This window comes from Micromys minutus (assembly GCF_963924665.1).
Source record: "Micromys minutus genome assembly, chromosome: 10".
NCBI classification, from domain to species: domain Eukaryota; kingdom Metazoa; phylum Chordata; class Mammalia; order Rodentia; family Muridae; genus Micromys; species Micromys minutus.
Genome location: NC_137979.1, coordinates 43854526 through 43921032, shown reverse-complemented (window position 1 = coordinate 43921032; position 66507 = coordinate 43854526). Strand labels below are relative to the sequence as shown.

The 66507-nt window shown below is 50.7% G+C and overlaps 5 protein-coding genes across 10 annotated transcripts in view; 1 reads left to right on the top strand and 4 right to left on the bottom strand.

The window, feature by feature from the left end:
* Nucleotides 1–4005, bottom strand: part of OSBPL7 (oxysterol binding protein like 7) — a 15320-nt gene extending 11315 nt beyond the window's left edge. For 4 of the 5 annotated variants that reach the window (XR_013975216.1, XM_080924370.1, XM_080924372.1 and 1 more), the window contains exons 1-7: nucleotides 3878–4005; nucleotides 2488–2639; nucleotides 2261–2386; nucleotides 2061–2114; nucleotides 1108–1221; nucleotides 679–774; nucleotides 445–562 (exon numbers count right to left, since the gene is read on the bottom strand). Coding sequence is in view for 4 of the 5 variants with exons in the window: in XM_080924370.1 (XP_080780496.1) it covers nucleotides 445–562; nucleotides 679–774; nucleotides 1108–1221; nucleotides 2061–2114; nucleotides 2261–2386; nucleotides 2488–2562 (583 nt within the window). In the remaining variant the exon portion in view is untranslated. Of the gene's footprint in view, nucleotides 1–444; nucleotides 563–678; nucleotides 775–1107; nucleotides 1222–2002; nucleotides 2115–2260; nucleotides 2387–2487; nucleotides 2640–3877 lie in introns of those variants that run through there. The other variant, XM_080924373.1, reaches the window with a different exon arrangement.
* A 1841-nt stretch (nucleotides 4006–5846) lies between these two features.
* Nucleotides 5847–13532, bottom strand: MRPL10 (mitochondrial ribosomal protein L10). The gene is made up of 5 exons (XM_080923143.1): nucleotides 13477–13532; nucleotides 10261–10430; nucleotides 7861–8025; nucleotides 7491–7635; nucleotides 5847–6755 (listed from the first exon to the last, which is right to left on the bottom strand). The coding sequence occupies exons 1-5, from the start codon at nucleotides 13526–13528 to the stop codon at nucleotides 6499–6501; spliced, it is 789 nt and encodes a 262-aa protein (XP_080779269.1). The 5' UTR covers nucleotides 13529–13532; the 3' UTR covers nucleotides 5847–6498.
* Nucleotides 13533–13997: 465 nt separating this feature from the next.
* On the top strand, nucleotides 13998–19500 carry LRRC46 (leucine rich repeat containing 46; the record flags this gene model as incomplete). The annotated part of the gene is made up of 8 exons (XM_080923158.1): nucleotides 13998–14019; nucleotides 14108–14213; nucleotides 16094–16202; nucleotides 17675–17721; nucleotides 17972–18081; nucleotides 18238–18307; nucleotides 18591–18736; nucleotides 19145–19500. 8 exons carry the CDS (start codon nucleotides 13998–14000, stop codon nucleotides 19498–19500), a joined length of 966 nt encoding a protein of 321 aa, XP_080779284.1.
* Nucleotides 19501–20046: 546 nt separating this feature from the next.
* SCRN2 (secernin 2) lies at nucleotides 20047–24108 on the bottom strand. Of its 2 annotated transcripts, XM_080924301.1 has the most exons (9): nucleotides 24010–24108; nucleotides 23511–23684; nucleotides 23049–23230; nucleotides 21777–21976; nucleotides 21102–21317; nucleotides 20844–21009; nucleotides 20576–20753; nucleotides 20199–20392; nucleotides 20047–20105 (listed from the first exon to the last, which is right to left on the bottom strand). In XM_080924301.1, exons 2-8 carry the CDS (start codon nucleotides 23682–23684, stop codon nucleotides 20237–20239), a joined length of 1272 nt encoding a protein of 423 aa, XP_080780427.1. In that variant the 5' UTR covers nucleotides 24010–24108; the 3' UTR covers nucleotides 20047–20105; nucleotides 20199–20236. The 2 variants fall into 2 exon arrangements, with proteins under 2 accessions (XP_080780427.1, XP_080780426.1); XM_080924300.1 differs by lacking the exon at nucleotides 20047–20105 and having other exon boundaries at nucleotides 20147–20392.
* Nucleotides 24109–31012: 6904 nt separating this feature from the next.
* On the bottom strand, nucleotides 31013–32143 carry SP6 (Sp6 transcription factor; the record flags this gene model as incomplete). The annotated part of the gene is made up of 1 exon (XM_080923206.1): nucleotides 31013–32143. The coding sequence occupies one exon, from the start codon at nucleotides 32141–32143 to the stop codon at nucleotides 31013–31015; it is 1131 nt and encodes a 376-aa protein (XP_080779332.1).
* Nucleotides 32144–66507: the final 34364 nt, after the last annotated feature.

Genomic DNA, 66507 nt, shown 5'->3' with positions numbered 1-66507 from the left:
TTCTGACTTTCTGGGAGGCCAGTGGTCTATCCCCCACCCTGTCTGAAGACCCTCCCCTCACCTCTTCTGCCTGTGCACAGGCCACGTGTCCTTACTATACCTCCTTGTTTATACACACTACCCTCTCTGGGTCATTCTCTTGGTCTCTTACTGCAGGAATACATTTCTAGGGCATAGTCTTTCCCTGTTGCTATTCCAAAATGTTACTGAGTTGGCATCAAGCAGAAGTCCCTGTGGCTGCTGTGCGCCTAGGGCACAAGCCTGCTATCTTCTCTAAGCTGGAGCTCCTTGGGCCAAGAGGATTTGACAAAGAAGACTTGATCATCTCGGAGGCAGAGGCACCCCTCTGAGGGAGTGGTGGAGGTAACATTCTCCCTTCTTGTTGATACTGCCCAGATCTGAGAACAAGGGCACCTACAGAGGCCCTGGGCCAGGCACCCTCACCATGAGAACATCGGTCTAGCCCATCACTGTCCCTCAGCCAGGATGAAACTTTCTCTCGAGGTCCAACCCCAGGTAAGGCTGAGGCACTACCTGCTGTTAGCGTCTGGGTACCAGGAGCCTGTGGGGAGTAAGTCAAGAGTCAGGAAAGATGATGTCTAGCCCTCTAGATCTCAGTTCCCGACAGCCTCCACAGGATCTTCCTATTACCGGGTCTCACTCCCGGGCCCGTCTTACCTTCCGATGAGTGGCACCGGGCACGTCCAAGCGCTGGGCCAAGCGGTGGGCTCGAAGCTGAGCCACCCAGCTATGGAACAGGTCCTGAGATTTGATCTGAGGAAGTGGTGGAGAGAGATAAGAAGGGAGGGGTTGCTTTCCAGAAGCAAAGTATCAGGTCTCTGATCACCAGGCAAGCAGGCAATTTCCCTAGAGCACCCAGTTTGCACAAAACCTTATCGCAGACAGGGTATGACATTCCAAGCATTAGAGATCTTACTTCTGTATCTGTTAACAGCCAGCCATCAGAGTGGGCCGGCTCCTGGCTGTTTCACACAGCAAAAACTTCTTTCTTATCAAATTCTAAGAAGACCCCTTGGTTTCTATGCTTCTGTCTTGGCTACCTCTGCCAGGTTAGTGCCCACAGCCCCCTGTTCTCAGAAATGTCACCTTCAGATGGTAAATGTTGTCTTCTGTGTCGAGGTCGATGCGCTGGGCCTTTTTGTTGATGGACATGACGGAGAGACGGACATCAATGGAGCCATGGACCTTCCCCTTGGTGATCTGGAGTGGAGGGTTGGGGGACAGAGGAATGGCTTGAGGGCCTCTGGAGCAGAGTCACCATCTCCTTGAGGCCACTCTAGACTCAAGGGTCAAGCACCTCAAGACATAGAAAGGGACCTGTTCGTCACCTCATATGTACAGAACATTATGCTATATCCAACTTCGTCCCAGGTCTGAGAGGTCATAAAAATACTGCCACCCCTGGGAGGAACCTGAGAGTCCAGCCTTGTTTTTTTGTTCCCAGCACAAGAGGAGGACAAGGTCTGGGGTGACAAAACTTCCATTTCTTGGGCACTTAGTTGGCAATGGGCATCATTCAGATAGCGCCACAGGTGGCTGAGAGTGCCCCCACCCCTTGTCAGCAGGAAGGAGGCTGAGTTCCAGGAAGCAGTTGTCTCCTGGTGTTTTGGGTTCTAGGAGCCAGAGAGGAAACCAAAATGCAAACCTGCTCATCTCTAATAGTAAAAAGTAAAGTTTCTGCACATAACCTGTACATATATATTTATATATAGTCTCTGTGTGTCCTTAAGCATTTCTAGACGATTTCTAATCACCAATGGCAAGCAATGGGCATGCTATGAGATTGACAGTTCTAGTGTTTAGGGAATCATGACAAGAAAAAAACCTATATGTGTTTAGTACAGATGTATTTTGAAAGCGTGTGTGTTGTTGAATCTGCATATGTGGAACCTAAGGATGCAGAACGCCAACTGTAACTTGCTGAAAGGTGGAACTGAGTGAGATTCATACCCTGCTCTGGCTAACTCAAAACTCCCCTCACCTGCTCAGAACATCCCGGGGCAGGCTTCCCCACACCCCAAGCCCGGAACCTGACTCACATCTTGTCGAGTCGTGGCATAGCGAAGGATCCCGTCCTCGAGCACAAAGTACCTCTGTTCCGGATGACAGGGCCAGGCAGCCGGGAGCACAGTGGGTGGGGAGAGAGCAAACACACACACATTTTTCTTCTCCTTTTCACACAGGAATACTAGGGCTGTCCAGGAGCCTCCCACACGTAGCGCCTGTCCTGCCGCCCTACCTTGTGCCAGCCCTTAAGAGGCCACTTCCTCTTCTTGAGCAGGTGTCCTTCCTGTCTCTCAGGCATGATGTCTTCTACGCTCAGCCTGCCCCGAGGCTCCTCCACCACCTCCCACAGCTCAGAAGCCTGAAGTCAGGGTAATGGAGAGCAGAGTTGGTGAACCCACTACCTCAGCACATCCCCGGGACCCATGCTCGGCCCTCCCTCTGCCACTCTTCTACTCAGACCTGCTGAGTACTGCTGGGCTTTGAAGACTGAGTACTCTCAGCCAGGGAGGGAGTGTCCCTTTCCTGGAAGTCCATGAGGAAGAAGCTACTCCCTGATGAGAACAGCAGAGCAGGGTGGGATGGGGGCAATGTCACCTTGTCCTTAGGGAACCCTTGAAACAAGAGAGACCCATGAGTACCACCATACTGCCACATGTCCCACCTCTGGTCCCTCCCACACTGAGATACACATCCTCCACTTGCAGGCCATCCTCACACCCCCAGGATCACCCTGGGCCTGGGCAGCAATCCAGCCCAACCCCCACTGTGACCACTGCACCCAGTGTGTGCCTCCGCCTTGGATATACACCCCAGGAATCCAGGAAACACTGTTTTTGAGGCTGGGGAATGAAGAAAGAGGGTCCAAGAAAAGATGGAGGGACTCAGACTATGGGCAAGAGCTCTTCAGCTCAGCTGCTTCCTTCTCCAGAATCTCTACCCACATCTGTGGCTTTGCCACCCCTCTGCCACAACTGTTCTGCAAACCACCCTCAAATTTCTACTAATTGGCCCCCTATAGCTGCCAGTTCTCATTCTCCCATTTTCTGCATGGGGAAACTGAGGCCCGAGGCAGGCCTATTTTCTCACTCCTCCTTTTACTAGACATGCCCAAGGATACCCAACCTTGAACTCTCTTCCCTGCAAAGCCTCACCAGCCCCTTGCTATAATGTTAGTCCTCTGTGCTCCTGAGAAGCACCTCCCACCCAGAACATTGGCCGGCTGAGACACTGTGGGTGGGGGAAGAGGTGGCCAAGAACAGGTCACGGTCCATCCAGGCCCCTTAGTAATGCCCACAGGCGCCCTTGGCACCGGCTCTGGCCATCCTGACTCCGCTAGGAGATCAATAATACATGAGTGTGTGTGTGTGTGTGTGTGTGTGTGTGTGTGTGTGTGAAGGGGGAAGGGACTGGAGAGGTGTAACTGCCCTGTGTCCTGTGTCTGGGGAAACAGCTCAGAGCTTCATGCAGCTAACAAGCACCTGAGGAGTTGAGGCCCAGAAGGGGCAGGGAAGTGGCGGTGTAAGTGTGGCCAGGAGGTCACAGCATAAGGGCCCAGGCTACGAGAGGCTGGCCCAAAGGGAAACTCCTGCATTCGGCCATTTAAAGTTTCCAAACTCTTCCGGTGCTGGGTTATTTCTATGCCCTTGTCCTGGCCGCTAGAACCCCGGCTGTTTGTTGCTGGCCCCCAGCAGAGGTGGAAGGTGTCTACCAGTAGGTCGGGTGAGCCAGGTGAGTGCCCCCCCAAACCACCTCCATTCTCATAGCCTTTACCAGAGGAGTAGACCCACCAACTCCAGAGGAGAGGAAGCCTTCCCAGGACTGTCAGGTGGTGTCAGCAGGGCCCCCTTACCCCAGGCTCCATGAACGCCTGTGCTTCTTGGTCCGTCCGCTGATGTGCCTCCAAGATACTGTCTCCGAGTCACCGGCTACCTCTTCACAGAGCTGAGCACTACCAGCTGCTGCTGCAGGAACCAGGAAGGAAGACGACGACGGGGCCTCCCCTCCAGCCGGATCTCCCCACCTGCCCCTCCCCCGTTGCCTCCTCCCGCCAAGCTTCGGGCTGCCGCTCAGCTCTGCCCCCCTGCTCTCGGGAGGACTAAGGACGGAGTGGTACCAAATGACTTAGAAATGAGGGGCACAGTCCCCACTGGGCATAGTTCCACATGCTTCAGAGAACTGGACAACTGCTGGCTTCAAGCCATCAGAGGTAAAGGATTTATTTATTCAGACTAACATGGCCTTGACCCCAGTGAATATTCAAGGCCATTTCCTTATTCATCCCGCCTCTCAATTTACACCTGAAATAGACAGACTGCACATTTTAGACCAGCAAAGCTATCAGGTTGACTAAGAAGGGACAGAGACACCCTCCCACCCCACCCCCACATACTCTGGGACATGACAATCTGTGCCAGGAGCACAGTCAGCAGGCAAGAGGGACAGCTGAACCCCACAGAGGCTCCTCTTTGAGAGCAATGCCCTACCTACCAGGTCAGCCCATGGCTGTCAGAGGTATGAGAGCAGCAAGTCTCTGGGGTAGAAACGGCTATGCAGTCGCGGATGGCAGTTATAAAAGGAAGCCAATTTGTGGGTCCCTCCCTGACCCTCAAACACCTTTATCCCACTATGTTCCATTGCTGAAAGAATTAAGAATTGCCTCTTGACAGAGACATACAATTCATCCAAATGAATGAGCACGAACTAACAGGTTTGGTGCCTGAGAAGCAGCAGCACCATTGGGATCTAAATATGATGGAAGGCTCTTCTGTGGTCTCAGAGATGATGTGTGCCAATTGTCTGCTCCACCTTTTCAGACTTCAGAGTCTTACACACCACAGCAATATCAGTTGTCTGGGCTTCCTTTAAAACCTCAGCATGGATCTAGACTCCCAGAAGGGGTGCCATGAGCAGAACCAGGCAGGCCTCTGGAGGCAGAGCCATGAAGTGGCACCAGGAGGAGCTACTCTGACATCCAGAGCCTCAAAGGCCTTTTAAATGATTATCACTGGGTATCTGCAGAGGTGGAGACTGTGGGAAGTTGGTCCTGGCCCAGGCAAGGATAGCGGCTGCAGATCTTCAACTGTCCAGGACTAAGGACGCTGTGGCACTGCTCCAAGTCTGGGAAGGAATGCTAAGGAGTCACTCCACATTCAACCCTGATCCGATCAGAATCAAGGACAGTGGCAGGCCACAGGCTGGAAGTGCTATTCCCCAAGACTCAGGGAGGACCTCTTGCCACAGCCCCCAGAGAATGTAAAGAGTATTCTGGTTCCCCCAGTCTTCATAAGGAAAAGTATGTAAGATAGTATAGGTAAGGACAGGCAACTAGGAAAGATGGTTTTTAAGGAAAGGGAGAATTTAAAGAGGACTTTAAATAACACAAGACAACTTTCTATGATCAAGAGTTCACGGTGAGAGACTGGGCTGTAAACACCTGTTCTTCCAGAGGACTCAGGTTCAATCTACCACCCACATGGTGGCTCACCACTACCAGGAATTCTGGTTCCAGAGCAATGCCCTCTCTGAGCTTTGTGGGCACCAGGCACACACATGGTACATAGACAGAAATGTAGGCACAGTTTTTTGAGTTTTAAGATTTATTTTATGTATATGAGTACACTGTAGCTGTCTTCAGATACACCAGAAGAGGGCACAGATCATCACAGATCATTACAGATGGTTGTGAGCCACCATGTGGTTGCTGGGATTTGAACTCAGACCCTCTGGAAGAGCAGTCAGTGCTCTTAAATGCTGAGCCATCTCTCCAGGCCCATAAGCACAGTTTTACACATAAAATAAATCCTAAAAAAAAAAAAAAAGCCAATAAAACATGTTTTATTTTTCTCAGGAAGCAATTTCCCTATTCTTCCCACAGTCCACAGTCCAGCAAGGGTGAAACACCAATGTATGAGCCCACCAGGACCCACTCATGGGTAACTTTATGAAGAAGCTCTACTTTGAGAATTTGAGGCCTCAGAGAACCAAATTCAAGACCTTATCCAGAATTCAAACTTCTCTGCCATTTCCTGAATGGAGGACCTGGCACCTGTGTTTGGTACAGTGCTTGGCACAAGATTCAGCAGGTGCCACTTACAAGTCTTCCTAACTGGTGCACCATGACATGGGCACCTGAGAAAGTGGGCTGGAAAACAGAGCAAGGGATAGTGGGCAAGGAGATGGGCAAGACAGTCTCCATCCTCTCTGCCTTGTGCAGAGAGAACTGAAGGAGACTGTCCCCATCGGTCCCTCATTGGAACTGAAGACGGTGATCAGTGAAACCGAGGACAATGGGCAGCCTCACTCTGGAATGGAATTTCTCTGTATCATCAAGAGGCCTGTCCCCAAGGAGGTCATTGTGAATGAGAGCCAAGTCACACAAGGCCACTCCCACACTCCAAATTCTTTTAGATCTCTGCCAGACAACAAGACAGACAACAGGGACAAAGTGTGTTTATGGGTAAAACAGGCCGGCTAGGAATCTGGAGCAGGGTCAGGAGGATGTGGCTTCTCATTGGCTGACGTGGCACAATCTCCCTCGTGTTGCTGTTTGACATACTGATCCAACAGGGAAGTCAGCTGGACAGGCTGGTGCTGAAGCAGGTATCGAGTCTGCGCTGTGAGATGAGTAAGCCCTCCTACCAGCTCCCCTTGTAGCTGGTCCAGGCTGGGCAGCTTGGCATAGTCTATGAATCCCTGCCTGCTGAGGATGGTGTCATCGATGCAACCACCTGTAAGAGCATAGGGTCAGCGGGCTCTTGAGAAGCATCATTCCAACCTAAGAATCTGCTCCCCAGTGCCTTCCCTACTCCCACTTGGTCTTAAAATCAGCTCACATTTGTACCTCAGCCCACTGCTGAGAATCCAACCCCTCTCCTCTTTCCTTGAAAACATGCAGAAGTATCCACCTAGTCTCAAACTCCCTAACAGTGGCTCATAAAATTCTCTGAAGACATGATCTTGCAGTGAAGAAATGGAACTGCCATCTAATAACAGAGATACACAGTGCTGAGGACGGATGGAGCTGTGGCTTGTACTGCATGGCTCGACTCTACACTTACAAACCAGGAGGATGGTGGACTGCATGCTCTGTGTGGTTCACAATGAAGCAGTGGGGAAAGAAAATCATGGAGTGTGTGTTGGGGGTATTAAATACAGGTTCCCAGGAAATGTAAAATTTCTGGGGTCACAGATACTCTACTCTACAGAATGAACCCCAGCATACACTGGTCACAGCATTATACCTCAGCCCTATTTATCTGAGATACTTGTTTCTTATCATTTTTATTTACCTACGGGGACGGGGGGGGGGGGGGGCACATACCACTTCCAGCACCACAGCACAGGTGTTGAGTGGCGCAGTCAGTCCCCAACAAACATGCTGACTCAGGCCTTATATAAGCACCAGGCTCTGCACTACCCAACCTACTTCAGCCCAGCTCTACCAGGCAGGATGGCCCACTCACCCAGCAGTGGCAGGAAAGGAACACTCTTTAAGATCCGCACCATTTCCTTGACCTTGGGCTCTTCACTGACCAGCAGCAGATTGTGTCCAACAAAAAGGGGTAGCAGGTTTTGGTATTTGGAATCTTCTAGAAAAGGCTTTAGAACCTGGGATCACAGGATAGAATGATTAATGGGGATAAGAGGAGGGAACACCACAAAGTCACAGACTGTACCAAGCTGAGTGCAATCTAAGGGTCTCTTCAGCCCCTACCCAGAGTTTAGGCTCCAGGGCAGCTTGTCTAGGCTGCCTCGGACAGAAGGTCAAGTACCCTGGGAGAGGCCCGTTCAGCAGGCATGAGAGAAAACAGGCTTGAGCCAGGGCCACCCTACCTGGCTGGAAAAGACTTTTATGAAGATCTTGTGTTTCCGTAGCTGGTGCCTCAGGAGAAGCTTGTCCTCTGCACTCAAGGCCACGTTCTGACAGACGGCTACCATCCGGTTGTCCCGAAAAACTGCTACTATATCTTGACGCAGGAGCCGGATGAGGCCTGACTCCTGTAGCAGGAAGAAATGGCTGAGAAGACAGGAAGGCAGTCTGGTACCTCCCTTTCCCACAGGCACCAGGGTGTCAGTGATGGCAGAATGTGTACAAACTGGAGAACGGGTAGGGAAGCTGGACCTGATTCCTACAGCCTGGAACACCCCTACCATACTGCTCTATGTCCCCTAGAGAACTGCAGGGTTCAGAGCAGCGTCTGCAACCCTGAGAGCAACCACCATTCTCTAAACACCTCGTCAAGAAACCTGTGTTACCATATTTAACAAAAATTAGTTCATTATAGACTGTAGTAATACAAGCCTGTAAAATTAATTCTAGCTACTCAGAAGGCTGAGGAAGAAAATCAGAGGTTCAAGGCCTGCTTGAGCTACAGAGTATTAAAAAAAAAAAAAATTGAAACTGATAGACTTGGCAGTGGGCCACTTGTCCAGTGTGTGGTTCAATGCCCAGTACCACACACTCAAAGGTACTTCACTTATCAATCTCACACTGTGCAAACAGTAAATTATTTTACCAATTTAAATATATGATAGGGGAACTGGAGGATGGCTCAGTGGGCAAAGGCACTTGTCATCAAGCCTGGAGGAAATGTGTCGGGTCCTTAGAACCCAGGCTCAGCAGTAAGCGCCTTTACCTCTCCTGCTGAGGACTCCATTTTCTTTTTTAAAAAATTATTATGTGTATGAGTATTTGTTTACATGCAAGTGTGCACCCTATGTATGCAGTACCTTAAAAGCCAGAAGAGGGCATTACTGACAGTTATGAGATTGAATGTGGGTGTTTAACCTGGGTCCTCTGGAAGAACAATTAACTGCTGGGTTATTTCTTCAGGTCCTCACCTTTTCTTTTTTTTAAAGATTTATTTATTATATATGAGCACACTGTCGCTGTCTTCAGACACACCAGAAAAGAGCATCAGATCTCATTACAGATGGTTGTGAGCCACCATGTGATTGCTGGGATTTGAACACAGGATCTCTAGAAGAGCAGTCAGTGCCCTCCCTTTTTTTTTTTTTTTAATAATCTCCTTATAGTTTAGATGGTCTGAAACTATGTAGACAAGGAACTGATAAGCAATCTTCTTACTTCAGCCTTCTGAGTGCTAGAATTATAGGTATGTGCTGCTCCACCCAGGTTTTTGTAGTGTTCGGTTTTGTTTTTTTTTCAAAACAGCTTGTTATATAGTGCAAACTGGCCTTGAACTCCCTCTATAGCCAAGGATGACCCAGAACAGCTGAACCTCCAGCTTCTGCCTCCTAACTGATAACTTTATAGTCTTGTGACACCACACCTAGCTTCTTCCTGCTCCTTTCAAAAGACAGAAGCTACTATCATCCCTCAGGGGAAACATGGAAGCTTCAGCTCCTTTAAAACAGGTAAGAGCAGGGTGTGGTAGTTCACATCCAGGAAGTAATCTCAGCATCCAGGAGGCTAAGGTGAGATCACTTGAACTCAGCAACAGAGAAGAGCAGGGTCCTAAAACTCCCTGCCTCAGGAAAAAAGAGAGGAGGGGCAAGATGAAATTCCGGATGCTTTTTTTTTGGAGACATGTAACATCTACAGAAAATGCAGACAGCCCAAACAATGCATAGTGTGACATCAATGCAAAACCAAGTATACATTTTACTATAAAGGATCAGGATGGGAGAGACTCAGAGTATAGTACCTGCTGTACGAGCCCAATAGTCTCATTCCAACCCCCAGAATTCATATAAGAAGCCTGACATGGTTCCACACATCTGCAAGCACAGTGCTCTTGCAGTAAGACAGGCAAACTGACCAGAGGCATGTGGGCCAGTTTGGATCATGCCACATGGCAGAACAAGAGACTACAAGGAGCTGGAGAGATGGTTCAGCAGTTAAAAGCACTCACTGACTGCTCTTCCAGAGGTCCTGAGTTCAATTCCCAGCAACCACATAATAACTCACAACCATCTGTAATTGGATCCAATGCCCTTGCTCTTCTGGTGTGTCTAAAGACAGCTACAGTGTACTCATATACATCTTTTTAAAAAAGAGAGACTACAAGGTGTTAAGAGGGAATTAAAGTTGCCCCCTGTTCTCCACCCATGAGCAAGGGCAAGTGTGTACACACATTCTCTCCCCCCCCACCCCCCAATCTGAACCTTGGGCCGGAGGTGGGAAAGTGAATTGCTGATGTGAGTAACCACAGGGCTTGGAGTCCAGCTTCACCAGCCCACCACCAAGTAACATGCACTGAGCCGCCTTACCTCCTTGGGGGGTTTGGGAGGAGGTGGTAGGCATCTCAGGTTGATGGCAGGTTTGGGAGGAATATACTCAGTTATAGCCATTAGCTTCTGACGCTGAAAGTGCATGACTCGACAGTGGCGGGTCACAGCCTTGGAGCCATGGCGCACAGTTTGGAGGGTGGGCAGCCAAGCTGGGAGGGGAGATGGAAAAATAAGATACAGCCCCTTGCAGGATTTGTCTTCAGCCAACAAAAAGAATACCCCCACTTCTGCAGAGAAAGGTATAGTTTGCAGAGCTAGACATGGCACACACAAAAAAAATCTCTTCTCCTTTTAGTGGGTGACCTTAGCAGGCTCAATGCCTTAAGACACTCCTTTCTCCAGGTTTTTGTTGCTGTTGCTTCTTGTTTGTTTTTAGACAGGGTCTCGTACAGCCCAGACTGCCTTGAATGCACTGCCCACTCCACCTGTGTGCTGCCTTTAGGACTGCAAGTGCGTGCCACTGTGACTGTCCTTATGTGTGTTGGTGATTAAATACAGGGCTCCGTGCATGCGGGTAAGCACTCTACCAAGTGGACTACAGATCTAATCCTCTACAAGTCCTCTTTCTGTATAGTCCTAGAATTCTAAAAGATTTTCTTTTTTTATACAATAGAGTATTTTAAAAGTACAGGGAAATGGAGAACCACAAAGAGAGTGCACACTGTAATTCAAACACTTAGGAGGCTAAGGCAGAACTGCCATTAGTAAGACGCCAGTCCAGGGTACAAGACCACCTCAGAAAGCAAGAAATGTTTAAATTAATAAACAAATAATAATATAGGGGGAGGACTAAGGAAAACCTTTCCTTAAGTGGTCAAATAATAAATATTTTAAGTTTGGGGGTTCATATAGTCTGTCACTCAACTCTACTAAGAGCAGCCATAAAAGCCTAGGCATGGTTGAAGCTGGAGAGATGGCTCTGCGGTTAAGAGCACTTCAGTCCCAGAAGCGCTAAAGCCTTCTGACAACCTGCAGGCACCAGGCAGAAGTGTGTGTGTGTGTGTGTGTGTGTGTGTGTGTGTGTGTGTGTGTGTGGTGTGCGCGTGCATGCGAGCGCTTGCAGGAACACACAAGTGTGTGCAATCAAAATACACAAAATAAATTAATGATCACCTAGGTACAGTGGAACATGCATATAACTTAACACCCAGAAAACAGGTAGGAGGACTGCCCCAAGGGCAGGTTAGTCTACACACTGAGTTCTATGCCAGCAGTGCTACGCTGTGGGATAGTATTCTTTAAAATGAAGAAACAAGCCGGGCACAGTCTGCACATCTTCACTCTTAGGGCTTTGGAGACAGAGACAGCTGTGTCTCAGAATTCCAGGCTGGCTGGGGACGCACAGTGAGACCAGGTCTCAAGATAAATAAATAAGATGTACAAAAATCAATCAACCAACCAAAACCCAGTGTCCACAAACCGTATGTAAGGCAATGAGATTGTGCTCCGGTAAAACTCTAACCATAAAACAGTCATCGGGCTGGGACTGCAACTAAGAGGTATAGAACTGGTCTACCTGCCCAGCCCAAGGTTCCGCCCCTATCAAGCAAGCAAAATGGAGTAAATGAAAGAAAGTCAATCCTTGCTCTAAGCAGCAGTTCTTGAAGCACAAACACCCCAATCAAGCTACCAACATCATCTTCGTCTGGGAACATACATACTTTCCTGCCTTCCCTAGACCTCCCATGATAATGATGGCTCTATCCCATGGCTCTGAGGCTCTCTATAACTTGAAGCAAGAAGGGGGTAAAAACACATTACAACATCCTCACAACTCTCCCAAAGAAGTCTTTCTTCAGGTCAGATATGGTGGTGGACACCTGTAATCCAAGTTCACGGTCAGCCTCAGTAATATGAGAGACCCTGACTCAAAGTACAGAATTAAGGGTCTGGGAGATGACTCATCCAGTAAAATAAATGCGCTTACCACCATGCCTGATGATCTGAACTCAACCCTTGGAAACCCCTACAGTGGAGAGACATATAAGCTTCCCTCTGAACTTTTTGTGCCCAATGGCACAATCTTGGTGACAGAAAAAGCTTGAAAGGGCCCCTCAGCAACCAAGGAAATACTCCAAAGCTCTGAGCCAAGGTGAGGCTTTCATCTCTTGACATAAAGATCAACAGTGTTTAAAAAAAGAAAGAAATCAACAGTGTAGGTTCCCAGAGAAACAGAAGACCCCCCAGGAATACGGAGGATTGCCAGGGCGAGAGGTTTTATGATTAAGGAGCACAAGGTCTATTAAGAGTGCCTTTGGGAAGAGATGGCACTGGATTTTAGGCCCTACTCTTTAACTTATTTGTGTTATTCTTACCCAGTCACTTAACTGGTCCAAACTTCAGTGTGCTTATCTGTAAAGAGAGCCTAATAATGGCTCTCTCAGCAGTTAAGAGCACCCATTGTTCTACCAGAGGTACTGAGTTCAATTCCCAGCAACCACATGGTGGCTCACAACCATCTGTAATGGGATCCAATACCCTCTTCTTGTGTGTCTGAAGACAGCTACCATGTACTCCTATACATAAATAATCCTTTAAAAATTAAAAATGTCCTCCTAGCAAGGCACCTTTGCTTTGAAACAATGAGTGTAAAACATTAATTACAATCCTACAGTGCGGTGTCAAATTTGCTTACTAAATGCCTAGTGCATGCCTACTAACATCAGACACTATGCCACTTTAGCTCTCCGTGAAGTTTAACATCTAAGATGAGACAAGGGCATAGGCAAAAGTAGAATGAATTGACTAAGCGGTAATGTCAATAAACATGATAGGAGCAAAAGATTTTACCGAGGAACCTGCTTTATGGAGAGAGGGTAGCTGAGAGAAGACCCGAGTCTGTTTGGGCTAAGACCTTAAGAAGGAATACGTAAAATTTCTGCCAAGGACTCTCCGGGGTCAGAGGTAAGAACTGAGCGAAGGGTTAGTAAACAAAACAAAGCGGAGTCCTGGGGTGTAGGAATAAACACTTTTGGTGACAGCGTTGCTGTGAGTCCCAATTTGGGGTGGGGTGGGGTGTAGAAGGGATGTCACAGGCAGGTAACTGGACCCAGTCAAATCAGAGATCATGGTACTGGCAGGGTCTCCGAGAGCTGTCGACGGTCAGAGATTACGGGAAAGGTCAGGAAGAAAGGAGGGAGGCGAGGGCTAAAGAGCGCCAGCCTGTGTGCAGTGAGGCCCTGGGCCACTCCTTACCCGCCCGGGGCGGGAGACCTCCTCGCAGTACTCCGGCCACCGCCGCAGCCATCGTTACCGGAAGTAGCCCTGAGGGCTGCGCGGAGACGGAAGTAGCTAAGGATTGTGGGGCAGTAGTGAAAACCCAGGGCCGGAAACAGTGGGCGTGCCGCCGGATGAAGCCGTAATCCGCATGCGTGAAGCTGGGCTTGTGGTGCCCGCCCTCCCTCCCCCTGGTCCCTCAGACCTAGCGTCCAGTCTCCTAGCAACGACGCGAGACTTCAAGGAACCGTTCTTTCTCATGGTTCCGGTCCTTTCAGTTTAAGGCCAGTAAAGCCACTCCATACAGGCCACACACGCCACACAGATCCTTCGCTCCCATTTACTCCTTATCTTCCACACCACTCCAAACAATTCTCAGAATCCCCTGTCCTTGTCTCCTCATTCTTTCCCTCCAACCTGGTTTCAACCATCCCAACCGTCTAAGCTTCACTGCTTCTCTTCGTCCATCTGCCTCAAGCAGCCGCTGTTTAACTTAGATCATGCCAGGAGACGAGCAGGAAGGTGAGTTGATGGATAGAACAGTTGGACAACAGTAAGGTCGGGTCTCCAAGAAATGAACACAGGTGACAAAAGGCTCATCTTTCCCCAGCTAAGAATGCTGTCCGGAAAGCCGAGGAAGGTGTCCACATTACTGAAGCTCTTATCACCAAGCGGAACTTAACCTTCCCTGAAGATGAAGACCTGTCAGAAAAGATGTGAGTGGACGGGAAGGAAAGGGGTAATAGAAACAGAAACACTGACGTTCAGGTTGCTGGGCTATACTGACTTTGTAAATCATGTTTGTCTCTTAAGTTACTCCACGCAGCAATCAGTATTACTTTCCAGTTAGTTTTTGTAGCCATTTTCAGACACCCTTACAGATGGTTGTGAGCCACCATGTGGTTGCTGGGATTTGAACTCAGGACCTCTGGAAAAGCGGTCAGTGCTCTTAACCCCTAAGCCATCTCTCCAGCCGTGGTTCTTACTTCTTAAAGACGATTTTTCACACATCCTCAGCTGGCTTGGAGGTCACCACTTCTTAGCAAACGCGAACATTTTCCGCCCAGTTTCCAGTCTGGCCTCTGCAACACTGTTGTTGCCCCAGTGATTGTTATAAATGATAAATCTAATTACTCCCTGATAGAAACTTCCTCAGCAACCTATTACAGCTAGAATAAAATCCAAATAGCATAAACCAACCTTATTTACAGCCACCTCTTCAAGGGGGCAATTTGTCATACCATTTTTTTAAAGATTTTTTTTTTTATCATGTATACAATGCGTGTCTGCTTGCATGCCAGAAGAGGGCATCAGATCTCATTACAGATGGTTGTGAGCCACCATGTGGTTCCTGAGAACTGAACTCAGGACCTCTCAGGAAGAGCAGCCAGTGCTCTTAACTGCTGAGCCATCTCTCCAGCTCTCTCCATGTTCTTGCCCCTTGCTAGTCAGAGCAGCCTGACTTCACCTGAGAGCTTGGCTAGTTAGAAATGAAGAATTTCCACTGGGGTATAGCTCACTTGACACATTGCTAAGAACCACGTACTGTGGTGTAATCCTGGCACTCAAGGTCATGGCAGGAAGATCTGAAGTTCAAGATCATCCTCCTCAGCTGAGTAGAAAGTCTGAGGCTACCCAGGGTTACATGAAGCCTTTACAAGAAAGAAAAGAGGATACCCGTCTCAAACCTACTGAATTAGAATCCCCATCTTCCCAGACCCAAAGGATTCACGTGAAAGATCAGCACAGGCTGGATTAACACATGCATGCACTGTTTGTTCTGCTTGAAATGCCTTGTCCTCTTCCCCTTTTTTCTTTCATTGCCTAATCTAGGAAGCTCCTGATTCCCCCGCCCCTAAGTCTGGCATTGGCATACAGCCCATGTGCCCACTTTTGTTTCTTTTCTTTTCTTTTTTTAAAGAGATTTATTTATTGTAAGAGGGCATCAGATCCCATTACAGATGGTTGTGAGCCACCATGTGGTTGCTGGGAATTGAACTCAGGTCCTCTGGAAGAGTAGCCAGTGCCCTTAACCACTGAGCCATCTCTCCAGCCCACCCACCACTTTCATTTCTTGCACCTGCCTCTTGTCATAGGTATCTCCCTGGTTTCCCTAATGATGATGGGCAAGGACCTACATCATGTGTCCAGAGGACACTCAGTAAATTTGGAATTTATGAGCGTGAGAATAGAAGATGTGATTTTCCTTCCCCGATCACTCAAAAGGGAAAAAGGCTCTGCCAAGTGGTATGAGAGTGTTTTCGCATCTATCCTTACCAGCCTCATCTCCACCATCCAAGGAAAGCTTCTCTTGTTCTGAATCTCTAGGAAGCATGAACAGCCATGGACCAGTTATCCAGAGCGGCCCTGTCAGCTTGTGCTTTGCTTTCTCAGTGCTACCATTGGAGAGCCATGTGTCTGAGACCAGCCGGTCTCGTGACTTAGACTAGTGTCACAAAGCTGTCCTTGACATCTCAAAGCCACTCAGCCCTCTTTCTTTCCTTGAAATATGTCTCCTCTTCCCTCCCCTCTCCCATCGTCCACTGAAGGCCACAGGCGTGAACCCTAGCATAGCCCCCTGCTTACTGTCCTCCAGGTTTCGAACTCTTGATGAACTGGAGACTGTCCGCCTGGATGGGGAAGGGATTACTTGTATCGGGAATTTAGAGAGGCTCCAGAATATTCACAGCCTCTACCTGCAATCGGTAAAGTCTACCCCCCATTCCCCTCCCCCACACTTCCTGTCCTCTCCCTGCTGTGAACCTAGTCTGTCTAATCTGAAAGCAGCTGAACAGCTCATCTTTGTGTGCACTTCTGGTGTTTTGGCCAAGAGAACATTCCCAAATGAATCAGGAATTCTCCTGAACTGAAACATTGATTTCTGGCTGGGTGGTGGTGGCACACACCTTCAATTCCAGCACTTGGGAAGCAGAATCAGGCAGATATCTGTGAGTTTGAGGCCATCCTGGTTTACAGAGTGAGTTCCAGGACAGCCAGGGCTACACAGAGAAACCCTGTCTCAAAAACACAAGGCAAACCAAACAAACGAGCAAAAAGACTGATTTCCTACCCCACCTTACCAAGAGCTCCTGAACATGCCCTAGAATCCCCACTGTTCGAACTCTTGTCTTGGTGTAGATTCTAGACTTTCAAGACTGTAGAAGGTCCCCTCAGGCTCAGGCCTGTTTCCATTGGTGTGTGGGGGGAATATGCTTGTAACCCCAGTACTTGAGCACTGAGGCTGAAGCAGAAGACAAGATTGAGGCTGCCTAGGTTACAGAGGAAGTTCTAGTCTGCCGCACACAGAACTCTGTCTTAAAGTAAATATAGATCCAAGTGTGGTGGTGCGGTTTTTGGTCCCATCACTTGGGAAACAGGGATAGGCAAATCTCCGAGATGAAGGCCAGCCTACCCTACAATTTCCAGGCCAGATAAAGCCAAATTAAGTGACTATGCTTATAAACAAACAAACAAACAAAGGGCTGGCAAGACAGTTCAGTACATAAAAGAGCTTGGTGCCAAGCCTGGTAACCTGATTTCAATCTCCACGTAGTAGGAGAGAATTGACTATCAGTTTGTTTGTTTTCTGACCTCCATGCAGATGTCCTCTTTCACCATACACATACACACACACACACACACACACACACACACACACACACACACACACACCTACACACAATGTCACTAAAATGTTTAAACAAGTACTCAGTTACCATCTTGATACATTCCACATCCTTCAGATCTTTTAGAGTCTGTGCAGTGGTGGTTGGGTCATCTTCAGCCTTTCTTAGGATGAATATAGTCAGAGCCTTAACCTTCTCCTATAAAAGTCTTTGAATCAACTATGCAATGACTGTTCCTGCCAGGTTTGCAGGTCCCCAAGGTGGCCTTTTCCATTTCCCTGGTGACCCCTTGGTTTCCTTTTGAGGCTCCAGTTGCTCTCTGGTCAACTCATTGAACTATCCCCAAGTTTGCACATTGACCACTGACCAGAGATAGCAAATCATCTCTCCCCACGGAAATGACATCCAGCTACTCAGTCAGGTTGAGGGATCTTTCTCCGAGTGTAATGGCTGCAGCAGAGGTAGAAATGGTCTTAGACCTTCGTCCCCTTCAAAAGACTTTCCACCCAGCTGCCTTAAGTTGGTTTCCACACCCTGGTTTCCTCCTGCAGAATAAGATCCAGCGCATTGAGAACTTGGCATGCATCACCTCCCTGCGGTATGTGGCACCAAGGCAGGGAAAGGAGTAAGGAGTGGGTGGCGGGAAACTGGCTACACCCCTAGAACTGGCTTCTGTTCTCTAAACCTGGCTCTGCTTCCCTCACCCCACGAGGTTTTGAGTTCCCAGTTGTCAGCCATCTGCCTACACAGAGAGCCTAGGTACCTGGTGCCCTCTTCCCTTTTCCCTCCTCCTGCTCCAGCAGACCTGTAGCTCAGCCTTGTCTCTGTCCCTCCCTCCTCCCTTGCAGCTTCCTGTCTCTGGCAGGAAACCAAATCAAGCATGTGGAAAACCTCCTTGACCTCCAGTACCTTCAGTTTCTGGACCTTTCTGAGAACCTGATAGAAACACTGAAGCTAGGTAGGGACACCTTGCCCTGGTTCATGGAATGTGTCCTGTGTGGGGTCCTCCCTCCTCTTGGCTCCAGCTCCTTATGGTGTTTGCTTATAGTCCCCCATGCCTGTTTCTCTCGGGGGTGCAGAACAGGCATGAGACCGCATTCTTTCTGCTGTGTAGATGAGCTCCCCCAGAGCCTTCTCATTCTCAACCTGTGTGGAAACCCCTGCACCAACCAGAATGGCTACAGGTGAGGAGGGGCTGAAGGTGACCTGAGTGACTGCTGCCTGTGCTCTAGGCAGCCACTTTCAGCCTGCAAGCCACCGTGTCCTCCGCCCTTAGACTGAGTCTGTCACCTTCCAGTCCCATATTCAGCACCTCATGACAGCCAGCCTGTTGCTCTTTGAGGCTGACCCCAGGCCCATCTCCTAAAGTCATTCCCGTCTGGGTTTGGGCAGTAAAGCACATGTCACCTCCCAGGTCCCACACTAGGGATGTCCTCATGGGTAGCCTCTGTTCCTTCTGCCTTACAGGAAGATGGTGATAGGAGCTCTGCCACTGCTCTTGGACCTGGACAAGCAGCCTATCCTGGAGCGGTGGACCTCAGATGAGGAGGATAAATCCTCAGATGAGGAAGAGGAGTTTCCAGAGCTCAGTGGCCCATTCTGTGCAGAGCGAGGTGACTATCTCCACACCTTGCAGTCTCCCCAGGCTCACACTGCCCCCAGGAGACTGGGGGAACCACACTGACACTGTCCTAGGCAGCCAGTTCTGATCTCCCCTCCACTCCAGGCCCTTCTTGTTTCCAGAGTGCCACTCAGGAGGGTGGACTGTGTGTCACCCTCCCAGCATGGCATATAGTCCCTGGGAGCTACATGCTCACTTTCCATAGGCCTCAGGGCCACCTGCTCTCCACGATAAAGTGAGTGAATGCCAATGCTCCACCTCTGTCTGGAATCGGGGCAGGATCTAACTAGGGGATGCAGGGGGCTCATCTCTTCCAGCCCCAGCCCCATACTCCTTTTACTGGGGATGGCACGTGGTTTGCCAGGGTGAGCCCAGGGCTGCTACACCTTTCCTCCCCCAGGATTCTTCAAGGACTTGGAGCAGGAACTGCGTCAGCATCAGGAGCGCAGGCAGCAGGCCGTCCTGACAGAGCACATGTCAAGGATGGAGACTCGGCCTGTCCTCACAGACCTGCCCCTGCTGCCTGCTGTGCCCATGGCTGGGGACTGCAGCCCTGCTGTCACCGAACAGCCAGGGAAGGAGTCAGCCCCTAAAGCCACCTCCTCAACCCAAATTGCCTCTTCTGCCAAGAAACAGGTTCCCAGGAACCAGAAAAGCTCTGTCCAGGCAAGGAAGGGGGCAGCCACAGCCTCCAAGACCTCTCTGGCTGCAGCCTCCAGCATGACTAAAACTACAAACAAAAAAAGCACGAAGTAATGCTCAGCCTCTATGCATGTACCTCCTTTCCAGGCCCTGCCCCCAATAAAGTGTCTCTGGGCTTGGAAAGCTTTTCATGTTACATGGGGCAAGTCAAGGAATCAAAACCAGAAGCTAAAACCACAGTCCCTCAAAGGAGCTTAACCTTTAGGGTTGACTGTGAGGGCTAGCGTCTCTCTGGGTCTCCAAATGGTTTGCTGGACCTCACGTGGGTAAGAAGTGGGAGCACCTAACAGAGGTTGCTATCTCATGGTGTTTTTTTAAAAAAGATAGTGCCTCACTGTGTAACCCTGGCTGGCCTGGAACTCACTATGCACACCAGGCTAGCCTGGAACTAAAATATCCTTGCCTCTGCCTCCCGAGTAAGTGTTTTAAAGACACACCACACAGTCCAAGCTAAAGACTGCATCTTGGGATCCTGATTGTCCCCAAATAGCAGCCAGCTACCTAATGAGGGGTCTTCATGGAAACACCACCAGTCTGGTCCTATCACACCCATCACTAGAGTTTATTATGACTTGGCACCATAGCTTTAGCAACCAGCCTGCTGGGAGCTGCCCTTTACCCCGGCTCAGTTCTTCTCAATAGACTGTAGATCCAGTTCACTGAATAAGGAAATAGAAGACATTTATTAAGCCTCTCAGAACCTGGATGAGCAGGGTGAAGGGATGGCTGTGATTCACCCCCACCGCACCCACCATAGCTCAGGGCAGCTGGCCGCAGAGCTCCTGCATACTTAAGCATAGATCTGGTGCTCCCTCTCCACAAAGGCCTGGAAGAGGCTGCCCAGCCCCTGGGGAGGTGGGGTCTGTTCACCAGTGAGCAGTCCTCTGAGAGTCTCCAGGCCTTCCTGCTCCAGGCTCTGCTGCTTTTGTCGAAGCTGTGCCTGCTCCTGTTGGGAAAGTCAGAGGTGAGGAATGTGGACCCTCTCCCCCAGGTAGGAGAAACCCAAGACTAGCTGAAGGTTTCACCTCTCCCCAGATCTTCTGCCTCCTCCAGGCTCAGGCCCTTTCTGGTTCCAGAATATCCAAAAGGTATTTTCCTACTTGCCCCTCAGCACAGTCCCCAGGGTTACCTGCTCATCCATCAGCCCCAGGGCTGCCTGGTGTCCGCGATAGAGTGAGTGTCGACGGTCCACCTGAGTCTGGAATCTGGGGAGGATCCGAGCAGGGTCCTGGGCTCCAAAAGTGGGGGACAACACCTGGGGGGCCTGGGACACCCCCACTTCAAAGATGAAAGGTTTGAATACCGACCTAATAAAGACAGGTTGAAGGACTGAAGTAGTCACGGGGGGGGGGGGTGTCCTGTCACGTCCCTGACCAGTATGTCCTATTCACCCCCACCTGGATGGATCTGGTGTGGCAGTGAGGAAGTGGATACAGGGCTTTGTGGGATCCTGGGGCAGGACGGACACCATACTGGCTGTGGTACGGAAGCCTCCGGAGTCCATGCAGATACCGCTCTCCTTGTTCCTGAGGATGTCCATCATCACCTCTGCTGTGATGCTACCTACCGAGGATGACGTGGGAAGGGCTCAGCAAACGGGGGTGAGAGGAACTCCAGCTGGGGTGCTGTGGCCCTCTTGCCCTCCACTCACAGACCTTGTTGGCGCTGCAGAAGCTCACACCCTGCCCGGAAACGGGCCTTAGCAGCCTCCATGCGCACAGGCTGCTGGGTCAGGGAGAAGACCTCTGCAAAGTCAAAGACGCCCTGCCCAGACCACCAACCCTGAGCTTTGGCATGGCTGCGGAGCTCCAGGTGTTCTGCTGAGATGTCTGTACCAATGCTCAGTTGGTTGGAAATATTCCGGGCACCTCCTGTGTAAGAAGAGGGACTTGTTTATCTATTATGGGGACATCCACTATGTGCTAGGCCCTAGGTGAGGTACTTAGATGACAGTTTAAACAAGTACAACCTGCCCTCTAGGGGCCTATGGTGATGAGGACACTGACAAATCAATCAGAACTAAATCATAGGGACAGATGTGACAGCAAAGTGGTAGCTGCTTCCATATGACCTTCTAACCACATGGAGATCCAGGAAGGCTTCCTAGAGGAAGGGGCAAGCTGAAGCATTTAGCCAGGTGAAGAAGAAAGAGTTCCTAAGTGGGTTCATTTCTAGTCCCCAGGGTGGCCCTCCTTAGCCCTCCCTGGCCCACCAGCTCTCCCACTGCCCAAGGCTGTGGAAAACAAAAATGGTAGTGTCCAGAAGTGGAGGGTGGTACCTGGGGAGGTCTAGGTTCCCTCTTGGAGGCAGGCTCTACGCTAGACTCCTACCCTGGATCCGCTGAGCAGCCCACAGCCTCCCAGCTGTCTCCAGCACCCACGCCTCTGTCCGATCAGCCAGTAAAAAGGTGTTGTGATAGCAGAAAGGCTCAGGATCCTCCCGGCAGCTGCCTCCCTGCCCATAGCGGTCCAGCAGGCCCGCAATCACGTGCACAGCCTCCTGGGCGGTACTGCTCCGTTCCAAAGCCAGCCTGACAGAAAAGTCAGAGCACAGAAGTGAAGCACACAGGTTGCTGGGACACCCATGTAACACAGCAAACCCAGCAGCAATGATGGTATTAAACAGTCATGCAGGCCAGGCCTGTAATTCCTCCGAAGGAGGGGAAATAAGAAGATCAGAAGTTCGTCGATAGACTCAGCTACATACTACATGATTTCTAACCTTAAAATGAACAGACAAAAATACCAAAGCAAAATGAAAACTCGGCTAGAGTAGTGGTGCACACTTTTAACCCAGCACTTGGGAGGCAGGCAGATCTCTGTGAGTTCGAGGGCAGCCTGGTCTACAGAGTAAATTTTTTTTTTAATTTTAAAGATTTATTTACTTTATGTAAGTACACTGTTGCTGCTCTCAGAAGAGAGCATCAGATCCCATTACAGATGGCTGTGAGCCACCATGTCATTGCTGGGAATTGAACTCAGGACCTTTGGAAGAACAGTCAGTACTCTTAACAGCTGAGCCATCTCTCCAGCCCTTAACAGAGTAAATTCTAAGTCAGTCAGGGTTATGCAGTGAGACCCTGTCTCAGAACATAAAATAAAACAAACAAACAGGAAAAAAAAACAATAACAAGCCAAGTTGGTTGCCCAACTCTGAACTGAGAATTCTATGGAAAGGTCTGGAACACTCTCCAAGGAAGAAGCACCTGAACCTCTCCCCAGGCAGACCTGCCCGGCATTCATCACTTTTTATAATCCGGAACTATGGAATGCTTCAGTTAACAAAAACAGTATTTAGCCGTGTGTTAGCATGCAGGCAAGAGGATCTCTGTGAGTTCAAGGCCAGCCTGGTCTGTGGAGCAAGTTCCTGGACAGCCAAGGCTACACAAAGAAACTCAGTCTCAAAACAAAACAAGTACTTAAAAAAAAAAAAAATCAAAGCACTTTAGGCCAAGGGAGGTTCTTTATCAGACTGTGAAGATAAGACTGTAGCCACCTTTGGAAGGATAAGGACAACGGAGACAAGCCCAATAGAACTCGCCCAATAGAACTCACGCATTAGGTGGGAGGGAGTGGGACGTTGAAGAGAGAGCCGTACTGTACCTGAGTAGATCCATACCCAGCAGGGCTTCCCTCTCCCCCACGGGCTCTTTGGTCCACACTGCTTCGTTGCCAATGCACACTCCAAACTCGTTGGCACCCATCTCAGCCCCCCACAGCCAAGCAGGGCGGCTCAGAATCACAGCATGTGTCTTCAACACCTGTTCCACCTCGATGTAGGTGCACTGGAGGTAAACAAGAGAGAGGAAGAATTCACTGAAAAACAATAAAAAGACCCAGAACTTACACTTTGTCGTCCACTTTAAATGGCCCCGAGGAAGGTCTTGGTCTCAGGTCACACATGAGTAAACTGAATTAGCAAAGGCTAACTGGACTCAAGGGTCCAGGCTGGTGGACTTGAAGTCCGTACTCTTTCCGCTTCATCTGCTCCCATCCCAGGAGCAAGAAAACGAAGGTCTTGGAATAATGCCCAAGCCTTCCAGCTCCTTCTAAGTCCTAACCCACCTGAAGCCGGCTCCCAGGGACGTGAGTGCCTGCTGGAATGAACACCACCTCCTGCACTTCATCTCGGGGTCGGTCCGAGTTCTTTGCAAAGATTACAGCTGGGATGGCTGAGGCCGGGGGCACAGAGACAAAGCAGTCGCAGGAACAGGGGGCATCGGGGCTCGACGACGCCATCTGCGAAGAAGTGGGGATGTTCACTTCCCTCCAGGGCCACCGCTCCACAATCTTGGCCACCGGTGGGGCCTAGGACACTCCCTCCCCCCACAAAATGTACACCCTTAGAAGACAGGGCCATTTGGCTTGGAGTCAGGAGACAGAGCAAACTCTGCAAGTTTAGAGCGTTGGACGGCTTTGGAATCCTAGTCCTTCCAGGCTGGCTGTAAGGATCGTTTCCAGGCACTAATGCTGGCTCCAAAAATCCCACGCTCCTGCGCATGCCCACATTCGCGATTCTCTTCCGTCCAAACCTTCCCAAGTCCTCAGTGCCTCCGTCTCTCACCCTCTCTGCCTCCAAGACCCTCAGACTCGGTTCCGGACGCCACTTCCTCCTCTTCAGGTCAAATCTGTTCCTCTGGACCCAGGTTCTCTGGTAGGTGACCTGGAAGGCCTTTGTCCCCGGGGGCGGGACCGTCACAGAACACCTGCAATGCCACCGTCTTCCACGAGGTTGCGCGCTAACCAGCAACCACCTTAGTAGAGCGGAGTGGCCTGGGTTTTCCCTTCAGGTTTATCGGATAAGAGTCATTAATAGGAGGTGGAGCTGAGGGAGAAAAGAAGCCCAAGTGAAAAGAAAGAATTCATAAAATAGCCAACATTTTTGTGGGTTCTGGAGTTTAAGGAAAAACTACCTGCTTCCTTCCTGACTTGAGGAAAACTGGGCAGACACAAGGCAGCATAGAGATACCTTTGGTATGGTATTGGTCATTTTACTGTTTTTGTTTGTTTGGCTTTGTTTTGTTATCGAGACAGGGTTTCTTTGTGTAGCTATGGCTGTCATAAAACTTGCTCTGTAGACCAGGCTAGCCTCAAACTCAGAGATCTGCCTGACTCTACCTTCCAACTGCTGGAATTAAAGGCAAGTGCAGCCACCACCCGGCTTTATTTTACTAATTAAAAAAAAATTATCTTTAGAGGCAAGAGATAGCTAGGTGCTTAAAAGCAATAGCTGCTCTTGAGAAGAACATGGTTTGATTCCCAGCATGTGCACAGTGGCTCATAGCTGTCTGTAAATTCCAGTTTCAGGAAATCTGATGCTGTCTCTGGCCGCCACGGACACCAGGCACAGATGTGGTTCTCAGGCACACATACAGGCAAAACATCTATACACAGAAGATAAGTTTTAAAATTTTGTAAAAATATGTGTGTGTGGGTTACGTGTAGGGAGGTACATGTGCCCACGGAAGCCAGAAGAGGGTGCTCTGTGATTGTGATGTGATTGTGAGCCACCTGGCATGGATGATGGGACCAAACTCAGGTCTTCTGCAAGAGATCAATATTCACTCTTAACTGCTGAACCATCCTCCTGGTCCCTTATTTTATTTTTCTTAACGATTATATTTTTATTTATTTCATGTATGAGTACACTGTCAATGTCTTCAAACACACCAGAAGAGGGCATCAGATCTCATTACAGATGGTTGTGAGCTGTGTGGTTGCTGGGATTTGAACTCAGGACTTCTGGAAGAGCAGTCAGTGCTCTTAACCGCTGAGCCATTTCTCCAGGCCCCCTCCCCCGCTTTTAAAATTTTCAACCTTAGATGCCATAGTTTATGAGCTGTCTACCTCCTGGTTGTTGTTGTTTGACATATTTTACAGCTTTGGCTTTGGGAGATTATCTGTGTGTATACACGTGTGCAAGGGCACACGACCATGTATGTGCATGTTTGTGCAGACTAGAGGTCAACACTGGATGTCTTCCTCAGTTGCTCCCTGTCTTATTCTTTGAGAACAGGGCCTCTGATCAAGGCTGAATCTTGTTGATTCTGCTTCACGGCTGGCTGGCAAGCTCAGAGAGCCTCCTGTCTCCACCGCGCCCGATGCAGAACTCAGGCCTTCATGGTCATGTGACAGGCACTCTATTGTTTAGACCCCTACTGACTGAGCTATATGCCTGGACCCCGTCCGTGTACCCCCATGTCACAAGGACACTCACCCAAAACCTGTCTCCAAAAACCCAGGTTCAGTTCTGCCCGATAGGTGGGTAAGAGTACAGAAAGATAATTTGGAAAGGACATTTAGACATTTCTAATTGCAAAAATGTGATACTTCTACCTTCTATGCACAGTGAGAAAGAGATCGGAAAGGAGAAACTTGAGCTCAGAGAGGAATACAGGGGTGTGGAGCTGGATCCAGACTTCTCGGGTTTTTGTTGTTGTTGTTTTGGTTTTTGGTTTTTTTTTTGTTTTGTTTTGTTTTGTTTTGTTTTGTTTTCAGTTCATTTTTCCTCCATGAGTCATCTCCGAAGTTGACACTGAAGAACATGCATGCGTCTTACTCGTGCTCCCATGACCTCTAGGAATTACTTCTAGGGATTTTATGGAGTCTGTGATACCTCTACCATCTTAATTGTTGCAATGTGTAAACACAAAAGCACTTGCCGTGTGTGCACATACGTGTGCATGTGTCCATGTGTGCACGAGCATGTATAAGTGTGTGTGCACATGCACTTGTACACACGAGTGCACATTCTTCCATTTCTTCAATCAGTTTCTCAGTATCTGGGCTGAGGATGTAGCCCAGTGGGCAGGGCATTTGCCTAGCATGCATGAGTGCTGCATTCAAACCTAGGCATCGCATAAACTGCACCCAGGAGAACACCGGTAATTCCAGGAGGCAGAGGGATCAGAAGGTCTTGAGCATCCTTGGTTACATAGGGAGTTCAGTGCCAACCTGGGCAAGCATCTCTGAGTCAAAATAAATTTGACTTTTCAGGTACAGATTTTCCCTCTCTTTGATTCCTTAGAACTTTTTCTGGGGGTGTGGGTATTTGTAAAAGGTGTTGATTTCTGCTTTCCCTTTTTGAATATTGTGATGTTAGTATATAGAAATCTCTCTCTCTCTCTTTCTCTCTCCCTGTTTTTCAAGACAGGGTTTTCTGTAAAGTCCTGAATGTCCTGAACTTGCTCTGTACACCAGACTTGCTTGGAACACAGATCTGCGAGTCTCTGCCTGAGTGCACATATTCCTTGTACACATATTACTAAATAAAAAGAAATCTCTAGAAAAAAAACATCAATAAACAGCAGTACTTAAGTTATCCGAATGGCTCCTGGCTTATGGCTGCCCATTCTACCTCACTGGGACTGCATCTTTGGAATTCAAATCAGGATAAAGCTGATGTTCTTCCTAATCAGCAGATACCACAGTCACCTGTAGCTCTGCTTCCAGGGTGTTGACGCTCTCTTCTAGTCTCTAAGGGCATTGCACACACGTGGTGTGCGTACATACATTCAGGCAAAGCATTCCTACACATTAAAATTTTTTAAAGAAATATTTCTTATTGTTTTCGGTTGTGTTCTATGACTTATTATTTGATTAGTTCTAACAGTTCTTTGGTGGATTTTAAGATTCTTTTAAAACCTACATTGCTAGTATGCTAATCTATAATGATGTATAGGATTAGTAAACACTTTAGAGGTGCTTCGGTGCGTTTCGGAGGAGGGATGCGAGGTCCCATTGTTTTATCCTTTCACCTCAAACCTCACTGAAGCTGTACCTACCCCATGAGGCGCCCTGCGGGGAAAGCAGGTTCCTCTTCTGCACTTCCTCAGATGTCCGCTGGGGGGCAAGACAGGCCAAGAGAGGAGGCGGGGGGGGGGGGGGGGGAGGCGGGAGGCAGAGCCGAAGGAGGAGGTGGCTGCAACCCCAGGCTGCCATCCATCAAATTTCCACTTTTGACTTCATTTGCCCGCCCTAGAGGTATTCTACTCTACTTCTCTGGTTAGGAGAGAACTCCGAAAAGTCGTCCAGAGAATCAATCCAAACATGATGATTTCCCTCCCTCCCAGCCTCTCCCGTACAATACAATCCTGCTGGGGTGCCACTTCTGAGGGGTCAGAGGTGACCCTGGGTTCCTTCAGGGGCCCAGGCCAGCCAGGCAGCATTGCAGAGGATCAAGCATGCATCAGAGCCCCACCAAAGGCCCCTGCTAAGAATGCAGGTCAGCTGGAGGAGTTGCAAGGGGAGGAGGGAGGGCCCTGGTCCTGCCCAGACAAGCCCAGCAGGCCCTACAGCTGCCCTCCTGTCCCTGGGGGCAGATATAGGGAAAAGGAGGGGACTCACTAGGTTTCTGGGGTCTAATTCCCCCAGAACCGGGAAGACAAAAGAGCCACCCTGCAGGAGAGCCTCAGGCAGGAGATCACAGGTAAAAAAAGACTCTGAACTGTTAAATCCAGCAACAAATGGAAACAGGTGTGTGCTGCCCCCCCACCCGCGTTCCCCCCACCAGTCTAGGTTTTCTCCGCAGCCCCTAAATCATCCTGATGCCCCTTTCCAAGTTTTCCTTAAAACCTTAAGGCCCCAACATTTCTCAGACGGGTGATGGGTTGGGCCAGTCTGAGAGCCAGATTTGGCTGGAGAAATTGGGTTAGGGGTCTTAAGGGATAGGAATCCCAAGAGTAAAAAACTATATATTTGAAGAAAAACAGGTTAAAGGTACATTGGGCAGGCAGAAGAACATGGTGACCAACCTTATCCTACAGAGACAAAAACAAATTCCCTGTCACCTTCCACACACCGGTCCAGTGGAGCCATGAGACTTTCTCTCACTGACGTGAATTAGGTGCCAGAAGTAGATGGGCATTGCCAGGCTCTCTGAAGAGAGTGAGTCCCATGAGGGTGCGCCTGCGCACACTTCTGGGCACACTGCGGTTGCGTAACCCTGGCAGGTTTCTAGCTTGGAGTAGTAGTAGCAACCTTTCCCTCCCGCTTTCCAGCTGGGCAGCCGCCCATCAGATATCTTGGCTGCCTTTCATCGCCTTGTCTCTGATAGGGATCATCCTGGGTGAAGAAATCTCTGTCAGTCACCCCCACCTCCATCACAGCCAGAGGGACAGGCTGACAGGCATGCTCCCATGGGGGGTGGGGAGAGGGAGCAGGAGAGGCCAGCTGTGACTTGGAAGGGAGGGGGATCTTAAGGGAGGTAGGACTTATGGGTAGAGTAAGGAAACATCTTAAAATTCCTCATATCCACAGATGAACACCATCGACTGTTGAACCAGAGGCAGCTGTTCGCTCCAGGATAGGATCAGATCCGAGCTCTGACCCAACCAATTGGAAAGAGGTGATGCTTGCCCAAAGATCTCCCTCTCCAGTCCTCACTGCAGAGGGATGGAGTCAAAAGTAGGAGGCTGAGCTGGAAGGTAAATAAAGCAAGATTGTGGTTGGTTGATGACTTTATTGTTGCATAAAAAACACAGGCCGTTTCTGCCTCCTCCTCACCCCCAAGTGGGTTCACAGCAGTTAAAGAAAAAAAAAATCCTACATTTTCCTCTAGAGGGGTTGCAAGGACAGGTAACTGAGAAACCTAGACTGATCGATAGCAGGGCAGGCAAAAACCTATCCAAGCCCCACCTGCAGACCTCAGGGTTCAAGGCCTTTGTAATAGGGGAGCTTCTGTGTGCCCCCCAATACCCCATGTAGGAGTTCCCCTAAGAATGGTCATTGGAAAAGGTTGTCTTGGTAGCACAGGAAGAGGGTGGCTGGTTTCGATGGGTGGAGGAGAAAGCATCCCACACCCACGGTGCCCTCCTTTCTCCCCCCTCTACACCCAGCCAGGCAACCTGCAGGCATGGCCAACTTTGTTCTTGCTTTCAGCCCTCTTTGTAAGAAAGGGGACCTCTGGCTAGGTTAACAGGACATGGGGAAAAGAGAGGAATACAGAAATAACCTTAATTTTAAACTACCTCAGGCCCCTAAGTCCCACAGGGAGTCACCCTGTCCCTTTTCAGGAGGAGGCCTTTCTACACACATATTCCTACCCAGATCCCAGCCCCTACTTCCCAAACAGTTCCCAGTCCTTGGACTGGGCTCCAGCATCCCCCATGGAGGAAGAGATGCTGTAAGTCTAGGCCCCAGGCCTTGGACAGGATGAACAAGATGGGGTCTCAGGAGACCCCAGGCTCAGTAGAGAAACACATACAGGCACACACACAGGTACAGACAACACACACATACACACACTCATACCCTAATTATTAAATAAAATACCCTTTGCTTATAACTTAAAAATCAACACACAGCTATTCCCTGCAGAGGGTTCTGGGTGGAGAGAAGAGAGAGAGGTCTGAGATACTCAAGGCCTCTCTACCTCAAACCTGAGATCGCCCCCCAGTCCCAGGATCCTGCAGTCAGCCAGGCAGAAGTCTACCCTCTCACCCTATGATCGAAACCCAAATGTACCTCTAGAATCTAAGGAAGGGGACAAGGAGACAGCTTCCCAGAATCCCTTCCATTGGGGAACAACTCTTCTTCACATGGAAGGAGGCTTTCTACTGGGAAGGATATGTAGCAATGGAGGGAACAGGGAAGGGTCAAGCTAAGAAAGAGAGGGACCGGGAGTCCAGACAGGGTCTTCCACTGTAATCCCTCTGCTAAGACAACTGGCCTCCCTTCCATTCCCAAAGTGAAAGCAAGGGATGGGGGACCTGGGAGTGGGATGGGGGTGTCTATGTTAACTCTAGAGCTGATGCTGGTGGCCGACTTCAGAAAACTACCTAGGGTAATGGATGGGAATGTGGACTACTGAGTTTGATTTCTTCTAAAGGGTCTAAGAGTTAAGGATTGAATTCGAGTTGAAAGAAGGGGCTGGCTCTTCCATTTTGTAAGAGGATTTCCCTGCTGGATCCCTCTCCTCCATCCTACTCTGACCTCCTGCTTACAGCTCTGGCTGCAGAGCTGAGCTGTTCTTCCTGGCTCTATCAAACTAAATCTGGAAGGGTTTAGAAGAAATTCACGGAAAGGAATTCTTTCTACAGTAATCACCCTCCCCAAGCTAGGGAGACAACCCCTTAAGGGGAACCACCCCAGGCTCCCCCCACCTCATCTCTGCTTTCTCTCAGGAAATTTTAGAGGGAGCAGCCCTGGAAGAGGGGATGAAAGAGACCTAGGCCGAAGGGGCGGCTCCGAGGCGCTTTTATGTCCAGGTTCCCAGGAGCTAAAGACGTGTCCAGACAGCTACCCCAACGCCCTGACCCAATCTCCATTTCCCTCAGCTCCCGGGACATGCCATCTCTACCGTCTGAACCCCTCCATATGGTAGGGGCGCTCCGTCCTAGCTCTTCAGCAACTCAGGGGAAAATGAAATAGTGAGAAAGGGAAGAAGCGAGAGGCGTGCTCAGCTTCTGGCAGCCTAAATATTCAAGCAGCCTCCCATGCAGCCCCAGAGACTAAAAATCCCCTAGCGCCCCTTTCCCGTCCCCCTCACCACCAATAAATAACCATCTTCCCCTCTTACTCAGGCCGCCCCCCTATAAAGAACGGCAGGGATGTGACATCCATGGAGCTCAGTTGGAGGACGCCGAGCTGCCTTCGGCTTCACGTTTGCCTTTGACCCCGGGGGACTCCACCACGCCACCGGCCTTGCCGTCGCCCTGGGCCGCCGCCGCAGCCTCCTCTTTGGCTCCTTCGTGGGTTTTCATGTGCTTGGCCAGGTGGTCGCTGCGCATGAAGACGCGGCTGCAGACGGCACAGGGGAACTTCTTGGTCCCGGTGTGGGTCTGAAGGTGGCGCTGCAGCTCGTCGGAGCGCGTGAAGCGTTTGCCGCAGAAAAGCCAGTTGCACACGAAGGGTCGGTCGCCGCTGTGCCACCGCAGGTGCGCCTTCAGATGCGACGTCTTGGCGTATGCCTTGCCGCAGCCTGGGATGTGGCAGTTGTGCAAATGCTTCTTCTTGCCCCCATCGGGCCCGCACGGAGCCCCGAGTCGCTCCGCCTCCAGGCAGTTGGGGCAGCGACACACGGTCTGCCCTGAGCTTCGGGGCACAGATCGCCGGGAGCCTTTGGGTCGGGCCGCGGCATCCAGACTGGAATCCAGCCCTTGGGATTCTGGTGCCGCTGCCTCCAAGGCCTTAGCCCCGTCGGGTGGCCCCAGGAGGTGCTGCCCACCAGCGGCTGGGAGGAGGTGGTGCGGGTGCGGGTGGGGCGGCGGAGCACAGAGTTGGTGGTCTCCGACGTATCCTCCCAAAGTAGGCTGAAGCGTCCCCGGGTGGCCAGGTGAGGTCAGCGCTCCCTGAGTATGGGGGAGGTCCATCCAGCTGGTGCTGGGATGAATGTCCCACCAAGAGCCATCCTCTGTGCCTGGGTGAGTCGGCCGGAACCACGATTCGTAGTGGTGTGACATGTCCGGCTGCAGGAGCTTGGAAAAGGGTCCCGGAGCCAAGGGACTGTCACTTTCCAAGTCCTCGCAGGTTACCCGCGAGGAGGCCCCTGGTAACTCATAGCCCTGTGAGAAGTCTACCTCCGGGCCCAGCGGGAGGCTCTGCAGCTCTCCAGGCTGCAGCGGGGAGGGGTAGTCCCCGGCCTCCGGGCTCGTGTGACCCTGGTATGTCTGGAGAGGCTGCAGGTCTAGACGCGGCGGTGATGCGTGAGGCGCGTCGGTGTGCTGGCTGCCCAGAGAGCCACAGACAGCGGTTAGCATTGCCGGGATCCGGGGTGGAATGAGGGCAGGGACGGTCAAGGGTACCTCAGGTGGGACCTAGAAGAGGCGAAGATGAGATGTGAGCAAGGTTACCTGCTTGCTTTCCCTTCTAACCCAGATCCTTTCCCAGCATAGTGCTCCTTCCGAGCCCCTATCAGGAAAAGGGGCGTGCCTCTGGGTGAAGACTACACATCAGTTAGAGCTCAGGAATGCTAGGAAGAAATAAACATAAACGTGAAAGTCCAGGTCAGGGCACAGGATGGCCTTTCCTCTCAGGGACCCCGCCCTTAACACTCAGCTTTTCCCGGGGTTGGGTTAGTCCCAATGCCACCGGAGCCATCTCCACACAGACCGTCAGGGCATTTCCCCCCTGCAGACTTGCTGCCCACCTATATGGACGATCTAGATTCGCCTTAGCCCCAGTCTAACTCAGAACACAGATGGTATAGGGTAGGATGGTATGCTATAGGTATGTGTTTGCTCTTCAGAAAGCCCAGAACAAGTCCTGAGCTTTTTTTTTTTTTTTTTGCCAAAGCCTGTCGCGGACTCGCTGTAACAACGTGGAAAAGCATTTAACCCCGCTACACTCTCCCCTGCTCCCTGACTAGCTTGGTTGACTTCACCTACTTCTTTCCCCTTCATATGAAGCTGGGAGGTGTGGGATTACCACAGAAAGGGATCACCCAGAGATGCTTGTTAGACACTCAAGAAATCTAACCGCAGCTCCCTAAGGGAGGCAGCATCAGAGCTTGAAGGAGCCGGGTATCCCTTATCCTAGAACTCAAGGGCAAGCGCTGAAAAAAAAGACGTATAGAACCCTCTAACGTCCAACCAAGTATTGAGAGCTACTGTCCGGAGCTGGCGCTCATTTGAAGAAAGCCGAATTTGGACCAGCGTTCATTTAATCATTCAGTCATTCAACCAACAAACACTCTGTGCAGCCCCCCTGTGAATCAGTTCTCTTTCTTAAAACATGAGAACCTAAGGCCCAGCAGAAACTTAAAGTCTGACCTGGGTGTGGTGGTGCAAGCCTTCAATCTAGGCAGTCAGGAAGTCGAAGCAGAGTTCCAGGCCAGCCTAGGCTACATCGCAAAAGAAGGAAGGGGGAGAGAGAGGTAAGGAGGAAGAGGGAAATAAAAGAAAAAGAAGAGGAGACGCTGCTAATGTAATAAATAATGTCAGTACTCAACTCAGGAGCCTGAGACAGAAGACTTCGCAGTGTGGGCTACGCAATGAGACCATGTTTCGAAAGGAGAGAGAGAGAGAGAGAGAGAGAGAGAGAGAGAGAGAGAGAGAGAGAGAGAGAGAGAGAGAGAGAGAGAGAGAGAGAGAGAGAGAGAGAAGAAAAGAAAACCTTACAACCTCCATCCCTTTCTCTACTACAAATCTGGGACCTGAAGGTCCCAGACTTCTCTCTGTCTCTCCCTAGAGCCTTGAAACCGTCCCTGTGTGTGGGCTGGAGCGAAGAAGGCGGATGATTTAGGGTCTTTCCCCAAGCAGGGCTCAGCTGACTCTACTACCTTCCGACTTCTTGATAGTCTGGTAGAGGCAAGGAAGAGGAGGACCCGGGTGCCTACTCAGGCTCTGGCTGCCTTACCACAAGAAAGGGACAGGATGAGGAGCCCCGGGCCGGGGCGGGGCAACCCAGAAGGGGCTGGGGAGGGAGCAGTGAGGCCGAGGACCCTAATAGCTTTTGGCGCATGGAAACTGCCCCAGGGTCTCTCGGGGGGATGGGAAGGCTGAGGTGACCCAGGCTGCAGAGGGGCCTCTCTGGACAGAGAGCCTAGCGTGTAATGGCCTGCCATCAAAGTTGCAGGAAAAGAAAGAGGAGCGAGCACATCGACTCCCCAGTTGGAGAAAGACTGTAGAGACGCCCTTAAGTTCCATTGGATCCGCTGCCTCTCCCGTTTCCCGGTGCCCAGGCGATGGGGACTTCCGTTCAAACAAGGTTTTCAATGTTTCAATCCTCCGGTTGTCCCAGTTGCTCCAGTTTCCCCAGTTTCCAAACTCCCTTGGTCCCTCCAGTCCCTCCCGTCCTCCCGGTTTTTCCTCCGACGGGGCTCCCAGCCCCTCAGATCTTTTAGGACGCCACCCCTCCGCAAGAAGCCAGCGCAGGCTGCGGTGTGTTTCGAGCGCCTTTCCCCCCCACCCAACCATCCCCGACCCCAGATCTCCGTAGGGCTCCCGAGGCCGCGCGGACCGGGGCTCCTACCTGGAGGCTGTGCTCGGGGTTGGGGCACCGCAGGCTGGCGCGCTACAGACGGGCTCTCATGGGCCCCGCGCGCTGGCCGGCTCTCAGTGGCGTGGGACGAGAGCCGAGGGCAAGCCGAGGCTGCGACAAGACTGGGCGATCCGCGACGGTGGAGGCAGTGAGAGCCGGCGGGAGGGCGGAGGGCGGGCGGGCGCCGGTGAGCGAGTAAGCGAGCGAGCGAGGCCAGCTCCGCCCGTGACTCACCGCGCTCTCTGCCTTCATCCTCTCCCCTGCGCTCCTTTTTCCCCCCTGAACCCGCGGCCCCGCCCACCTCACCTGCGGCCGCCTTTAACCCTTGCTGGCTCGGCGGGAGGCGAAGCCCAGCCCCGTGCGAGGAGGGGGCAGACAAGAGGGGTGGCTAACCAGGCCACCTCCCTCTCTCTCCCTCACTCCTCCCCGGTCTCCGCCACCCCGGAGTTAGGGGCTTGAGCTGGGAGGTTCCCCCCCCCCCGAGTTTGGAGACCCGTCCGATCTTATGGAAATCTAACCCGGAGCTGACCCAGTCCAGGTGGGGGGGATAGCGTTCAGATCCTGGATGGGACAAAGGACAGAGGGTCCTGGGGAAGCTACCGAGCCTTCTTAGGACACGCGTGGCTACCAGTGCCTTTGACCCACCGGTCTTAATCCCGCAGTGCTAGAATTGAGTGGAAAAAAGGAAACAGGTTGAGGACTAAATTTCTGTCCCGCCCACTCCCCAGGCCTAGGCCATGAGAATTTTATCTTGGATACACCGTTGCCCCCTCCTCCACCACCACCAAACGTCGAACTTTCCCCTCATGGTTTCCTGAGATCCTTCCTCTCTCTCCCATCACTGGCTTTCTGGGTGATCACCATGCCCTCAATGTCTTCCTTAGCTTCCGGCAAGCCGGGTACCACAGACGTCCACCTCCTAAACCCGCCACCTTCCTCCCAGTCCGGGTTGCTCAGCCTGCGCCTGACAGCCTGACACTCTGGCTGCCGCGGCGCACTGGGATCGGAGCGTTGGGCGGGCACCTGAACGGCCCTGGGAAGGAACATTTCAGCAACGGATTGAACAAGGCTTTTTATCACTGGCTCTTTCTAGTCTCAGCTCAGTATAAGATTAGAGAAAGGTCTTGGATGGTTTAGAGGAAAGAAACGCACGCATGCAAAGCCACATTCTCCTACATTTACAGCACATCCACAAAGCTACCCACCTAAACCACCTAAACGAAACTCAAGATCCGAATTGGTGGAAATTCTGAGACACTGCCACACTCCTAGCTCAGGTGGGTACCAGAGCCCCCTAACTCTCTGCCAGATTAGAAGTAGCTCACGGTCTTTCCCGCTGCCTTCCGAGCCCGCCGTTGACCCTTTATTACACGAGATTAGATTATGGTTGTTGGCTTTCCCTATGCACGTTTTACAATTTCCCAGAGTGTACTAAGTTTGAACTGATTTAATATTCTCTCTCTCTCTCTCTCTCTCTCTCTCTCTCTCTCTCTCTCTCTCTCTCTGCTTTTTGGAGCTGGGTCTCACTTTGTAGCCCAGGCTGGTGTGACTCAGTTGCTCATGTTGGCCTCAAACATACAGAACTCTTCTAGCCTCAACTTAACAAATTTGAGGATCACAGGTTCTCGATTGTTTACTCTGAATAGTTTACCTGCCCTCTCTTCCCGTTTGAGACACACTGAAGTAGGACTTTGAAACACCTTAACTGAGTCCGTGAACCTTCTGGACATCAATGTATGTGTCTAGCTTTTGCCATTTGAACACCTAAAACTGAAGTCCTTCACCTGGGGCTTTCCTGGGGCTTTCCTGGGGCTTCAATAAATTGTACCTAAAAGAGCAAATTCTGTGAGGTCCCTGCTAGAAACAGAATAAACCCTTAATCATTTTGAAAATAAAGTGTGTTCCGTATACAGAGTGAGGCACATTCACAAAGCCCCTTGGACTAGGAAGTCAAGGACCCAAGTACTACATCTGCTACCGTGGCACTCGGGGGTTAGATTATTCCTCACTTGACAGACCTTGGAAATGGAAGACACTTTTTATCAGCCCGGTTGACCCACCCAGCCTCCAAATCCTGACTAGTGGGGTTTGCATTCTCAGCTCACAGTAACCTCCAGAGTTAAAGGTTCATCCTGTAGGAAGCAGAGCCTGACCTGGGTGCCTACGGAACACTAATTAGATCCCTCGCTATCCCAGTCTCCCTTTGCATTTGTCTGTAGTCTGCTGCAACTACTGTAACCAGAGGTGTGTGGGTCTCTACCCCTCTGGGGGCTGCATATCAGATATTTATATTATGATTCATAACAGTATTAAAATTACAGCTATAAAGCAACAGGGAAATGATTTTATGGTTGGGGGACACCACAGTGTGTTAACTGTATTAAAGGGGCACAGCACTAGGGAGGTTGAGAACCAATGATCTACTGCTCTCTGGGTTAGGCAGGCATGAGATAAGACCAGTCTAAGGTCATCCATTTACAGGTTCTCCTAACACCACCCCATCCTGGAGCAAAGACCCTGCCTGCTCCTGGCTTCTGGGTGGAAGATTCCTGTGGAGGAGGTTCCACTTAGTCACTCCACCCCTCTGTTCTGCATCTCTCCTTCTCTCAGACATCCTAGACTTCATTCCCTCGGCTTCCAGCTTGTGACTCCCCACTTGCTGGATGTTTTCCTACCAAGTGGCAGCTGGTGGTCTAATTTTGACTTGACTACCAAGGTCACCCTAGCCCCTATTCTCATCCTGACTCAAAACTGAACGGAGGTGTGTTCAGGGCATGCCTCATTTTTATTTCTTTCTTTAATTCTCTCAAATTCTTTGATTTTCCAAAGTCTCTCGGACTCCTATAACCTGCCAGCCCTCATCTCAATTTTTTTTTTCACTATAAGTGATTCATGCTGTGCCTATAGTAGCCTCCTTGGCTGGTGTGTTCATCAGAAGCAGCATTTATTCATTTAGTACCTACTATGTGTACTCTGGGTACTCACTTCCCAAAAATACGTCTAATTCTCAAGACACACAACCAAGTAATTCTTGCTGTCATTCCCTCTGCACCTACGAGGACACCAGGGATCAAAGAAGCCAAATGCCCAAGATCACAGACATGTTAAGAGACACAAGAGGAAACTGAGTCCCGATAAGTCCAGCTCCAAAACCCACATTCTACCTGCTATTCTGTCTGGCTTCACTCTGACACAAAAAAAAAAAAAAAAAAATTTGTCAGAGTGAAAAAGGGGCTGCTCCTCTAGGTCCCCAAGGTGAAAGGGACAACATTCTTAATAGATCCCTTGGTTCAACGTACTGGCATCTTGTGTCTGGCAGGGTGAATTAATTGATTTACCTTGAATTACTAGAACAAATCGCATTCCACACACATGCCCCTTTCCAGACCTCGAGTTGCCTATAGACTATGAGGGGCTGGAGAGGTAACTCAGTTGGCATGGTACTTGCTTACCATGTATGACACCTTGGGTTTAATCCCCAGCACCAAATAAAACTGGGTGTGGTGATGAACATTGCAATCTTGCTGGGATGAACACTGGGGAAGTAGAGGCAGGGGTTCAGGAGCTTAAGGTCATCCCCAGCTATATAGTAATAGGCCAGCCTGGGCTACATGAAACCCTGTCTCAAATGACAACAAAAACCAAATTGTTCTAGCAATAAAAAAAAAATCTAATAAAGTACTGATAGGAAAACTGAACCCTTCAACAGGGAGACAAGTAACTCAAAGTTACCCAGCAAGTTAGAGGCAGAGAAGGGAAAGCTAGACTCCCTTTTTTAGTTTCTGGGTTCCTAGTTTCTCACTATTTCCTGCTACTTGTGTCTCCCAAACTTCAAGCCTGCACAGCAGCTCTTTCTTCTGTTACTGCTGACTCTTCCAGATTCCTGGAAAACCAGGCAGAGTCCAGATATGGGGTCATACAGTTTTATTTATTCTTCATTTATTTAGAAGACACTAAGCGTCTACTAGGGCCAAACACTATGCCGGGTACTGATTCATTGATATTACCAACTTGTCATTAGCAATTATCTGTTTTCTATCTAAAGGATAAGCCCCTCTTAGAACAGCAGTGTGTGTGTGTATGTGTGTGTGTGTGTGTGTGTGTACTCTGTATGTCTATTCATACTCATACTTTCTCTCAAATTGAAGTCCCCAGTCTTGAATCCCTACCCCACATCTTGCCCAGCTCTCAGCCCAACCCATTCCAAAGACTTCCCAGGGATCCTTTCTGGTCCTCCCCCCACCCCCATCTACCATCTATCTCCCTTCTTAAACTGAGAAAAAAGTATCAAGCTTCCCAGCCCCCTCTCTATGATCTCTTTAGAGTGGAGACTTGGTTTTCTTTGCAGAGGTCCCTGTGCTAGAAAGGGGATAGCCTCGCTTACCTGTCCATGGAGCCTGGAGCTAGCAGCAGCAGTGAGGGGCACGTGGGGTGACCGGAGAGGCAGGCTTTATAAAGGAGGCGACAGCAGAGTCAAAGAGGGAGGTGGAAGAACAGGCAGGATGCTGCCAAGTCCTCACGGCCTCAGAAGCTTTTAGGATAATCCAGGAAATAGTGGCCTGATTCTCATGGGGGGGGTGGTAGTGGGTGAGATCCGAGTCTCTCCAGGCTGCCAGGAAAGGAGGCTTTCAGCGGGAAGAGGCAGCTGGGGGTGGGGGCAGAGTGCTGCGCAGGACTTCCATCTCCAGGGTCCAGGGTGGACAGTGGGAGCTGGACCAAGTGGTACTTGTGGGATGGAGGAAATGAGCACATTGCTGAGGGGGGCATCGGTGGGCTGGAACTCTCTGAATCCCAGCCTCCCCCACTGCTGCCTCCCCCCACTCCTGCCTACCCGTACCCCGCCTCCCTGGGCTTTTGAGGTTTTTCTTCCATTGACTTGGACTTGGTGGGAAAGAAAAGAAGTTCTACTGCTTAAGACTCAAAATACACAACACACACACTCTCACACACACTCATACACACATACTTTCTCACACACATCCATGCAAACTCACTCACACACAAACATACACACTCACACACAAATACATATGCATACACACAAATGTACACACACACACACACACACACACACACAGCTCCAAGCCAGTCTTTCCCCAAAAGCTCCTAACTAGAGTTCTGATTACTTCAACAGGTCTTACTTACTTCCAAGAGCCTGTGTTCTCACCACCCCAACCCCTAGAGTGATTTATATCTGTTTTGTTCAAATCCCAACTTGGAACCCCTAGGAGAAGCCAGTGTAAATCTTTTTGAGCCTGGTACCCCATTCGCAAGTAAACAAGAAGCCACTCTTTTTCACTGAGCAGGAACCAAGTGTCTCCTAAGACTAGTGTTGAAGCCTACTGTGGACTTTTACAGACAGTGGGCTACCTGGATCCACAGGAAAGCAGAGAGACCAGAGACTGGAAAGAGCAAGGGCCTGGAGGGGAATCCAGATTCCCCCTGTCCCCTGGCCTTTACAGGAGCCTAATTTAGGGTGTCCCATTGGCTGACCAGAGTATGTCCTAGAACAGAGAGTGAGACACATGACCAGAAAGAAGAAAGGAGATTAAACAGGAGGCTGTCTTTCTGAAGCTGGTCATTCTGACCCACATAGGAGAACAGCCTGAGGCTTTACCATAGGACATGTCCCATTCCCAACCACAGGTACCCTAAATCCTGAGGACAGGTGCTTCAGTGCACCCCCTCTTCACACATGCACCCACCAAACCCAGTATCTCAAGGCTTGCTTGCTATCTCCCTCCCATAAGTGAGCCAGGGAACCCCCACCCTAGCTCCTCCCCCTCCATCTCCTCCCAGCAATCTCCAGACTGGGGATTCCCAGTCTGTTCATTAGCTTTTCAGTAATTATTGAGTAAAGGCCCCAGCAGGTTCTTCCTCTCCCCATTTCAGAGATGAGAAAACTGAGGTAGAAAGCCACCCATCAAGCAGGAGAGAATAAAGTGAGGGGAGACTTGGAAGGCAAAGCTGCGCCTTCAGTCCTCTGCAAAATTAAGAGGACAGGGCCAGCACAGAGAGGATTGTGTGGCAAGACCCAAGCTGGCTTCAGGGAGGGGCTTCCCTGTCCCTCCCCATCTTCCAGCCTAGAAAATCCCAGTTGGGGCGGGGGGAGGCGTTCAGGAGACCACACAGGTGGAGTAAATAAAGTTAATACAGGAGTATTATCACCAGGGCATTTCCTCATGGATAAATGTCTGAAATACCAAAGGATGCCTCCAAATTATAGTTAATTACAGAGTCGATTTGCATAAATTATAAGGTGAGCATACAAATTCTTTCAATCGGTTCCATATGCTTAGGTAGCAGGTCCAGTCCAGAAGAAGGAGAATCCGGGGCTGGGGGGTGGGAGGTCTAAGGATGATAGCTCTGGACATGGACCTACAGGGCCAGCATATCTTCCTCCAGGGCCAGTAGAGCAGAAGCAAAGGTGTGAAGAGCCTGGTGGGAGGGGAGTAATGAACCCAGCCAGGATGCTGATTGTCAGGAGACCCCTCTTACCTTTCCATTCTCCCAACAATGTGTTTTCCCCACCACCAATGGGATTGAGGTAGAATAGGCTCCATGGGGCTCAGAGCTGAACAGTGGGGCATTCACAATACTCTTGGGTCAGCCCTCACCCTCAGCTCCTTTTGGTCATAAGGGAAGACCTGCAGAAGGAGCTGGAGGAAGCTAAAGACTATCAGGGTTAACGGTAGATTCAGTCCTTGTCCCGAGTTGGCTTTCAGCGCCTGCTAAAGCCAGCCCCAGCTCGCTCCTGGAGCCAACCTTCCATCTCAAGTTTGATGTTCCGCTGCCTACACCTTCCAGGTGGCTCCTAGCAGCTCAGACACCCAGACTCTTGTCTCCAGAGCCTAGGCCCATTTCCCCTGAGCTTGCCTCCTGTCCCCCTCCCTCTACCCCACCTGCTAAGACTCTGCTTCCTTCTTCAGCTCTCTAATTTGTCCCTCCCTCTCTCCCTCCCTCCACCCCATCATCAGCCCCAGAGGCCTATCTCCAACTCATCTCCACTTTCTCCTTATTCCCCAGCCCCCATGACTTACAATCCCAGGCTCTCCCTGCATTCAAGGGGACCTTCTTTCCCACTCTCTGGCTGATTGTCTCCAGCCCCCCCCCAGACCTCCCTCTTGCCTGCATGTCTCTGAGATTCCTCCACATACCTGCCCCAAAGGGGGAACCACTAGATTAGTTGGGGTGCATGGCAGAGGAGCATGTGCTGAAGTCCCCAGGTGTATGTGGGTAGAAAACCTTTGTCCTTTCTCCTCTCCTCAGATGGCTAGAGGTGAAGAAAGCTAACAGTGCCTGGTATTTCCTATCTCTTAATTATTTATTAGGTGAATAAATTAAGAGGGACTGAGCACTGTCCTGGGGAAATTCTAGGGAAATGCCAACTTGCTGCCTAAGGAACTTTAGTTACTAGATGAGTTTCTGGGGTCTCTTGTAGGATCTCTCTGTCTGTCTGTCTGTCTGTCTGTCTGTCTGTCTGTGTGTGTGTGTCTGTGTCTCTTTGTCTCTCATCTCTCCATGCTAGGGACAGAACAACAGGTCTGATCACCACTGACCCCCTAATCCCTCCTTTGGGTTATCTGCCACCTCTATGTCCACGACCTAAGCTGTCCTGCAAACCAAACCAAACCAAAAGGCCAGCTTCATCATCCTAAAATGCTACTCCCTGCTAACTAACCCATCCAGGGCTCTCCTTTGCTGTAATACCACAGACTCTAATGTCTGGCCTTAACACCTCTGTAGTCTTGGCTTCCTCTGGTTCCCAATGGCCCAAGCTGCCTGGGTCCACTGATGCTCTCCAACACACCTGGCCTTAGCTCTGTGGCTCAGTCTGGCTACCCTTTGCCACCCATCCCTGACTGGGGAAAGCCCACCATGCTCCAAGCTCCAGGCTCCACGTCTGCTTCTCTAGGAATCTGCTCTTATCCAAACATCAGTGGCCTGCTCCTGGAATTTCCCTAGCTAAATTGCCTCATGCTCTCTTTCTATAGAGCTGCTGCCTTATCTTCCCTGCTGGTTGCAGCTCCTTGGGGGCAAGAACTACCTCTCCATACCACACAAGCCTCCTTCCGAGACCTTTTTTTTGTAAAGGGAGTGGAGAAGCTGAGGCCAAGAGAAAGAGAAAGGTCTCCCTGGGACCCAAGCTTCTAAAATCCCCTCAGTTAGAGAAGGCAAGTGGGGGTGGTTAGAGAAGTCTGGGGCAGGTGCAGGGACACAGAGGGGGCTCTGAATCCTAGAGAGCTATCCTGAGAGTAGACACACAGTTTCCCTGGTCTTCCTTAGTGGGCTAACATCACATGACGGAGGCAGAAGGACCCAGAGGCTATCAGGGACAGACCAGGTTGGTTGAGAATTGGAGGTTGAAACCCTCCATGTTTAGTCTTATTACAGCTGAGAGTTGAGTAATAAGAATCTGGGATAAAGGGCTGGCTGGGTAGCAGCCAAGGATAAGCAAAATCATTTTTCCCTCTGGATAAGTTAAAATTCTTCTCCTAATGGGGGACAAATCTTGGTCATGTCATGATGCAGCTCAAAATATTCACCATCTCCCTATGGCCTTCAAAAGAAACTTACTCTTTGGCCTAGAGTTTAGTCCCTGACCCATCTGCCCTCAGGCTGCTTTCCAGCCTTATACCTTCTGCTTCTGCATTGCCTGGCCACAGGGACGCGGTCTCATGATTATTGATTATATGCTTCTGCACCCTACAGTGACCCTTATAGGAAATTCACTTCCGCATATTTCATTTGGCCTCTGTTGAGTCTCTATAGGGGCTTTGAAACTCATGTCACTGGGTGCCCGTTCCCGTGTCTTCCCTCACCTTTGTACCCCGATTCTGTGAAGCCTTTTCCTAGTCTCTCAGCCAAACATCCAGAGCTGTCTAATGGCTGATCTGACAGAAGGTGAGTTAACTGAGCCACAGTTTTCTCTGCTAGCCATTGGGTCTCGGTGACTGATACTGGGTGCACAAGCAATAATGGTGAGCTGGACCGAATGGGCTCCCTGTATAGAGCATAAGGGACCGCCATGTCAGAGGTTGGCGGGCTTTCTGTGAATCTTTTTGTTACAACCACCCATAGGGACTTCACTTGCATTTGATGCACCACAGTCATACCCTCCGCTGTGGCCAGTCCCAAGCCGGTCTGGCACACAAAGCTTCCTAACATGCTTGGGTCTTAACTGGCAAGGCAGAGTCACCAATCTGCATCCAAGGTCTACTCAGAGACCCCTGAGCTGGATCCTTGCAAAATCAGTTAAAGGGGAATTGGGTATCAGGAGATGGCAGGCAGAGTGGGCCAGGGAGGGGAGATCGGGCAGTGCCCTGCAAAGGGGCCGGCCTCATTGTTGTGGTCTGTCTGGGAGATTCCTCCCCTTTTTAATTTGCTTCCTGATTGAGGGGTTGGCTCTGCTTGCCCAGCTCCCCCGTCATTATCTGCTGCCGGTGGCTCAGGTGCTGGCGAGCCTGGCGTGGCCCCTAGGTTATTACCTGGAGCTCTGGGGGTGGCACAGGCTGCCCCTCTGGCCGGGGTGGGGGCCTGTCTGGAATCTGCCCGGGTCCTACCACCCACGGGGCAGCCATCTTGATGTCTGCCACGGTGGACACATTCGCACCTTTGCAGACCTGTTTTGATGGGTCCTCAGTAACTTCAAAATATAGAAACTTAACCTACAGAATTGAGTTGGGAATTGGAGCCAGATGAGAATTGGGCAATCAAGTACCCCCAAAGTACAAGCTATTCCTCAAAAGCTACTAAAATATCCTGAAGTTAGACATACTGAAGAACTTCCCAGCTATACTAGGAAATGAAGCTTGTTGGTTCCTATCCAAAGTCAGTGCTATTCTTCAGTCTCCAGAAAACTAAGAGTCATAGAGAAAAACTGTGACTAGAAAGCATCTAGGAGTTCCCTTTGGGGCTGTGTGATAGGAATTCAGGGCCCTCATCTTGTTTCCTGAAGCATCAGCCTTTACCTCGATGTAGCTAGAAACTTACTGTAGAGAACACCCTTATCTCTCCGTCCGCAGAGCTGCAGAGTTCTGCTCAACCCCTGGACCTGGGGCTCCAGTGACGGGCGATGCTATCAGGACAGACAGGAAGTGCTGAATTAGAGACACAGGTTTGTTGTTTTAGAAGGTATTCTGTGCCAAGCCATGGTGCCAGGTTGGCAGTCTTGGAGCCCTAGTACCTGCCCCCCCTCTGCCCTTCACACCTTTTAGCCAGACTGTGCCTGGAGACCCACTGAGGGTAGAGACAGGATACGAGAGACAAGCCAGGAATGGGTTAACCAAGTGGTTCTTTTTCTCCCATCAGCCCAAGGGTCATGGTATCACTTCTGATTCAGAAGGGCATTTAGTCATTCATACCACAAATCTTATTAAGTGCCTTCTCTGTTTCAGGCATGCGCTGGGCACAGCCCCCTCCCTGTGGCCAGCAAGCAAGCTCCCTGATCAGCGTACACAGGCAGCGTCTGCTCATGGCTTGGCTCACAGGGCTCGGAACGGGGGCTGCCCTCTCTGAGAGTATTGAATGGAAGACAAAAAGGATGGGTGGGAAGGAAGACTGGGCAGAACGAGGTCCTATTGATTTTCTGAGCCATTGGACCCTTTTCTTTGTAATTAATTAATTAATTTTTGAGACAGTTCTACCTACACAACTCTAAGTGGCCCTGGAACTCAGAGCTTAGATCATCTGAGTGTTGAGATTATAGATGTGTATACCATTGTGTGGTGTGTGTGTGTGTGTGTGTGTGTGTGTACCCAGCTTTTTTTTTTTTAATTTCATGTGTTTGTAGGTTTTACTCACATGTTTGTCTCTGTGATGACCAAGAAGGCCAGGAGAGGACATTGGACCCCTTAGGACTGGAGTACAAGACTCAGTAGTAAGGCTGGAGGGTTACAAGCCGCCACGTGGGCACTAGGAATGGAATCCAGGCCATATAGAAGAGCAACCAGTGCTCTTAACTACCTTTTTCTTTGGTTCTCTTCCTCTTCTTCCTCCTCTGTCTTCTCCTCCAACTTTTGGTATTTTGTTACAGTTTCTTCATACACCTCTTGCTGTTCTGGAACTCATTACGTAGACCAAAGAACTTTCGGAGATCTGTCTGTCTCTGCCTCCTGAATGCCAGGATTATTATTATACTGAGTGTCTGTGCTATCAAGTCTTGCTCCTCTTTTTTTTTAATATTAAAGACAAAACCAAAACCAAACAAACAAATAACCAACTAAACAAAAATAAATAAATAAATAAATAAACTGAGACAGGATCTTATATAGCCCGTATTTCCTTGAATTTGATATATAGCTAAGGTTAGCCTTGAACTCCCGATCCTCTACTATCTTTACTTCTCAAATGCTGGGGCTATAAGTATGACCACTATGTCCAATTTTATGCAGTGCTGGGCTCTAATGCAAGATTGTATGCCCACTAAACAGCCACTCTATCAACTGAGTTTCACCCAAGTCCCATCGTTGACACCAGTCAGTGGCCATAACCCAGTCTCTTGCTGAGAGGCTCCCAGGGACTTAAGTTCTGGGTTGCTGCCTCAAAGGACGAGGAAGGAGGACCAATCATTTGGTGTGGGTGGGCCACATAGAAAAGTTCCTTCAAGGTATTAAAACACTGGGGTCCCCCAAAGCCCTGGAGCAACCTGCTCCCCTGGCACTGGCATACTGCCTCCTTCTGCCTCCCTGATGGTGCCAGGTAGGGCTTCAGGCATGGCAGAGGCTGAACTGAGAGCCACCCCACCTTGTTCCTGTGGCTCCATCCCCTCATCCACACCCAAAAGGCGAGATCCCAGGGCAGTTGGCATCTGACAGCCTGGCACCAACTCATGCCAACAGCTTGGAAGCTGCAGTAATTAGAAGGGGAGAGAGGGGGAGAGAAGGAGAAGGAAGGCAAGCTCCAGAGAGAAACCTTCTCCTGCCTGCCTCAGGGCAAACTACTTCAAACGAATTCGTTTCACTCTTGTGAAACTGAAGACAATTTCCTTTTCTGTCATAAAACAAATTATTGCTCATCAGGGAGCACTGGGCTCCTCTTTCCCTCTGAGAGTTTCTCCTGCTACTGTACAGGGCTGGGGATGTGCGGGCGGATGTGGAGAAATCTGGGAAGCAGGCTGAGTATGAGAGGGGATTCTGGGAACCCCCTGCATGGAGGTAGGGGAAGGGTGTGGCCTTCACTCAGATGTTATACTAAAATCACAGTCTCCTCCTCCTCCACCACTGACCGAGGAAAAGGTCCAGGAAGGCATCTCTAGCCCTGACCATCAACACCAGATGGGATTCCAGGTAGACCTCTCGTCCACCCTCCAACCTCAGGCACCTGTTCACGGTGTGGAGTCGTGAGGACAGAAACAAGAGAAATGGAGGGACATGCCAAATATCACTCAGCAAAGTAATTAATGAAAGGATTAGCGCCCAGTGGGTTCTCTTCCAGGCTGAGACTGAAGGATGCCTGGAGACTTCTGTTGGCATGCTTGAGACTGTGTGGTTTGTGTGTCAATAAGTCCAAACCCTATAGCTAGGCAAGCAGGGGTCCAGAAAGTGAAGCCCAGTGATCCAGGCTCCCTCCATCCCTAGCCATCTGCCCTTACAAGAGGGAGTGTTCATCTTCTAGCCTTGGCTGTCTGCTCTGATGAACATCCCACTGACCCCTCTTTCTTTTCTTCCCCATCCCAGGAACCCCCCACAGCTCCTCTTCTCTACCCTGATCGCCAAGGGCAGAACCCAGGGGACACATCTTTCACTTCACCTTTTGTCTGTCTCTGTAGAGCACCTTGGCTCTCTCTCTCTCTGCTCACATGTCATGGTCCCATGGGCATCCTAGGCATTGGTCCTTGAGGGCCTCTGACTGGAGTGGGTGCAGAAGCAGGCCCATTCTTAGAGAATAGCTGGTTCACCTGAGCAAGACTGGTCTCTGCCAGGCCCCAGGAGAGAACTAGCAGATATTTTCTGGGAAGAGGCCAACGGTGGGCTCTCTACTCAAAAGTTCCCACAGCATCAGGACTGGAAACAGGCCAGGAGATGTGTGGAGGAGAAAATTCAAGCCACAGAATTCTTAGAGACAAGAGGGAAGATGGACTCAAGCTAAAGAGACCCAAGAGTGATTGGAAAGAGGCCGGTAACCAAGCTATAGGAGGCACATCCCTGCCAGATGTGGGGCAGACAGACAAACCACCTCTCCAGCCATATAGAGACCCAACTTCCAGGTAGTGCAAATGAAGAAACGCTTGGGGGGAGCTATAGACCCTGAGTGGCCAACCATTATTGTAAACACAGGCTGGGGGTAGAGGAGGAGGAGGGAAACAGAAGTCACCTTGTCAGAGTCTCAGTCCCCAGCAGTGTGTCTCTCTTCCTTCCCAACCCACTGACCAGCACTTTGGATAGCGGGGGTTCATGGCAACTCCTTCCGAAAGTTTGTGCTTGTACTTAACCACAGTTCTTTGGGTGGCCACTGGAGGCTTGGCAAGGAAGGGGGCGGAAAAAGGGCTAGAGCAAAGCTGAAAGCAATTGCCCCACTGAAAGTGGCTGGGAGGAGATGAGCAGAGGGCAGGGCCGGGAGAGGGATCTGTCCGGGCGAAGATGCCTGCTCATCGGACACGCCACGCTGGAAATCAGAATCTGCAAATCTGCGGTGGGAATGGCCCGGGCTGGCAGGAACAAAGGATGAAAGGGAGGTGTGTGGCCGCCTGGGACACACCCACCCACCACTGACGTACTTCAGTGGCCAGTGACCTCAGCTGGCCCGTCAGACCCCATCACATGGGGCTGCAAGAGGATCACCCAGACCCCAATGGCCAAATAAGACCTAAAAACATTTTCGAAAGTACTAATGTCCCAAGAGCCAGGGCTTTGGCCTTTCCTACAGCAAGCCAGAGCCATGGGAGGAGAAATCAAGAGAGTGAAGGGAAGGGTGATAGGGTGGCCATGATCTCAGCAACCCCCAGATTGTACATTGAGGATGTACAATCTATTTCGGCAGTTAAGCTCATACGTGGCGGTGGGCAAGGGTCAGCCTGGGATAGAGGCGATTGAAGGCAAAGACCCAGAAAACCACTAATGGCCGAATGACGTCCTTCATACACGATGGTGAATACCGGAATCATGCTTCCCTTCCACAGACAGATGGCCACAGGTCAATACAGTCAGCTGGTCATCCCCACGGAGACCCTGTCCTGAACCAGGAAGGGAATAGAGGATGGTGGTTGGTACCCACTGTCTGCCACTTGCCCTGCCTCGGAAGGTGATGGCCTCCTCTGATGTGTTCTCTTTCCGCTTTGAAGTGAGGTGCCTGAGGAGTAAAGAATTCCCTGACTGGGAACTAAAGATGCCTTCCGCAGATCCTCTGCCACAGGTATACGGGAGTGTATCTTTCCACCAACAGCCCCTCACACACAGAGAACGGAGTAGAGCAACCTGTGCTGTCACACATGTGGACCCTCAGCCACCCCATAGGCACATTAGCACCCCTTCACTCAGCCACACACTCCACAGATCATTACCCATCATCCTCTCAGCCAGGAGAGGCCCATCCTGATCCCAACACAGACAGATACTCTGGACATGACTGGTTCCTTACACACCCTGGGTAAATACCGGAGCACAGCATATTCCCCTCATTGTGTCTCATAAATTCATAATCTTACGGTAACGCTGGGCCTTGTCACCCCAAGAGGCACACACAGTTCTGAGATCCCCTCTTTCCTGTGCCTCGATGACACACCTTCTGCTCTCGTGGGCTCAGCTGGTGGAGTGAACTCTACAGCTCTAGGCATTGGGCTGATACTGAAGCACAAAAATAGGTCGACATGGTGCCATGAGGTGGTGTGGGGGGGAGGTGAGGGTGCCATGAATTGCTATGGGGATTGGCCCAATCTCTGTGTTCTGAAAATTTCCCACATCCGTCCACAGATTGCCAGCCTCGGCTGTCACTAAGCTGCCTCTATCATGGGTGGATTTGACTGTCCACACTCAGGAGGTGCCCCCACCTCACCCCACCCCCTGGTCGCCACATCATCTCAGCAACCTTCACCAGTAATCTTCATACATGCATACACACACGGGCCCTTACTAGAAGTCAGGGCCACTTGTCACCATAGGAGCCTCTAATTGTCAGGTGCCGCCAGGGGTTTTTAGATGAGGCAGAGAGGAGGGAGGGGAAGGGTTCCTGAGGCAGGGGGCTTGGGAGCTGGGCCGGGGGAAGAGGGAGGGGGCTGGCTCCAGTGCCCTCTCCTCCTGCTGGCTCTGCAGGTGTAATTAGCCCTGGCAGATGAAAGGGCGTCTTTGAAAGCCGTTGAGATCCTTGTCTGTCAGCAGGCCGCTCTGGGTGGCATCGGCAGCTTATCCTGAAACCACACACGGGCACCAGAGCCGGGCTGTCTGGGTGCTGCCCAAGAGGCAGAGGGGCAGACCCCAAAGGGAGTGTGCTCCCAAACTCCTCAGTCCCCAATATCTGGGCCTTGGACTACCTGCCTCTGTGAGCAGATGCCCTTCAGAACCAGGAGTCCTCCAGAACTTGGCAATGCCACTCCCGATAGTCTGATGTCCCATGCCCGGGGCCTGAAGGGACAAGCTGCTCCTTCCCCTCCTGTAATGCTGGACAAGAGGCCAAGGACAATGGCCTTAGGCAGTCCTTTCATCCTGAGATCTCAAAGCGCCATCTAATTAACCCCGCCCAGGTCGGGGACTTCCTCTGGAGTCCCTTTGGAGGGGTGTGGTCTGGGACCAGCAGTTCCCAGATCTCAGCTTGGATAGGAGCCTCAGGAATCCCAGATATCCTGTGTTAGGTCTATTTGGGACCTGGGAGTCTAGAGCAACAAAGTGGGGGTGCTTACTCCAACCTCTGAAAAGGGGAAACATCGGGGGAGTCTGAGTTTGAGACTCTGTGTGTGTGTGTGTGTGTGTGTGTGTGCTGTGAGGGTTACCATGACTTCCTAGTCCTCCTGTTACAGATGAGTTAAGGTCAAGAATGGGATGTACCTCACAACCTGTGCAGGATGCCAGATAGAAGGAGTGAGCATGTGCTGGATTCCAGTTATGGAAAGATCAAAAGTAGTAAAGAAGCCACCCCTAATCTATACCCTTTGAAGTCAGAATACAGGCTCCTTCTTCTTGGGGGCTTAAGTGACCTGAGGGGCCAGCACGGTGCTGTGAGGCCTTGGTAATGGAGTTGAGTAGGGATTACTATCTGAGTGTGTTCATTTTGTGAAAACCTCTCTGCTGTGTATGTGTGTGTGTGTGTGTGTGTGTGTGTGTGTGTGTTGAGTAGGGGGGTGGAGCCCAGGGCTTAGAGCATGCTGAGCACACAGTCTACCATGAAGCTATACCCCAAGCCCCTTCATGTTTATGGTTCAGCAGTCACACAGATGTGACATTTTCCGTATATGCCATAGGTCCACAGACATCTACATCAAAAGACGTTTACAGGTGGAGCCAAGACCGTATTGTGATTCTTTAAAGGGACTCTTTCCCATCACCCTCTGCGAGGCAAAGGGGGGAAATTGAGGGACAGGCATCGGGTATCAAATTGAGGCAGATAGTAAGCCTGAACTTTTCCTTTTCTACTGAGCTGAACTTCCAGCCCAATGACAGTTTCCTCTCCCTCTTCCTCAACTTTTTTTCCTTCTTACTCTCCATCTCCTTTGTTTTTTCTTTTTATTAATTAAAAAACATATCATTGGGCCGAAGAGATGGCTCAGTGGTTAAGAGCACTGACTGCTGTTCCAAAGGTCCTGAGTTCAACTCCCAGCAACCACATGGTGGTTCACAACCATCTGTAATGGGATCCGATGCCCTCTTCTGGTGTGTCTGAAGGCAGCTATAGTGTACTCACATACATTAAATAAATAAATCTTTAAAAAATATATCATTGAGATCATTGAAAAGTGACAGTGAATGCCTTTAATCCCAGCACTCTAGAGGCAGAGGCGGGCAGGTCTCTGAGTTTGAGGCCAGCTTGATCTACAGAGGGAATTCTAGGACAGCCAGGGCTACACAGAGAAACCCTGCCTCAAAAAACTTTTTAAAAAATGGATATGTGTGATCGTTTTGCCTGCGTGTACGCATTTGTACCATGTGCTTCCTTGATGCCCACCAGGTCCAGGAAACACTGTTGAATCACTTGTAACTGGAAACCAGCTAAGGATGGTTGTGAGTGTCATCTGGATGTTGGGGTCCTCTGTAATAATAACAACCAAGGGCTTTTAACCACCGAGCTATCTCTCATGTCTCTCCCCTCACCCCTTGAGACAGGAATGTAGCCCACACCAGCCTCACAGTCTACATAGCTGAGGGTGACCATGCACTTAGGGTCCTCTTGCCTCTACCACCTTGGTGCTGGGATTATAGGCTTGTACCTACTTTATGCAGTGTTGGAGATCAAACCCGGCCTTGTGCATAGGGAAAGTGAGGTTGTTCAGTGCTGTATAGGACACAGGGCCCTGTATTGCAGTTTACACCCAATACTCAACATGGGCACACTATCTCTGCCACTTTGGGGAAAGTCAGTGGGTGCTTTGATGTTAAAAGGATTCCAGCTCTCCTCGGCCCCACCTCCTCTATCTGCTTCCCAAATCCTCAATCAGTCCAGTCTGGGTGTCACCCTCTTCTCCCCATTCCATTGTCAGCTCTGTCCCTTTCATCTCCCTCTTTTGCTCCAGGGCCTAAAAGAAGTGACTAGAAGAGGCTGAAGGGTGTTTGTAAAGGATCCACATGTCCCCACCTCCGCTAATGACATCCCTGCTTGTCTTTCCCCCACCCAGGAAAAGGACAGGAGCACAGCTTTCCTCCCCTGCACTCAGAGAGGTGGCTTTGAGCTGGACTTCCTGATATCCTGGGTAAGGAAAGGTCCATGGAGGAGTGGAAATCAAAATCCAGGATGCTATAAAGACCAACCATCCCAGAGGCCAAGGAAGAGGGGACACCTTCAGGGGTCCTCAGCTTGTGGGGCTGCCACTGCAAAGAACCCTAATGCCCATGCAGGCACCTGCTCCAGATATCAAATACTTAAAATGTCTGTCTGTGGGTTCTTTTCATATCTGGCACCCCAAAACTCACAGCTAGCCCAGACATGTATACCTTGCTTATTCTGTGTCCCCACAGGAAGTGCCATCCCTGTCAGACCCTGAACTCCACAGCCACCCTTGTGCTAAGTTTATCTTCACTGGCTGAATGGGACCTTCCATAGTTTTCTGACAAATTCCAGCTCCCCCTTTGTTACTCATAAGCACCAAGTGAGTCTGGTCCACGGTGAGGTGCTCAAAAATACTTGTGTCCTGCACTTGGAAAGTGTTTGCAGACATCGGTCCTACATCTGTATTACTGATGGTTTGTAGTTGTTCTGGCCCCAGAAGAGAGAGGGACAGCTCCCCACCCTCATGCCCCAGCCCTGTTGTGATTTGCAACTGTCTCTTCATAATTTAAGAGTCCTGGCTAGCTGGATGGTGGAGGAGCACACCTTTATTCCCAGCATTCAGGAAGCAGAGACAGGCAGAGCTCTGTGAGTTCTAGGTTAGCCAGGGCCACATAGTGAGACCCTCTAGCAAACAAACAAACAAACGTTTTTGCTCAGCCTGGTGCTTCTTGATGTCCCTTCCCCCTTTTATTCAATTTCATCGGTCCATTTACCAGGTAGACTCGATAGTTAATAGAACATGACAAGCACTGGAGGCACGAGTGTGCTCCCAGACACTCTTTCTCCTCTTTCCCTCTCTTTCCTTTATAGCAAACAGGTGGCTGGGACAAAGGGAAAAGGGGACGGGCAGGAGTTTGGCTGGGGTGTGTTCTCCTAGGTATAGGGTCGTGGGGAGCTCCAGCCTTAACTGGGAACAGGCCCCGACAGGTGCAGCTGCTGTCTAGATGTTGCGAAAAGCGAGGCGCGTGCCCTGGACCCAATTTCTCAGTCGGCTCCGGTGAAAGCCCGAGTGGGGACTGTTGCATTCAGATTAGAAATACCCTGACCTACCATGACCAGACCGTGTGTGTGTGTGTGTGTGTGTGTGTGTGTGTGTGTGTGTTCTGCTGTTCTGCAGGGGGTTAGGGCGGGAGGGGGGGGGGTGCAGAAACGTTCTCTGCCGGGAAAGGACAGCTTGGACCGGGAGGGAGTTGCCTGCGTCTGGGCCGCGGGGGAGCAGCAGGCCGGCCAGGCGGGGGTGAGTAAGGCCCAGCGGACGCAGGAGGCTCAGTGGCGGCGGCGGCGATGGGGAGGAGGGTAATTACGCAGGGAGGCTCTCGCCACAGCACGTCCCCACAAATGAGAGGCCCCGGGCCCCAGACACCACACAACAAAGCAGGAGGCAATTATTTGGCTCCAGTGGGAGGGGACAGCTCTTCGCCGGCCCACTGCAGCCGAACACCCCGGCCTTGCAGAGGGCGCGGTGGGTTGGGGTTCAGGGTCCACTCTCACCCTCCCTGGAGGGCAGCGGCCAGGGCAGGGCCCCTGCCGAGTAGCTCTTCCCGGGGAACTCCGCTAGGGAAAGACAGAGAGGTAGGAGGCGCTGAGCGCCAGGCCAGCCTGAGAGCCAGCCCCAGAGTCTTCCACCAGGCCTAAGAAGGTCTCCTGGGAGCCACTCTGGGAAGTGAGGAAGGCTGCGGATCCAGGCCTTAGGAAGGACCTAAGGGAATTTGGTTGGTCTTGGGGAAGCCGGTGGCCAATTTATGAACCCACTTTCTCCAGCTATGGCCACACAAGGGGCAGCCAAGAGGCTCTCAAGCAGGTGGGGAAACCACAGCCAAGGGAGCAGGAGCCAGGGAGATTCCAGAGAGCACAATTGGCCTGGAATTCACACAATTGACATGTAAATCACATGCAAATTTACCGTCTCTTTTCTCACACCCTTTATCTTCAAATCAAACTCTTTTAGGAGAAATCCCCTTCCTCCCTGGTCCCCGCTTGCTTCCCCACTATCCATCCCTTCATCCATCCATCCATTCATCCCTACAAAAAAAAAAAAAAAAAAAAAAAAACCCTGCAAACCCTGTCAGCACCATGCCTCGCTGAGAAGGACTTCCCCTCTTTAGATGAAAGCCCAAAGTACAGATGGGGAAAAAGAGGCCTTAAGAGATTAAGGTACTTTCCCCTGCTCAAACAGCCCACCCTGAGGATGACAGGTTTCTGGAACCCTCTGACAACAGCCCTAGGTTAGGTTATCAAAGCATATGCCAGCTGGAGGGGGAAGAACACCGGGAGTCTTGAAGTCTGGTTTCTGGTTTCCGCTTTGTGGTTAGCTGCTAGGTGATCTCGAGCACGTTGCCTTTCTTCTCTGAGCCTGTTTCTCTAAATGCCAAGTGGACATCTCTGGGGAGTGGGCGGGGGTGGGGTGGGGCCGGTTCCTGTGTGCAATCCTCTCCTGTATCACGACCCTCTAACACTGCTACCAAGAGGCCCCACTTTACCCTCCCCACCACAGAGGATGAACCCCCTCACCTCCCAAGTCCTGTCTTTATCTTCAGACCCATGCTCAAGGTGGGTACGGGTGACTCAACCTGTAATTGCATCTCCGGAGACTGAGGCAGGAGAATCACTGCATTTTTGGCCAGCCGGGCCTACAGATGGCTCAGTGGATAAGAGCACGGGGGGGGGGGGGGGGGGCTGAGTCTCAGCTCGCACACATGGCGCTGACACACGCGGAAGCAGAACACTTGATACAGAAATAAAAACCTTGTTTCACTTGTTGGTTTCTGTGTTCAGGTTGTCTCCTGGAAACCTCCGTTGGCTACCCCTCTAGATTCTGGTTATTTATTCTTGTATGTTGAGCCCCCTCTGTGTAAAAGGCTCACTCGTTTTCAGTGTTGGCCTTGGAACTTACAGGCAACAGTACACCCGCTGTGACAGACCTGTCTTTCCCAATTAGACTCTGACCCTCTCAAAGATGAAGTTATGCCTTTCGCAAATACTAGAGTTCTCTCCAAGAGCAAAGAGTTCCCACCAGGGTAGAACTGTGTCTCCATCGCCAGGTCAGGACTTTTTCTCCAGGTTGAGGACTCTCTCTTCTCCACCTGCTTCAAGCAGGTTCCACAGGAGCCTTTCCACAGGCAAAGGCACCTGACAACATGCCTCTGCCTTCCCAGGTCCTTTACCGACCCTGACAGTTTCTTCAGCTTTTCAGGCTTCTGCCACTGTTCAAACCCCACTGCTAAAGGGGCAGCTTTTTGGCATCTTTTTCTCCTGGCCAGGAGTGATTCTGACCCTTCTTTTAGCTTGTTGCCTCCTTCATCCCTCTGTAGGGCCTCAAGGCAAGCATTTGCCCTCTGCCATGTAGATGCATTCCTAGGCCTGGCTCTCAGGCTCCCTAATGTCCCATGGGACCTGAGAATCCTGTTCATCCTCCTACACCATTCCCAGAGTGCTTAGGTCCTTTGCTTCCCAGCCCCCACCCCATGCCTCCTGGAGCCTAAGGTCTCCTGATACTGTCTGTACAGTGCCCTTTCTGCTCTAGTGACCTGCTCCAGCTGCAGGCATCTCCCAGGGTTTTCCCACCTCCGCATCTTCTCTGTCTTTCCTCAGGGAGACTCCCTACCTAAATTCACCAATTTATATTCATTTACATTTGTTAGTCCAGCCCAAGCAAATTAATGTAAATGCAATGCAAACAAAATGTATAACCCTAAGTGGTTCTGACCTATGAGGACATCTCATAGGAGAAGCTCTCTTTTCCTCCATTGTGGGAATACCCATCCAACATCCAGGGAAACTGGGGCTTAGAGGGAAAAGCAACTTGGTTATGTGGTCCTGGCTGGTATGCCTGGTCCTTTGGAAAACATAAAAGCCCAGGACCTGATCTGTGCAATAGCTGAGCTCTCTTGCCCTTTGGCCTTGTTCTACTTTGACTCTTCTTTCCAAAGTTTGAGTCGTTTCCTTGAAGATTGTCACCTTCCCTGGCTCTGGTCTCTGCCTCCAGCACGGGATTCCTGTGCCTCATCTTTCTCTGAGGATGGGTAAAGGAGGTGGTTCTTTGTGAGATCTGTAAGGAGCCGAGGGGTCCTGCCTGTTTTATTGAGTGTACCCCCTTTTGCTTGACCTAGCACCCCAGCTCTCTGCCATTGGAGTGTTTCTATGGATGTCAGCTTCTGTTGATAGACATGTGACACCGAGGTCAGGACTAGCACATTCTGACACTGACATATGATCAGAAAGCAGGAACTTGGAAATATGGGTAGAGTTGGAGGTTCTTAGAAAAAAAAAAAAAAAAAAAAAAAAACAGAGTGTCAGGGTGGAAGGACTGGATTCCGTCTAGAAATGCATTTAACTGTGCGAGGAGTCTGAGGCAGCAGGATCCTGACTTTGAAGCTTTGGATTATATTGTAAGACCTTGTTTCTTTTCTTTTTAAAAAATGATTTACTTATTTATTTTATATATGTGAGTACAGTGTAGCTGTCTTCAGACACACCAGAAGAGGGCATCAGATCCCATTACAGATGGTTGTGAGTCACCATGTCGTTGCTGGGAATTGAACTCAGGACCTCTGAAAGAACAGTCAGTGCTCTTAACCACTGAGCCATCTCTCCAACCCCAAGGCCTTGTTTGAAAAAGCCTAAACCAGGGGCTGGAGAGATGGCTCAGCAGTCAAGAGCACTTTTTCTTGCAGAGGACCCAAGTTGTGTTCCCGGTACCTACCTGCAGAACTCCAGCTCCAGGGGATCCAGTGTCTCCTTCTAGCTCTCATGTGCACACACAGGCACACATTGACATGAATAAGATCGGTTACATCTCTTAAAAACAGATATCTAATAAATACCTACTGTGTCCTGGACACCGGGCAGTGCACTAGGAAGAGAGCAAGCCTGGCAGCCTTTATCTAGGACAGATGGCCCTTCTTGGTTCAATTATACCAGAATGCATTGGTGGTGCTCATCAAAACCTGAGTTCCCAAGTCCCTCTGGATTCAGCAGGAATCTGCATGTAACTGAGTGGACACCTCCCTTTCATTTTCCAATGAGATGGGGGGGGGGGCGGCGGGGCAGTGCCTGAAAAGCCATACCTTGGAGAGCTCTGGGGCTTGTCCTGGATCTAAGAACAAGGAGGCAAAAAGCAGAGGTGGGGTTAAAGAAAGAGGGGTCAGTTGGGATGAGAGGTAGTATGGGAGATCTTGGCTTGCACTCAAGGTTTCTGGCACCCAGTTGATTTCTGTCCAGCATAACCCTGGAAGGGACATGGCAGAGCACCTTCCCCTAGATTCAGGAAGGATGAGCTCGTGTGGGAAGACGTGGCAGAGATTCCTGGCCACCCATTCCCCATGGCGTCCTTTCACCCCCAGGGCCCAGAAGCCTTCTGGAGCCAGCGTTTAAGTTGAGAGAGATGCGGCTTCAAGGAAGAGCTCTGCAGAAACAGAACTGGAGGCACAGGAGGGGAAGGGAGGGAGGGAGTCCAGCCCTCCTTCCAGCTTTTGATGCTGGGGCTGCTGAGACATCTCTACCGGAAACTCAAGGCCAGACAGATAAACACAGATGGAAGGAGAGACTCGGCTGCTTTATTTATGGGCTGGTGACAGGCCCTCTCCTGTCTCAGAGTCACTAATCTACCAAGCGGAAGAGACATCCTACCCCCTTGCTACCCTCTTCCCTCCTGCCTGAGACTGGGGCTCAGACAGGCTCCAGGCCTTCCCAGTGTGAGCCTTTAGAGCCAGCTCCTGTGGCCTGCCTGTCTAAGAGCTCAGGAGATGCCCTGTCTCTCCCTGCAGCAGAAGAGACAGCTAGTTCTACCTTGTTTTGCATGGACTCTTAGGACTGCTGGGGAGGCTCACCCCTGAAATACACATCTGGAGACAAGAAGATGCCTCAAGTTTTATCTCCCGAGTTCCTTCGGGAGTTGCATAGTTTAGCTGCCTTCACTTGAAAAGTCCCTGAGGAACCTCTCTGGGCTGTCCTGGCTTGGGTCCACCTAGAGCAGGGGACAAGGAGGTTGTGATGTCCTAGTTATCAAAGCCCTGACCCCTGGGTGCTTCTTTCTAACTTATATGCTACTTAGCATCAGTGAAGGGATATCTGGGATTCATGTTAATTTCCCCTTTTCTTTACCTCCACTTTCTCCCTGAACTTCATAAACCTGCTTCTGGCTCTTTCTGGGGAAGGGTGAATCCTGGATAATCAGGGGAGGAGCTCTAGAGGGACCCATGCCTTCCCTCAGCTACAGAAGAGCATCCCAGGCTCCGTGGGTTCTTCTGGCTCCTTCCCCTATGCCCTGCTTCCATCTACATAGGTCCTCCAGGCCTTCTCTTATCCACACTTACCCCAGATCTCTAGAGTGGGGGAGGGGATTCCACTCTGCCTAATTGGAAAAAAAAAAAATGGGTCCCTCGGGCTTCAAGGTCAGAGGTCAGAAGGTACCCAAAGGGCAGGAAAAAAGAAGAGGTCAGAGAAGGGGCAGATCTGTACCTGTCAGTGGCTTTGAGGCTGGACACTTGGAGTCTTTAAGAGATTCCCCAGAGATTGGGGGATTTGGCTCCTAGGATCAGACTGCCCGGCTCCCTGACTCACTGTGGCCAGACCCAGACTGGGACCTGCTCAACTTGACTCTCTCTCTCTTTCCTATTTAAGTGACTTGGGTCATCCCTGGGCCAGGGAGGATCTTCACCAATATGACAGGCTTCCCCTCCCTGCTGTTTCACCCCTCCTTCCCTCCTTCCCTCCCTCCCTCCCTTCCTCTCCCTTTTCTTTTGCTCCCTCCTCTGATGTTTATACCTTGTCCCAGCACAGAAGCCCATGCTTAGGAAAAGGGGGTGATTTGGAATTCTAAATCAGAAGTCTCAAGCAGTTTCTTTTTTGGATAATGTCATCATTTGGGGGTGACCAGCAACATTCACACACCTCTCTTCTCTAAATGCTGCTCAAAGTCTCCTCTGAGAAGGTTTCCCACAGTAAACAGCTTGGCTTCTCTCTCAGCTTGGCATTCCACTCAGTCCCTGTCTGCCCCATTCTGGTCTCTCAGAGAACAATCACAGAGGACGACTGTTCTCCCCTCAGACTGAGGGATCTTTGTGGTCAAGAACTGTGCTCCCTGTATCTGGCTGGATCCCTGCAAGGATCTCCACAGACCATCCAAGGGTTTGAGCTCAGGACCCGGCCTGGTGGCTGGGAAGGCAACAGGAAACCAATGGGAAGCATATTTATCTCTCCACTCGGGGTTGTTACCTGCAAATATCACTCCAAAAGTATACCAGGTAAGGCCAGCCCAGGGAGCCTTAGTGAGCCTGATGTAAAGTAAAAGCCCTAAAGGTGGCTCAGTTGACAAAGCGTGTTCTGTACAAACATGGGGACCTACAGTTCAATCCTGAGACTCCAGTACAGGGGAGGCAGTCAGGGGGATCCCAATGCTCACTAATCAGCCATCTGGCTCGACTGCTGAGCTCCCGGTTCCATGAGAGATCCTGTCTCAGAAAAACAAACAAACAAACAAACAAACAGGTAGAGAGTGGATGAGGGAAAATACCATTATTGATCTCTACATTCATGTCAGGTGCTCAGTGGGTAAGAGTGCTTCTTTTGTAAACAGGAAGACCTGAGTCTGAATTCTCAGAACCCATGTAAAGCTAAGAACCCATGTTGCCGTGTGCCAAGGGTAGGCATTGGTGGCAGGAGATAGGAAGGCTGTAACTGTATGTAAAGTCTTTTCCTAGCATATATGACATCTTGGGTTCAATCCTCAGGACAACAACAAAATAAAAAAAAGATAGGCTTCACTGGGTGGTAATGGTACTGTATGCCTTTAATCACAATACTTGGGAGACAGAGGCAGGAGGGTTTCTATGAGTTCGAGGCTTATGAGTTTGAGGCTGGTGTGATCTACAGTGAGAGTTCCAAGCAGTCAGGACTACATTAAAAAAAAAAAAAAAAAAAAGTAAAAGTAAGTCTCCTGACGTTCAACTTTTCTAATCTTATTTGCCTTTCTTTTTTCTCCCCCCCCCCCAAGACTTAGGATGGAGAGAGGGCACTGCCCCGTCTATATATATTTCCTGGGTGCTACCTTCTCCTCTCACCTGCTTGTCAGGCTGCCTGAGGACCCTGGCTCTGTGCCAAGTGTCATGTGTTTAGCCCTACCTTGTCCTTACTCGGGGCTGAACTGGCTGGAGAGGAATACCTCTCCTTCCACACAGCAGCCACCAGTTCTCAGCCATAGCCATCTCCCTGCCACCTAGGGGAGATGGTAGCATTTGAAGTTCAGAGTGTGGACTACTCTGAACCTATCATACCCTTGTCTACCTGTAATAGGGAGGTGGGTGTGTGCTGAGCCCCGGGTGTATTTTTTACCTCCTCGTCCCTTCCCCTCCTTCAGCTAACTTTGGAATCCACAGTCTGGGACAGATAGATCATGGCCTCCACAGACCTCCACAGCTCTTACAACAAACCAGATGAGAGCATTACCCTAGGAGAACCTCCATGCCCCTTGGTCTTCCGAAGTGCAGAACCACTTGGCCTACTCTGCTCTGTCTCAGGAGCTGTATCTAAATCAAAATCTACCCACACTGCATGCTCAGGAGGGAGCCTGGGTTGCTCATAGCTCCCCTTGGAACTGGCGAATTCAACATAGCTATAGCTTTTTCAACCACAAACCTGCTCAGAGCCTTCAGGTTGGCTAGAACCCCGTGTCGCTATAAGCCAGGACTGCTGGGATCTTCAGGCACGGTTGCCACGGTCCAGAAATCTCGGTCTCCCTCATGTTGCCCCTACCCACAAAGTGAACAAGAGTCCTCCTGAGGACCGGGTATAGGAAGGTTCATCCTCTCAGAGATCACAAGTTCGGATGAAATAGCACTGCATTCTCTGGAAAGGAGAGGGAGCTCTGACAGACTATGACTGCCCTTCCCAGCCAGGAAGTGGACCAGATGGGGGATGGAGAGAGGGGGAGCAGGCAAGTGGACGAAGCTCTCTTTTGATTTTTTCCTAAGATTTCATTTTGTGTGTGTTTTGCCTGCATGCCTGTATGTGCACCACATGAGTGCCTGGTGTCTGTAGAGGTGAGAGGAGGAGGTCAGGTCCCTAGAACTGGAGACGTGGATGGTGGTGAGCCACCATGTGGGTTCTGGGAACCAAACCCAGGTCCTCTGCAAGAGCAACAGCGGCTCTTACCAGGTTGGCCACCTCACCTGCTCCTAGCCCTCTCTTGAGAAGACATTTTCTTTCCTTTTTCTTTTGTTTTGGTTGTTGTTGATTTTGTTTGTTTGTTTTGAAGCAGGGTTTCACTGTGTAGCCCTGGCATTCTGGAACTCTCTTTGGAGACCAGGCTAGCCTCGCACTCACAGAAATCTGCCTGCCTCTACTTCCCAAGTGGTGTGTGTTAATATGGCCTGTCTTAGAAGCCTCTTTAACAACTAGCTGTCCCAGCCTTCTCCTGGAAAGAAATTGAGACCATTCCTCTTCCCAGGTTACAAAAGACAAGAGGAACGCTGGACACTGCAGGACTCTTGTTACAACAAGACAGTATTTGCAAAGGCCTATGAAGAACCCAGCTTCCTCCCGAGACCTTCTTGCTGATCTCACCTGGGCTGCCCAGCCCGGAAGCAGGCAAGCGGCTGGGACGAACTTAAAGGTATCTTGGAATTCCATCCTATCCCATTTCCTCTTGTTCCTCCCAGCCAAGCTCTGAGGATTATGACAGCGTGGGCAATAAAAAGTGCCTAATTGGTTGTTGTCCAGCAGAGGCTGCTCCCCGTTTCCCTGGGCGGGGGTGGAAACCGGCTGAGTCAGCTTCACTTTTGCTCTTGCCCAGTCCCTGGTGGTTGCTGGGCACTAGCGGTAGGACAGAAGCGGTGGGGAGTAACCTGGATGTTGAGAGAGGACAGCTTGGCAGGCTTCTCAAATGCCCAGAGCCATCCCTACTGGTTTCTGTAGGAGGTGAGGAGAGGTGCAGGGGAATCCCTTTCCAGAGTCTCGCTAGGAGAACTTGCAGTGAAGGGCAGACACCAGAAGGCTGCGGACCCTGACTCCTGAGCCTCATCCAGCCTCGTGATCCCTACGTAATCTCACCACATGCTCAGCCTCCCCTGTGAACCGAGGGTGAAAGGGACTGAGACAAAAACAAAAACCAAAAAACAGACGCACGTGGAATCTTTGAAGTAGCGTCGCACATACAGTCGTGTCTCAGTAACAAATGACACTGGCACCGCGGAGCTACAGCCTCGGCCCTCACCCACACTGACTTGATCGGCAGTGGGAATGAGGCAACAGGATGTATAGGTCAGCTGGTCCGGAAACGACAGGAGTGGTGTGGTGGTCAGGGAGATGACTTCTGGCTCGGACTGGGGTTTCCCAGCATCCTCTCTTCTGTCAGGGAGATCTCAATAAACCAGGTGGTTCGTAAGCCCCTAGGGCCCTATCTTCTCCCAGTCCTTTCACCATAGACAATCTCTCCTAGCCTTCAGCCTCTCCACACCTGGTTCTAGGAAGGGTTGAGCTAGGCACCATCCTCTTACCTCCCCCGTCCGGGCTGCATTTTCTTCCCAGGAACGTTTGAACACAGTGTTCCCAACCCTGGAGACGCCCAGCTCCTTTTGCTCCCCTCACCGCTTCCTCCTTCCCCAACAGGACACTGGGGTGCAACCTCATTTCTCTCATGCCTCGGTCCTGGGATCAAACCAGCACTTGCCACCTGTTGCACCCAGGGTGAGGATCTGATCTTTCCTGGCAGTCTTGGAAGTTAAGAACTGTGCTTTGGACCTGGGGGTGCTGGCTTTCGCCTCTAATCCCATCATTCGGGAGGCAGAGGCAGGTGGATCTCCTAGTTCAAAGCCAGCCTGCTCTACATAGCAAATTCTAGGAAAGCCAGGGCTACAGATGGAGAAACCCCTGCCTTAAAACAAACAAGCAAACAGACAAAACAAAAACGATAAAATAAAATGAAACAAAATGGCTTTGGACCTGTAGCCTAGCACTTGGGAGGCTAAGACAAGATTGAAACCAGCCTGGGCTACATAAAAAGACCGTCTCAGAACACAAACTGGTTATCACTGACTCTATCAGATCGGGCATTGATGTGAGCCACCTTTACCGTCTTTCCCATTCTTTGGGTTTCCTACGTGGATCCAGTAAAACAGCATAATCTGTGAGCTGTCTGCCACCTTCAACGGCTGCACCTGGGGGCTTGGCAGGTGGAACATCACCTGTCTCAGAAGGCTCAGGTGGATGTTGGCACCTCGCCACTAGAGACCCCCGGAAGGCCTCCCAGAGCTGGCAGTTAGAAACAGACCAACCAATCACAGGTTCTAAGACCAAGGTGGCCGTGGCTGATGCCAAAGGAGATGGTCAGAGAGGGTCCCTTCTCAAAGGCCTTGGTCCTCTGTTTCCTGCCACTATTCTGCAGGGTCTTGGGGAAACAGAAACTTGCTGGGAGAGTATGGAGTGGGAAGGGCTAAAGCTTGGCCCCCAGAGGGGCAGCGAAGATTTATGGGGCTGGATTTTTACTGGCTGGGGAGAGGCCCCAGGCAGGAGCCATGGAGCCTGCCAGAAGCAACACATGCATAAAACCTCCCTGACATGAAAGCCAGAGTAGCAGCCCAGCGCCACCCCCCCAGCCTGTGGGTGGTGAGAGATTTACAGATCTTGCACAAGGCCTGGAGGGGCCAAGGAGCTGCGAGGCCACTTTAGAGTCAGAACAGCTCCCCACCAAGGCCTTCACCTTTCTCCTCTAGGAAAAAAAAAAAAAAAAAGAACTTACTCACCCGATAGAACAGGTTGGAGCTGCCAGGATGATGTCTATCACTCTATTTGGGATCACACCCCCTGGAGACTAGGTGGCTCCCAACTTCCTCCATTCCTCGGACTCACTTCTCTACCCTCAGGTCAGGGAGCCGTGCTGAGGGCAGGTGGACCAGAGCCCGGGGGGTCGACTGACTTTCTAAGGGGTCTTCCCTGTATGTAGCCTGGGCTCATGTTTACCAGGAGGTCATGGCCCTGTCCCCCCACATACCCAGATTATGTGTGAGGTGGCACACATGGGACTAGAACGTCCTAGAGGAGTCCCAATGTTTAGGCAACGCTTTCAAAGTGTGTGTGAGGGGGGATGGGGGTACCTCTTTATGAGGGAGAAGGGTACAGAGGGCAAGACAGTGACATGACAGTGTACAAAATCTCTGCCTTGGGGTGCCTCACATTTCAGCCATATGGAAGGTTCAAGCCCAGATCCCTCACCTTATTCAGCTAACCTTAGTTGCCAAGCTTCTCTTGGGACAGACCCCTCCTCCACATCCAAGGGGGCTGTCCAGGGGAGTCCTTGTCTTTATGGGGGGCAGCTGAACTCTTAGAGAGCTTTGCCATCTGTTAGACTCCAACTCACTGGCATTGAGAAGCCTGGGACCTCAGCTGGGGATGTGGGGATGGGGGAGATGTACACTGCTAACCACTTAAAAGGGCAGGTGAGCATCTCTCCAACAGGTGAGGACCCAGAGCCTTTGAACAGAAGAGGGTGGGGCTTCTGGCTGAGGATGCTAGGAAACCATGAGCCAGGGCTTACAGCCTGTACCACTGGGTTGTGGAGGCACCATGAAGTTAGTCCCTTCCTTTCCCCAGCTGAACTTTTCTCCCCACCAGGCTTCTAAGAGAGTTCTGCTGGTGTGGGAACAGGGATCTGAGTAAATGTCTCAAGTGCCTACCCAGTTGAGCGGACTTGCCCACTGTCAGATCCTACCTGGTGTGGTCAGTGGCCACACCCCAGGGACAGATCAGGGACATTGTGGGGAAAGGATTGGAGTTGAGCTGTAAGCCAGCTCAGCAGGGTGTGATGGAGAAAGCTCAGTGTGGGGAGAAGGCACTGAAAGTCGCTGCCTAAACTTTCCTCCTGCAGGGAGCGAGCGGGTCCTTACTCTGAAGGAAAAGGAAGTTAGGGAGGAAAGGTGGCTTTACTCCATGGCTCCCTCCCCCTGCCACCAGCTTCTCACCAGAGTGGGCCAGGCTGTGTCAGGACCTGCCTCCTGCCTGCCTTCCTCCGCAGCAGGTCGAGGGAAAATTGCTCCTGTGTTACTTTGCTCTTGATTTTTTGAAGCCAGATCAAAGGTGGGACCCAGCTGGGAGTCCTAGTAAAATCTCAGCAATGTGGAGCCTTGGAGTTTCAGAGGTGAAACTAGGAACCAGGGGAGGGCCCATCCCTGACTGGGGCTGCAGGGGTCAGAGGCCAGAGGGAGAGTGGGAAGGGACGGGGCAGGCAAGGAGCAGCAATTTAAAGGTCCAAGCAGAGCAGAAGCTCTGGCTGCCATTGCCCTTTCAGGACAATGACCCCCAACAACCTTAAGTAGAAGTTTCTCTCCAGCCCAGAGTCCCACCCTTCCATCACTGTCACCCAGTACTACTGTCACCTCTGCTTAGGGAACTTTACTGCTGTCTGTGGCAAACAACAGGATGGTCTGCTTCCTGGGCCTGGATGTAGACCAAAAAGATCCTTATTTTTCATCTTTATGGAGTTGGGAGTTAAACCCTTACAATGCAGGTAAACACGAGTCCTTTCTTCTTTTTCTTTTTTTTCTTTCTTTCTTTCTTTTTTTTTTTTTTGGTCTCCTAATGTAGTACAGGCTAGCCCAAAATTCATGATCGATCATTCTGTTGCCTGAGTACCGGAGTGTTAGGTGGGCTGCCTGCACACTCTTCCTCAGGGTCTCAGATCCCTCCCAGGGGAGCCACGTGATTGCTCTGATCCTTCGAAGGGTCAAGTTTTGACTTATCATTTGTTTAATGGATTTTAGTGTCTTGCCTGCAAATGCATCTGTGTACCACATTTGTGAGTTACAGGTGGTTGTGAGCCACCCTGTGGGTGCTGGAAATTGAATCTGGGTCCTCTGGAGGGGCAGTCAGTGCTCTCACAACCGCTAAGCCATCTCTCCAGCTCCCTTCAGAAGTCTTCTTGTGCCGCCCCCCCCCCCCCGGCCTTCTTCTCCCTAAGGTCAGACCTGTCTCTCTCCTTGCTAGGAACTGCCTTGCAGTCTTCTAGCACTGTGGCATGAAAGAGGTTAACTGTCACGTAACAGCTGCTCTGAAGCTCCATCCCTCAGGGGGCTGGGAGATGATTTATAGAGTACTTGCAGCCAAGCACACAAATCTGAGTTCAGATCTCTAGCACCCCTGTCAAAACCAGAGTGCAGTAGCGCACATTATAACCCAGGTATGAGAAGGAGGGGCGAACAGAAGGGTTTATGGGCCCCCGGTCTAGCTGAATCTCCAGGTTCCA

Bases quoted from the DNA above. Each gene is read 5' to 3' on its own strand.
- MRPL10 (XM_080923143.1), bottom strand. From the start codon at position 13,528: ATGGCTGCGGCGGTGGCCGGAGTACTGCGAGGAGGTCTCCCGCCCCGG. The intron at 7,636-7,860 runs GTAGGGTGGCCC...CTGTGATCCCAG, and splicing joins TAAAAGTCTTTTCCAGCCAG to GTTCTAAAGCCTTTTCTAGA. The intron at 6,756-7,490 runs GTGAGTGGGCCA...ATGCTCTTACAG, and splicing joins TCCTTTCCTGCCACTGCTGG to GTGGTTGCATCGATGACACC.
- SCRN2 (XM_080924301.1), bottom strand. From the start codon at position 23,684: ATGGCGTCGTCGAGCCCCGATGCCCCCTGTTCCTGCGACTGCTTTGTC. The intron at 23,231-23,510 runs GTGGGTTAGGAC...GTTTACCTCCAG, and splicing joins TCCCTGGGAGCCGGCTTCAG to TGCACCTACATCGAGGTGGA. The intron at 21,318-21,776 runs GTAGGAGTCTAG...CTTCTTACACAG, and splicing joins GGCTGCTCAGCGGATCCAGG to GAGGTGCCCGGAATATTTCC.